Source organism: Homo sapiens, chromosome X (genome assembly GCF_000001405.40).
Source record: "Homo sapiens chromosome X, GRCh38.p14 Primary Assembly".
Classification (NCBI taxonomy): domain Eukaryota; kingdom Metazoa; phylum Chordata; class Mammalia; order Primates; family Hominidae; genus Homo; species Homo sapiens.
The window spans coordinates 51476834-51548922 of record NC_000023.11 but is presented as its reverse complement, the minus strand read 5'-3'; the positions used below and the strand labels follow the sequence as shown (position 1 = coordinate 51548922).

Genomic DNA, 72089 nt, shown 5'->3' with positions numbered 1-72089 from the left:
AGCAATAAAAAAATTGAACATTGAAACTACATAATCATTTACAAGAGCGTAAAATATGAAGTACTTAAGGATAAATCTTACAAAACACATGAAAGATCTTGTATTAGTCCTTTTTCATACTGCTATAAAGAATTATCTGAGACTGGGTAATTTATGAATAAAAGAGGTTTAACTGACTCACAGTTCTGCAGGCTTAACAAGAAGCATGACGGGGAGGCCTCAGGAAACTTACAATCATGGTAGAAGTCGAAGAGGAAGCAAGGACCTTCTTCACATGGAGGCAGGAGAGAGAGAGTGAAGGAAGAAGTGCCACACACTTTTAAACAACCAGATCTCAAGAGAACTCACCTGCTATCAGAAGAACAACAAGGGAGAAATCGGCCTTCATGATCCAATCACCTCCCACCAGGTCCCTCCCCTGACCCATGGGTATTACAATTTGACATGAGATTTGGGTAGGAACACAGAGCCAAACCATATCAGACCAGTACACTGAGAACAACAAAATATGGTGGGGAAAAATTAATGAAGACCTAAGTAAATGAAGAGATATATCTTAACTGGTTCAAAGACTTGATGTTATTAAGGCATCATTTATTCCCAAATTGATGTATACATTCAATGTAATACCAGTCAATATCACAGCTGGCTTTTCTTGCAAAAATTGACAAGAAAATGCTATATGAAATATGAAATACGAAAATGAAAAGTACCTAAATTATTCAAAACAACTCTGAAAAAGAACGAAATTGAAGGACTACTACCACTTTATTTCAAATGTTTTTTTACAAAGCAACAGTAATCAAAACACCACAGTATTGATGTAAAGATTGATAAATAGATCAGTGGAACAAAATAGAAAGTGCAGACAAACCCAAACAGAAATGGACAACTTATTTTTTGTTTTTGCAAAGGTGCAAAAGACAGTGCAGAAATGGATAGACTTTCTTAAACAAAATAATTGGATATCCATATGCAAAAATTAAAGTTGGAGCCATATATCATACCATAAAACGCAACTCAGAATAGACCAAAGCTCTAACTGTAAAATCTAAATTTATAAAATTTCTAGAAGAAATGATGGGAGAAAATCTTCATGATGTTGGTTTATGTGAAGATATCTTAGATATGACATAAAAAGCACAATCCACAACATAACAAATTGTTAAATTTATTTCACCGATAGTAAAAAGTGCTCCTAGAAAAACAATGATAAAAGAATGGAAAAAAAGCCACATACTGGGTAAAAACTCTTTTCAAAGCATGTATCTGATAAAGTACATATATCTATAATATATAAAGAGCTCTCAAAATACAACAATAAAACAAACAACCAAATTAAAAATGGGCAAATGATTTGAACAGATGTCAAGTAAGCACATCAAAATATGCTCAACATCTTCAGTAATTGGGGGAATGCAAACTAAAACCCCAATGAGACACCACTACATACCTATTACAATGTCTACAATTTAAAAAGTCTGACCATACCAAGTGTTATAAGAATGTGGAAGAACTAGAACTCTCATATGCTCCCAGTTGAAATGTAAAATTGCACAGCCACTTTGGAAAACAGTTTTTTAGTTACTTAAAAAGCATATAAGTATCATATGGTCCAGCCAGTCCACTACTATGTATTTAACAAAGAGTAAAGAAAATATATATCTATGTGCTGTGGTTTGGATGAGGTTTGTTTGTCCCCAACAAAACTCATGTGGCAATTTGATTCTCAATGTGGCAGTGTTGAGAGGTGAGGCCTGGTGAGAGGTGTTTGGGTCATGGGGACAGATCCTTCATGAATGGCTTGGTGCCATTCTCATGGTACTGAGTTCTTGAAAGGCTGGATTTCTTCTCTGAGAATGGATTAGTTCCCATGAGAGTGTGTTGTTATAAAGCCAGGATGTCCCTCAGGTCCTCTGTTTTCACATGTGTCTGCTTCTCCTTTGGCCTTCTCCACCATGTTTTGACCGACACATGACCCTCACCAGAAGCCAAACAGATGCTGGCATCATGCTTCTTGTACTTCAGAGCCTGCAGAATTGTAAGCCAAATAAACATATTTTCTTTATAAATTACTCAGTCTCAGATATTCTTTTACAGCAACACAAAACAGATTAAGACACCATGTGAACAGTTTTACCTGAATGTCTATTGACACTTTATTTGTAATACCCCTAAACTGGAAACAGCGTAACTGCCCATTAACTGATGAATGGTTAGTTGTGGCATAGTCATACAATGGAATATTACTCAGTAATAAAAACAAAGGAACTATTGATACACACAATACGAATGAATCTCAGAATAATTATCTGAGTGAAAGAAGCCAGAAAAATACATAGTATAGCTGATGGCATTGATATAAAACTCTAGGAAATGCAAATTAATAAAAAAGAATAGAAGCCAGTTCAATGATTGCATGAGCATAAGAAGAAGTGAGCAGGGTATGAAGAATGAATGATAAAGGGTCAAAACAAAACTTTTAGGGGTGATAAATATATTCATTATCTTGAATGTAGGGATGGTTTTACAAGTCTATACATATGTCAAAACATCAAATTGTACACTTTTTTAAACACACATGGTTTATTATATGACAATTATACCACAATAAAGCTGTTAAAAATGGTCACAAGGGAACTTTTATTGATAACAAAAGTGTTCTTGAACTGCATAGTAATGATGTTTGTACAACTGTAAACATTTCCTATAAGTTGTCTCAATTTAGAGTTACAATGGGTGATCTTTTTGGTGTATTAACTATAATGTAGCAAAAAAGTTAAAAAATTACTAGATATATTTTCCCTTTCCTTGGTGATTTAGTAGGCCAGATTTTATGCTATGACTGGGTATGGGGGGTGGTGATAAGTCAGAGAACTGGTCTTATGAAAGGTAAGATAATTTGAAAAAGCTGTATGTAGAACAGGAGAGAGTACTTACTGAGGAAACACAGAAAGCTTTTCAGAGAGCACATAGGGCCCAGGTGAAGCACATAGTAAGTACTCCACAAATACCAACTAAAGGAGAAAATGATGCATAAACTTACTTATATAACTAATACTTATTGAGCACCCACCATGTAACAGGCGCTCTGTTACAGACATTGTTTAATTTCAATTAATTTCTGTTTCATTCACTTAGTATATGATATGGTTTGGCTGCATCCCCACCCAAATCTCATCTTGACTTGTAGCTCCCAGAATTCCCACACATTGTGGGATGGACCAAGTGGGAGGTAAGTGAATCATGGGGACAGGATTTTCCTGTGCTGTTCTTGTGATAGTGAATAAATCTCACGAGATCCGATGGTTTTATAAAGGGGAGTTTCCCTACACATGCTCTCCTGCCTGCTGCCATGTAAGACATTCCTTTGTTTCTCCTTTGCCTTCTGCCATAATTGTGAGGCCTCCCCAGCCAAATGGAGCTGCAAGTCCATTAAACCTCTTTCCTTTATAAATTACCCAGTCTCAGGTACATCTTTATTAGCAGTGTGAGAGCAGACTAATATAGTATACTACAATGTTCACTTTTTAAAACCTCAATGGCTGTTCTAGTATTAATTACTGTGTAAAGTGAACATCTCTATTTAGGTATCTGCCTTTGAGCATTTTATCTTAATGTATTAGTTTGTTCAAATATATAATCCCACAGGTATGTATTATAATCCAATAACCTAACCAGTCTCTCTCCTAGAAATCCATTGGTTTTGATTCCACAAAAATGTCAATCCTTTAGCTGTAACTTTTCATCCACCCCTAACTTTTCCAGGATGAACAGGAAAGAGGTGTTGAATAATTGTATATGTTAGCACCCCCACTTCCTGTCACCACTAACCATTTGTTCCCAGCAAAAACACGATTCCTTTAAGATCTCTGGACCTCACACTTCTGTGCAGTGGGGATTTGGGGCCTCAGGGTTGGGAAGGGCAGACAAGGACCCTGATTTCAGGGGTTTCATCATCTTCTGGGGGAGGCATACAACAAGTAAAGAATCTTCAACCCTGATGAATGTGCAGTGTGATAGAATTCAGTGGGCTCTAATGGCATGTGGCAGGAAACTATAACCTTGTTTAGGGGGGACATTCTCCCCAAGTGAGTGGCCAGTAATTTCAGGTGTGAAGGCTGAGTGGCAGTTAGCTGAGTAGAAGGTGGTTGGCAGCTGACTGGAAGCTGAGTGGAAGGTGGGTGATGAATTGTCCAGGCAGAGGAACAGCATGTATGCATGAGGTCCTGTGGGCCTGAGAGAGCATGGAGCATTCAAGGAACATACTTCTTCCCTGGCCCCAGTAGCAGATCACAGAGGATATTGGCTTACCTGGCTCACCCCCTTCAAAACTATGAGGGCACCATCTGCTTAGTGTGACTAAGTTAAAGAGCATGGGCACAGGATCAGACTACCTGGATTCAAATCCCACCGCACCCCTTGCTGGCAATATGACTTTCAGTGCATGACCTGAGATGCCTCAGCAAGTGTTTCTGCTTCTTCTGTTGTGGAATTAGGAAAATGATGTCAACTCTCTCTTGTCAGAGGATACCTCATAATTGTCCTGTGAGGATTAAGTTAGGTGTCAGGCAAAAACAGAGACCTTCAAGCAGTTTTTCTCTACAAGTTGTCTCCTGATCAATTATATACTCTCCTTAGCCGATTTAAGCTTTAAATATATGGGCAAGCAAAGCCCAGGAAATGTAGCCAGTACCGCTGTATTAAAGAGAATGACATTATTATTAAAAGAGAGTATTTGTGTAAAGAAAGGATAAAGATGTAGTTTTGAAAATTGGCTTGAATAGAAAACAGTAACAAATAATGGCTGGGCATGGTGGCTCACACCTGTAATTCCAGCACTTTGGGAGGCTGAGGCAGGCAGATCACTTGAGGCCAGGAGTTTGAGACCAGCCTGGCCAATCTCTACAAAACTCCATCTCTACAAAAAATACAACAACAACAACAACAAAAAGAAAACAGTAGCAAATATTAACCCAATATAGATATTAATCCAACTATATCGATAACCACTTTAAATGTCAGTGGTCTAAACTCATCAGTTAAAAGACAGAGTGGGCCAGGCATGGTGGCTCACACCTATAATCCCAGCACTTTGGGAGGCCAAGGTGGATGGATCACCTGAGGTCAGGAGTTCTAGACCAGCCTGATCAACATGGTGAAACCCCATCTCTACTAAAAATACAAAAATTAGCCAGGTGTGATGGTGTGTGCCTGTAATCCCAGCTACTCAGGAGGCTGAGGCAGGAGAATCACTTGAACCCAGAAGGCAGAGGTTGCACTGAGCCAAGATAATGCCACTGCACTCCAGCCTGGATGACAAAGCGACACTCCATCTCAAAAAAGAAAAAGAGAGAGTGGATCAAAATTAGGACACAACAATATGTTATCTATAAGAAATCCACTTTAAATATAAAGACATGAATAGAATAAAAGCAAAATGATGGATAACAATGTACTATGCTAACACTAATTAATAAAAAGCCAAGCTTACTACATAAATTGCAAACAAAACAGAATTCAGAGCAAGGAAAATTATCAAAGATAAAGAAAATGCATTCCATATTGATAAAGGGGTCAATTCTCCAGAAGACAACAATTCTTAATGTGTATATACCTAACAACAGAGCATCAAAATATGTGAGACAAAAACCGATAGAAGTACAAGGAGAAATAGATGAGTCCACTATTGTAGTTGGAGACTTTTAGATTTGGAGAGAATGTAATTGACAATTTCAGCAGGCAAAAAAATTGGTAAGGACATAGTTGAACTGAACAGAACAATCAACTGGATCTGACAGACATTTATAGAAAACATCAAAAAATGGCAATTTACACATTCTTCTCAAGCACACATGGAATATTCACCAAGTCAGATCAACTTATTTGCCATAAATCACAACTTAGCATATTTAAATGAAAAGAAATCACGCAAAGACCACAATGGTATCAAAATAAAAATCAATAACAGAAAGATATCTGGAAAATCCCCAAATACCTGAAGGTTAAACAACACACTTCTAAATAATACACGGGTCAAGGAAGACATATCAAGATAAATTTTAAAATATTTTGAACTAAATAAAATGAAAGCCCAACAAAATTTGTATAATGCAGTGAAAGCAGTGCTTATGGGAAAATTCACAGCATTGAATACATATATTAGAAAATAAGAGAGATCTAAAATCAATGATCTAAGTTTCTACCGTAAGAAATTAGAAAAATAAGAGCAAATTAAATCTAAACTAAAAAGAAAAATAATAAAAACTTAAGAGTAGAAATCAATATAACTGAAAACAGTAAATCAATAGAAATAATCAACAAAACCAAAACCTGTTTTTTTGTTGAAAGGTTAATGAAATTGATAAACCCCTAGTAAGGATAACAAGAATAAAAGAGAAGACACAAATTACTAATGCCAGAAATGAAATAGGGGCCTTATTACTGATCTCAGTAACACCAAAGGGAAAATTAGGAATATTATGAACAAGTCTAGTCCACAAATTTGATAATGTAGATCAAAGAGACCAATTTTTCTTACTTTTTTTGAAAATTATACTTTAATTCCTAGGGTACATGTGCACAATGTGCAGGTTTGTTACATAGGTATACATGTGCCATGTTGGTGTGCTGCAACCATTAACTCGTCATTTACATTAGGTATATCTCCTAATGCTATCCCTCCCTCCTCCCCCCACCCCACGACAGACCCCGGTGTGTGATGTTCCCCTTCCTGTGTCCAAGTGTTCTCACTGTTCAGTTCCCACCTATGAGAACATGCGGTGATTGATTTTTTGTCGTTGCGATAGTTTGCTGAGAATGATGGTTTCCAGCTTCATCCATGTCCCTACAAAGGACATGAACTCATCATTTTTTATGGCTGCATAGTATTCCATGGTGTATATGGGCCACATTTTCTTAATCCAGTCTATCATTGATGGACATTTGGGTTGGTTCCAAGTCTTTGCTGTTGTGAATAGTGCCGCAATAAGCATACGTGTGCATGTGTCTTTATACCAGCAAGCTTTATAATCCTTTGGGTATATACCCAGTAATGGGATGGCTGGGTCAAATGGTATTTCTAGTTCTAGATCCCTGAGGAATCGCCACACTGACTTCCACAATGGTTGAACTAGTTTACAGTGCCACCAACAGTGTAAAAGTGTTCCTATTTCTCCACATCCTCTCCAGCACCTGTTGTTTCCTGACTTTTTCATGATCACCATTCTAACTGGTGTGAGATGGTATCTCATTGTGGTTTTGATTTGCATTTCTCTGATGGCCAGTGATGATGAGCATTTTTTCATGTGTCTGTTGGCTGCATAAATGTCTTCTTTTGAGAAGTGTCTGTTCATATCCTTACCCACTTGTTGATGGGGTTGTTTGTTTTTTTCTTGTAAGTTTGTCTGAGTTCTTTGTAGATTCTGGATGTTAGCCCATTGTCAGATGAGTAGATTGCAAAAATTATTTCCTACTCTATAGGTTGCCTGTTCACTCTGATGGTGGTTTCTTTTGCTGTGCAGAAGCTCTTTAGTTTAATTAGATCCCATTTGTCAATTTTGGCTTATGTTGTTTTAGACATGAAGTCCTTCCCCATGCCTATGCCCTGAATGGTACTGCCTAGGTTTTCTTCTAGGGTTTTTATGGTTTTAGGTCTAACATGTAAGTCTTTCATCCATCTTGAATTAATTTTTGTATAAGGTGTAAGGAAGGGATCCAGTTTCAGCTTTCTACATATGGCTAGCCAGTTTTCCCAGCACCATTTATTAAATAGGGAATCCTTTCCCCATTTCTCGTTTTTGTCAGGTTTGTCAAAGATCAGATGGTTGTAGATGTGTGGTATTCTTTCTGATGGCTCTGTTCCATTCCATTGATCTATATCTCTGTTTTGGTACCAGTACCATGCTGTTTTGGTTACTGTAGCCTTGTAAAATAGTTTGAAGTCAGGTAGCATGATGCCTCCAGCTTTGTTTTTTTGGCTTAGGATTGTCCTGGCAATGCAGGCTCTTTTTTGATTCCATATGAACTTTAAAGTAGTTTTTTCCAATTCTGTGAAGAAAGCCATTGGTAGATGGATGAGGGTGGCATTGAATCTGTAAATTACCTTGGGCAGTATGGCCATTTTCACGATATTGATTCTTCCTATCCATGAGCATGGAATGTTCTTCCATTTGTTTGTGTCCTCTTTCATTTTGTTGAGCAGTGGTTTGTAGTTCTCCTTGAAGAGCAAATGCACCAATTTTTCTAAAGGCACAATCTACCAAAACCCACTTAAGAAGAAATAGAAAACATAAATAGTCCTACACCTATTAAAGCAATGAAATCAATAATTAATAATCATCTGGAATGAAGTTTCAAATAATCTTCCCAAATCAAAGTTCAGCAAGCCCAGATGGGTTCACTGGTGAATTTAACCTAACATTAAAGGGAAAAAATTATGCCAATTTTCTATAATCTTCTTTATAAAATAGAAGCAAAGTGAATACTTCCTCACTCATTCTAGAGTCCAACATTACCCTAATACTAAAATGAAGGATGTTACAAGAAATGGAAATACAGGCCAATATCCACTCTGAACATAGATGCAAAAATCCTCAATAAAATATTAGTGAATTGACTCCAATAATATTTAGAAATAATTATACACCTATAACCAAGTGGGATTTATTCCAGGTATGCAAGGCTGGGACAACATTTGCAAATCAATTGATGTGATTCATCACATTGAGAGGCTAAAGAAAAAAGGGATGTGATCATATAAGTAGACGGAGAATAAGCATTTGACAAAATCTAAGACCAACTAGCAATAGAAACACACAGCAAACTAAGCATAAAGGTGAACTTCCTCACTGTGGAAAAGAATATCTACACACAAAAAATCTACAGTTAGCATTATAGTTAATCACAAGAAACTAGATGTTTTCCCCCTAAGATCAAGAAAAAAAAGAAGGATGTTCACTATCACTACTCTTTTTTGAATTTTGATTGGAAAATTTTGCCAATGCAATAAGACAAGAAAAGGAAATAAAAGTTATACAAACTGGGAAGTAAGAAATCAAACTGTCTGCTTGCAGATGACATAATTGTGTATGTTGAAAATTCGAAAGAAGCAATAAAATAAGTCTTGGAACTAATAAGCAATTATAACGAGGTCATGGGATACAAGTATAATATACATAAGTCAAACTGCTTAAAACACTGGTGAAATAATTCAAAGAAGAACTAAACAGATGGGGAAATATTCCATGTAAATAAATAGGAAGACACAATATTGTCGAGCAATCAAGTTCTTCCCAACTTGATCTATAGATTCAATGCATTTCCAATCAAAATCGCAGTTAGTTACTTTGTCAATATTAACAAACTGATTCTAAAGTTTACATAGAAAGACAAAAAATCAGAATAGCTATGAAAGTATTGAAGAAGAACAAAATTGGAGGACTCACATTACCCAACCTCAAAACTCACTATAAAGCTACAGGAGCCAAGATAGTTTAGTATTGGCAAAAGAATAAGTAAATAGATCAAGAGAATAGAATAGAGAGCCCAGAAATAGACTCATACAAATACAGATAACCCATCTTTTACAAAAGAAGAAAGGCAATTCAATGGAGAAAGGACAGACTTCTCAACAAATGAACTGCTTGCATGCAGTTCTACATGCACAAAAAAAGAATCTAGATATAGATCTTATATCTTTTATCAAAAGATCTTTTATCAAAAGATCTTACATCTTTTATCAATTACCCATGTAATTGTTAATATGTAAAACACAAAATTATAAAACTTCTAGAAGCTGGCAGGGGAGAAAATCTTGGTGATCTTCGGTTTGACTATTATATTTTGGATATAATACCAAAATTACAATCTCTGAAAGAAAAAATTGATTTCAGGCTTTATTGAAAATAAAAGCTGCACTACAAAACACACTCTTAATGACCAGGCTGGGAGAAAATCTTTGCAAAACACATAACCAATAAAGGACTAGTATCCAAAATATACAAACAGCTCCTAAAACTCAACAATAAAAAACTAAACAACCAACTTAAAAACGGGCAAAATATAGGAACAGATACCTCACCAAACAAAATGTACAGATAGCACATAAGCATATAAAAAGATGCTCAATGACATACGTCTTTAGGGAATTGCAAACTGAAACGATGATAAAAAGCTTTCATAAACTTATCAGAATGACTAAAATTCAAAACACTGTCAAATGCTTGATGTGGAGTGATGGAAACTCTCATTCATTGCTGGTGGGAAGGAAAAATGGTACAGCTACTTTAGAATTCAATTTGGCAATTTCTTAGAAAATTACACATATTCATACCATATGATCAGCAATTGAACCCCCAAATGAGATGAAAATTATATTTACACAAAAACTTGTACACAAATATTTGTACCAGTTTTATTCATAATTGCCAAAACTTGGAAGTGGCCTGTCTTAGTCTATTTTCTGCTGTTTATACATAATACCTGGACCTGGGTAATTTATGTGAAAACTAATTTATTTCTTACAGTTATGGAGGCTGAGAAGTCCAAGGTCAAGGGGTCACATCTGGTGAGGGCCTTCTTACTGGTGGGTACTCTGCAGAGTCCTGAGGCAAGGCAGAGTATCATATGGTGAGAAAGCTGAGCAGGCTAACTATGATCTCTCTTCCTCTTCTTATAAAGCCACCAGTCCCAATCCCATGATAACCCATCAATGCATTAAGCCATGAATGAATTAAGTCATTCATGATGGCAAAGTCTTCATGACCCAATCACTTTTTTTTTTTTTTTTTTTTTAGGCAGAGTCCTGCACTGTCGCCTGGGCTGGAGTGCAATGGCACAATTTTGGCTCATTGCAACCTTTGTCTCCTAGGTTCATGCAATTCTCCTGCCTCAGCCCCCCACGTAGCTGAGACTACAAGTGCATACCACCACACTCGGCTAATTCTTTGTATTTTTAGTAGAGACGGGGTTTCACTATGTTGACCATACTGGTCTTGAGCTCCTGACGTCATGATCTGCCCATTTTGGCCTCACAAAGTGCTGGGAATATAGGTGTGAGCCACCACGCCTGGCCCCAATCACTTCTTAAAGCCTCCCCACTAGTACTAGTACTGCCAAACGGAGGATTAAATTTCAACATTTAAGTTTGGGAAGTGACAAATATTCAAACCATAGTACAGCCAAAATATACTTCAATAAGTCAATGAAGAAACAAACTGTGGTACCTCTATGCAATGACATTTTATTCAAGGATAAGAAATGAGCTATCTGGCCACAAAAACATTGAGGAAACTTAAATATATATTGCGAAGTTAAAGAAGCCATTCTGGGGAGGAGCTAAGATGGCCGAATAGGAACAGCTCCGGTCTACAGCTCCCAGTGTGAGCGACGCAGAAGACGGGTGATTTCTGCATTTACATCTGAGGTACCGGGTTCATCTCACTAGGGAGTGCCAGACAGTAGGCGCAGGTCAGTGGGTGCGCACACCGTGCACGAGCCAAAGAAGGGTGAGACATTGCCTCACTCGGGAAGCACAAGGGGTCAGGGAGTTCCCTTTCCTAATCAAAGAAAGTGGTGACAGATGGCACCTGGAAAATCGGGTCACTCCCACCCCAATACTGTGCTTTTCCGACGGGTTTAAAAAACAGCGCACCAGGAGATTATATCCCGCACATGGCTCAGAGGGTCCTATGTGCACGGAGTCTCACTGATTGCTAGCACAGCAGTCTGAGATCAAACTGCAAGGCGGCAGCGCGGCTGGGGGAGGGGTGGCCGCCATTGCCCACGCTTGCTTAGGTAAACAAAGCAGTGGGGAAGCTCGAACTGGGTGGAGCCCACCACAGCTCAAGGAGGCCTGCCTGCCTCTGTAGGCTCCACCTCTGGGGGCAGGGCACAGACAAACAAAAAGACAGCAGTAACCTCCGCAGACTTAAATGTCCCTGTCTGACAGCTTTGAAGAGAGCAGTGGTTCTCCCAGCACACAGCTGGAGATCTGAGAACGGGCAGACTGCCTCCTCAAGTGGGTCCCTGACCCCTGACCCCTCAGCAGCCTAACTGGGAGGCAACCCCCAGCAGGGGCAGACTGATACCTCACATGGCCGGGTACTCCAACAGACCTGCAGATGAGGGCCCTGTCTGTTAGAAGGAAAGCTAACAAACAGACATCCACATCAAAAACCCACCTGTACATCACCATCATCAAAGACAAAAAGTAGATAAAACCACAAAGATGGGGAAAAAACAGAGCAGAAAAACTGGAAACTCTAAAAAGCAGAGCGCCTCTCCTCCTCCAAAGGAACGCAGTTCCTCACCAGCAACAGAACAAAGCTGGACAGAGAATGACTTTGACGAGCTGAGAGAAGAAGGCTTCAGATGATCAAATTACTCCAAGCTACGTACGGGAGGACATTCAAACCAAAGGCAACGAAGTTGAAAACGTTGAAAAAATTTAAAAGAATGTATAACTAGAATAACCAACACAGAGAAGTGCCTAAAGGAGATGCTGGAGCTGAAAACCAAGGCTCGAGAACTACGTGAAGAATGCAGAAGACTCAGGAGCTGATGCGATCACTGGAAGAAAGGGTATCAGTGATGGAAGATGAAATGAATGAAATGAAGCGAGAAGGGAAGTTTAGAGAAAAAAGAATAAAAAGAAACGAACAAAGCCTCCAAGAAATATGGGACTATGTGAAAAGACCAAATCTATGTCTGACTGGTGTACCTGAAAGTGATGGGGAGAATGGAACCAAGTTGGAAAACACTCTGCAGGATATTATCCAGGAGAACTTCCCCAATCTAGCAAGGCAGGCCAACATTCAGATTGAGGAAATACAGAGAACGCCACAAAGATACTCCTCGAGAAGAGCAACTCCAAGACACATAATTGTCAGATTCACCAAAGTTGAAATGAAGGAAAAAATGTTAAGGGCAGCCAGAGAGAAAGGTCGGGATACCCTCAAAGGGAAGCCCATCAGACTAAGAGCGGATCTCTTGGCAGAAACTCTACAAGCCAGAAGAGAGTGGGGGCCAATTTTCAACATTCTTAAAGAAAAGAATTTTCAACCCAGAATTTCATATCCAGCCAAACTGAGCTTCATAAGTGAAGGAGAAATAAAATCCTTTACAGACAAGCAAATGCTGAGAGAATTTGTCACCACCAGGCCTGCCCTAAAAGAGCTCCTGAAGGAAGCGCTAAACATGGAAAGGAACAACCGGTATCAGCCACTGCAAAATCATGCCAAAATGTAAAGACTATCAAGACTAGGAAGAAACTGCATCAACTAACGAGCAAAATAACCAGCTAATATGATAATGACAGGATCAAATTCACACATAACAATATTAACTTTAAATGTAAATGGACTAAATGCTCCAATTAAAAGACACAGACTGGCAAATTGGATAAAGAGTCAAGACCCATCAGTGTGCTGTATTCAGGAAACCCATCTCACGTGCAGAGACACACAGAGGCTCAAAATAAAAGGATGGAGGAAGATCTACCAAGCAAATGGAAAACAAAAAAAGGCAGGGGTGGCAATCCTAGTCTCTGATAAAACAGACTTTCAACCAACAAAGATCAAAAGAGACAAAGAAGGCCATTACATAATGGTAAAAGGATCAATTCAACAAGAAGAGCTAACTATCCTAAATATATATGCACCCAATACAGGAGCACCCAGATTCATAAAGCAAGTCCTGAGTGACGTACAAAGAGAGTTAGACTCCCACACATTAATAATGGGAGACTTTAACACCCCACTGTCAACATTAGACAGACCAATGAGACAGAAAGTCAACAAGAATACCCAGGAATTGAACTCACCTCTGCACCAAGCAGACCTAATAGACATCTACAGAACTCTCCACCCCAAATCAATAGAATATACATTTTTTTCAGTACCACACCACACCTATTCCAAAATTGACCACATACGTGGAAGTAATGCTCTCCCCAGCAAATGTAAAAGAACAGAAATTATAACAAACTATCTCTCAGACCACAGTGCAATCAAACTAGAACTCAGGATTAAGAATCTCACTCAAAACCACTCAACTACATGGAAACTGAACAACCTGCTCCTGAATGACTACTGGGTACATGAAAAAATGAAGGCAGAAATAAAGATGTTCTTTGAAACCAATGAGAACAAACACACAACATACCAGAATCTTTGGGACGTATTCAAAGCAGTGTGTAGAGGGAAACATATAGCACCAAATGCCCACAAGAGAAAGTAGGAAAGATCCAAAATTGACATCCTAACATCACCATTAAAAGAACTAGAAAAGCAAGAGCAAACACATTCAAAAGCTAGCAGAAGGCAAGAAATAACTAAAATCAGAGCAGAACCAAAGGAAATAGAGACACAAAAAACCCTTCAAAAAATTAATGAATCCAGGAGCTGGTTTTTTGAAAGCATCAACAAAATTGATAGACTGCTAGCAAGACTAATAAAGAAAAAAAGAGAGAAGAATCAAATAGGCGCAATAAAAAATGATAAAGGGGATATCACCACCGATCCCACAGAAATACAAACTACCATCAGAGAATACTACAAACACCTCTACACAAATAAACTAGAAAATCTAGAAGAAATGGATAAATTCCTCGACACATACACTCTCCCAAGACTAAACCAGGAAGAAGTTGAATCTCTGAATAGACCAATAACAGGATCTGAAATTGTGGCAATAATCAATAGCTTACCAACGAAAGAGTCCAGGACCAGATGGATTCACAGCCGAATTCTATCAGAGGTACAAGGAGGAACTGGTACCATTCCGTCTGAAACTATTCCAATCAATAGAAAAAGAGGGAATCCTCCCTAACTCATTTTATGAGGCCAGCATCATCCTGATACCAAAGCCTGGCAGAGACACAACCAAAAAAGAGAATTTTAGACCAATATCCTTGATGAACATTGATGCAAAAATCCTCAATAAAATACGGGCAAACCGAATCCAGCAGCACATCAAAAAGCTTATCCACCATGATCAAGTGGGCTTCATCCCTGGGATGCAAGGCTGGTTCAATATATGCAAATCAATAAATGTAATCCAGCATATAAACAGAACCAAAGACAAAAACCACAGGATTATCTCAATAGATGTAGAAAAGGCCTTTGACAAAATTCAACAATCCTTCGTGCTAAAAACTCTCAATAAATTAGATATTGATGGGACGTATCTCAAAATAATAAGAGCTATCTATGACAAACCCACAGCCAATATCATACTGAATGGGCAAAAACTGGAAGCATTCCCTTTGAAAACTGGCACAAGACAAGGATGACCTCTCTCACCACTCCTATTCAACATAGTGTTGGAAGTTCTGGCCAGGGCAATCAGGCAGGAGAAGGAAATAAAGGGCATTCAATTAGGAAAAGAGGAAGTCAAATTGTCCCTGTTTGCAGACGATATGATTGTATATCTAGAAAACCCCATTGTCTCAGCCCAAAATCTCCTTAAGCTGATAAGCAACTTCAGCAAAGTCTCAGGATACAAAGTCAGTGTACAAAAATCACAAGCATTCTTATACACCAACAACAGACAAACAGCCAAATCATGAGTGAACTCCCATTCACAATTGCTTCAAAGAGAATAAAATACCTAGGAATCCAACTTACAAGGGATGTGAAGGACCTCTTCAAGGAGAACTACAAACCACTGCTCAACGAAATAAAAGAGGATAGAAACAAATGGAAGAACATTCCATGCTCATGGGTAGGAAGAATCAATATCGTGAAAATGGCCATACTGCCCAAGGTAATTTATAGATTCAATGCCATCCCCATCAAGCTACCAATGACTTTCTTCACAGAATTGGAAAAAACTACTGTAAAGTTCATATGGAACCAAAAAAGAGTCCGCATTGCCAAGTCAATCCTGAGCCAAAAGAACAAAGCTGGAGGCATCACACTACCTGACTTCAAGCTATACTACAAGGCTACAGTAAGCAAAACAGCACAGTACTGGTACCAAAACAGAGATATAGATCAATGGAACAGAACAGAGCCCTCAGAAATAATGCCGCATATCTACAACTATCTGATCTTTGACAACCCTGAGAAAAACAAGCAATGGGGAAAGGATTCCCTACTTAATAAATGGTGCTGGGAAAACTGGCTAGCCATATGTAGAAAGCTGAAACGGGATCTCTTCCTTACACCTTATACAAAAATCAATTCAAGATGGATTAAAGACTTAAACGTTAGACCTAAAACCATAAAAACCCTAGAAGAAAATTTAGGCATTACCATTCAGGACATAGGCATGGGCAAGGACTTCATGTCTAAAACACCAAAAGCAATGGCAACAAAAGCCCAAATTGACAAATGGAATCTAATTCAACTAAAGAGCTTCTGCACAGCAAAAGAAACTACCATCAGAGTGAACAGGCAACCTACAAAATGGGAGAAAATTTTCGCAACCTACTCATCTGACAAAGGGCTAATATCCAGAATCTACAATGAACTCCATCGAATTTACAAGAAAAAAACAAACAACCCCATCAAAAAGTGGGCGAAGGACATGAACAGACACTTCTCAAAAGAAGACATTTATGCAACCAAAAAACACATGAAAAAATGCTCACCATCACTGGCCATCAGAGAAATGCAAATCAAAACCACAATGACATACCATCTCACGCCAGTTAGAATGGTGATCATGAAAAAGTCAGGAAACAACAGGTGCTGGAGAGGATGTGGAGAAATAGGAACACTTTTACACTGTTGGTGGCACTGGAAACTAGTTCAACCATTGTGGAAGTCAGTGTGGCGATTCCTCAGGGATCTAGAACTAGAAATACCATTTGACCCAGCCATCCCATTACTGGGTATATACCCAAAGGATTATAAATCATGCTGCTATAAAGACACATGCACGCGTATGTTTATTGCGGCATTATTCACAATAGCAAAGACTTGGAACCAACCCAAATGTCCAACAATGATAGACTGGATTAAGAAAATGTGGCACATATACACCATGGAATACTATGCAGCCATAAAAATGATGAGTTCATGTCCTTTGTAGGGACATGGATGAAACTGGAAATCATCATTCTCAGTAAACTATCGCAAGAACAAAAAACCAAACACCGCATATTCTCTCTCATAGGTGGGAATTGAACAATGAGAACACATGGACACAGGAAGGGGAACATCACATTCTGGGGACTGTTGTGGGGTGGGGGGAGGGGAGAGGGATAGCATTGGGAGATATACCTAATGCTAGATGACGAGTTAGTGGGTGCAGCGCACCAGCATGGCACATGTATACATATGTAACTAACCTGCACATTCTGCACATGTACCCTAAAACTTAAAGTATAATAATAAAAAATAAATGAATAAATAAATAAATAAATAAATAAATAAAAGAAGCCATTCTGGGCTCGGTGCGGTGGCTCATGCCTGCAATCCCAGCACTTTGGGAGGCCATGGTGGGTGGAACACAAGGTTAGGAGATCAAGACCATTCTGGCTAACATGGTGAAACCCCGTCTCTACTAAAAATACAAAAAATTAGCCGGGCTTGGTGGCACATGCTTGTAGTCCCAGGTACTCAGGAGGCTGAGGCAGGAAAATCGCTTGAACTGGGGAAGTGGAAGTTGCAGTGAGACGAGACCGCACCACTGCACTCCAGCCTGGGCGACAGAGCGAGACTCCATCTGACAAAAAAAAAAAAAAAAAAAAGAAGAAGCAGCCAGTCTGAAAAGATTTATATATGGCGTGATTCCAACTATAGGACATGATATGGAAAGAGCAAAACGTTCAGTAGTTGTCTGAAGTTTGTAGGGAAAGAGGGAGGGGTGAATAGGTGGAGTATAGGGGATTTTAGGGCAGTGAAACTATGCTGTATGATACTGTAATAATGAATACCTGTAATATATTTGTCAAAATCCATAGAAGTGTAGAATACAAAGAGCAAACCGTAATATAATCTGTGAAATTTAGTTAATAATGATGTGTCAATATTGGCTTATCAATTGTGATAAGTGTACCACACTAATGCAAGTGTTAATAATGGAGGAGGAGAGTGTGGGGGGGTATTTGGAAATTCACTGTACTTTCCACTCATTTTTCTGTAAGCCTAAAACCCTTCTAAAAATCCTCTATTAATTTTGAAATTAAAAATTAATTGGCTTTACTACAATATCTATTTTTGAGATATTTGGTGTTGGTGAAGTAAACTTTCATGCATTCCACAAATTATGAGTGCCTGCTATATTCCTGCACCATTCTCTCTGTTCCTAGGTTTTTTCATATAAAAAATGGGGACAATAATAGCAACCATCTCATAAGTGATGAGAAGCACTTTAGACCATTTGAGTTAGCATTCCCTTCTCTGTTCTTAGTGTTCACTGTGTTTACTTCTGTTATGGTTCTCCTGATAACCCAGTAATTATCTGTTCATCTGTGTATTTTCATTAATCTGAGAAGTCATTGATATATGTGATAGAGCCTGTGTCACATGTGACTTTAAAATTTGGCATACAGCCTAGAACCTGGTGTCTAGCAGGTGCTCAATAAATACTTATTGTATGAATGTGGATGATTCCTATTCTGATCATTGCCCAATAAAACATAGCTATTATTTTATGAGCTATTTATTAGTTGGAAAAATTCATGATAAATTAATGAATACAGGCTACTGCTGTCCTCAGATTATCTTTACTTGGAGAATGTTTTTGTAGTTGATCATTGCTGTTTTCAGGAACTTCTAGTACCAGTACATTCTGGACTTCCTGGACTTTTTTTTTTTTCCAGATGGAGTTTTGCTCTTGTTGCCCAGGCTGGAGTGCAATGGCACGATCTCGGTTCACCACAACCTCTGCCTCCTGGGTTCATGCGATTCTCCTGCCTCAGCCTCCCCGAGTACCTGGGATTATAGGCATGTGCCACCACGCCCGGCTAATTTTGTATTTTTAGTAGAAATGGGGTTTCTCCATGTTGGTCAGGCTGGTCTCAAACTCCCGACCTCAGGTGTTCTGCCTGCCTTGGCCTCCCAAAGTGCTGGTATTACAGGCGTGAGCCACCGCGCCCGGCCTACAGTTCCTTTTTAAAGTCCCTTTTCATTGATGTGTTATGCCTCCAAGAGGAGATCATGAAATCCCTGATGATGAAAGGCCATGTTTCATTGATCATGGTATGTTCAGGGTACAGATTACTTCTGGAAATACGGTGTGCATAATCGAGTGTTTGATGTTTTAATAAATTAATATATTATAGACTGCAGACAGGAAAAGCAATGGATGCTACTTTTATCGCAACGTTTATATGGCTTTTTTTTTTTTACAAAAAGCTGTACATATTTAATGTACACAACATCATGTGTTAAGAGACGAGTATACACCCATGAAATGATCACAACATCATCACTCTCAATGCCATAATCTTATCTTTCACCTCTGAAAGTTTCCTCCTGCCCTCTTTGTTTTTTTATTTTCCTTTTTGTGGTGAGAGCACTTAATGAAGATTTACCCTCTCAGCAAACTTGAGTATAAAATCATAGGTTCTGTATTATACACTAGACCTACAGATGTTATTTATTACACATAACTGAAACTTTGTATCGCTTAACCAACACCCCACCTGCATTTCTCCCTTCCCTCAGCCCCTGGCCACTACCATTCTACTATCTGCTTCTATATGGTTAACAATTTTAGATTTCACATACAGTAAAACTGAGATCATGCAGTATTTGTCTTTCTGTGATCTGACTTATTTCACTTAGCCTAATGTCCTCCAGGTACACAAACAGCAGGATTTCCTTCTTTTATAAGGCTGAATAGTATTTCATCATCAACAGACACTGAGGTTGTTTCCATATCTTGGCTACTGTGAATAATGTTGCAACAAACATGGGAATACACTCATCTCTTGGAGATCCAGATTTCGATTCCTGTGATTTCGATTCCTATGCAATTTTCTTAACACCATGTATCAAAGAGACCATCCTTCCACATAGTGTAGTCTTGGCACCCAGTAGATTTATTTTTGAGCTCTCTATTCTGTTCCATTGTTCTATATGACTACTTTTATAACAGTACCATACTGTTTTGATTACTGCAGCTTTGTGACACATTATGGAATCAGGGAGTGTGATAACTCCAGCTCTGTACTTGTTCAAAATTGTTTGGCTATTCAGGGTCTTCTGAATTTTAGGATTGTTTATTCTGTACAAAAATGCCATAGAGATTTTGATAGAGATTGCATTGAATCTTCAGATATTTTGGGAAGTATGGACATTTAATAATATCAATTCTTCTCAATACATGATCATGAGATGTTTCCATTTATTTCTGCTTTTTAAAAATTATTTGTCAATGTTTTGTAGTTTTCAGTGTACAACCCTTTTACCTCCTTTACCTACATTTATTTGTTTTTATTTATTTATTTATTTTTGAGATGGAGTTTCACTCTTGTTGCCCAGGCTGGAGTGCAATGGCACAATCTTGGCTCACCACAACCTCTGCCTCCCAGGTTCAAGCAATTCTCCTGCCTCAGCTTCCCTGAGTAGCTGGGATTACAGGCATGGGCCACCATGCCCAGCTAACTTTGTGTTTTTAGTAGAAACGGGGTTTCTCCATGTTGGTCAGGCTGGTCTCGAACTCCCAACCTCAGGTGATCTGCCCGTCTCAGTCCCCCAAAGTGCTGGGATTACAGGCATGAGCCACCATGCCCAGCCACCTGCATTTATTTCTAAGTATTTTATTTGTTGTGCAATTGTGAGTCAAATTGTTTCCTGAAATCAGCTTTACAGATAGGTCATTGTTGGTTTATACAAATGTAACCACGGATTTTGGTATCTGTGAGGGTCCCAAAACCAATTCCCCATGAATACTGAGGAATGACTGTATTATGTTAAATAGGAGAGCCAAGAGTGGGCATCTTTGTCTTGCTTCTCATCTTAGGAGTAAATCTTTCAGCTTTTCATCATTGAGCATCATGTTAATTGTGGGATTTTCCTCTATGGCCTTTATTATATTGAGGTAAGTTCTTTCTAAACCTAATTTGTTGAAAATATTTAGCATAAAGAGGTGTCTAATTTTGTCAAATGTTTTTTGTGAATCTGTTGAGATGACCATGTAATTTTCATCCTTCATTCTATTCATGTGGTTTATCACACTGATTAATTCGCATATGTGGAACGATTCTTGTATCACAGGCATAACTCCTATGTGGTCATGGTGTATGAGTCTTTAAATGCATTTTTGTATTTGGCTTGCTAATAATATTTTGAGGCTTTTTGCATCTATATTCATCAGGGATATTAGTCTGTAGTTTTCTTTTCTTCTGGTGTCTTACTCTGGCTTTTGTATCAGGGTGATGCTGGCCTCATAGAATTAGTTTGTAAGTATTCCCTATTCTGTTGTTTAGAAGACTTTCAGTAAGATTGGTATTAATTTTTTTAATGTTTCACAGAATTTATCTATGAAGCCACCTGGTCCTGTATTTTTCTTTGTTGGGACATTTTTGATTATTCTTTTAATGTCATTATTTGTTTTTTGGTATGTCTGGGCTTTATATTTTTTATTGATGCAGTCTCAGTGGGTCCTATGTTTCTAGGAATTTTTCAATTTCTTCTGAGTTATCCAATTTATTAACATTTAAATGTTCATAATAGTTCCTATAGCTCTCCCTACCCCCAGCCATGGGATGTCTCTTCTTTCATCTCTGATTGTATTATTTGAATATTTTCTTTTTTGTTATTAGTCTAGCTAAGGGTTTGTCCATTTTATTTATCTTTTCAAAAAACTCTTCGGTTTTTAAAATTTTATTAAATTGTTTTTCTATTCTCTATTTCATTTACTTCTGCTATAACCTTCATTATTACTTCCTTCTGCTAACTTTGACTTGCTTGTTCTTCTTTATCTAGTTCCTTGAGGGAGAAAGTTAGTTTACTGGAGCTCTTTCCTTTTTTTTCTTCTTTTAATAAACCATTTATTGTTATAAACTTCCTTCTTAGTGCTGATTTGGCTGCATGTTATGTTTCACTGTGTTGTGTTTTGGTTTTCCTTTGTCTCAATATATTTTCTAATTTCATCTTCAATTTCTTCTTTGACATAATAATTGTTTCAAAGCGTGTTATTTAATTTCCATGCACTTGTGAGCTTCCTCATTTTCTTTTTATTACTGATTTCTAGTTTCATTCAGTTGTGATCAGAAAAGATACTTAGATTGATCTCAACCTTCTTAAATTTGTTAAGACTTGATATGAGATTCTACTATGAGATATCTTGGAGAATGTTCCATGTGCATTTGAGAAGAATGATTATTTTTGCTGCTGTTGGGTGGAATGTTCCTTATATGTGTGTTGGGTCTATTTTGTCTATAACATTGTTCAGTTCTATATTTCCTTGTTGATCTTCCATCTGGAGGAGAAAGAGGTTCTGATGTTCTAGTGTCCAGTAGGGTGACGATAGTTAACGATAATATATTCTATATTGTAAAATAGCTAGAGGAGAGTATTTTGAATGTTCTCAATACAAAAAATAATCAATATTTGGTATGATGTATTTGCTAATTATCCTGATTTAATCATTACACAATGTATACATATATCAAGACATCACATTGCACCCCATAAGTGTGTACAATTATTAAATGCCAACTAAAAATAAAATAAAACTTTAAAAAGAAAATCTTATGTCACTTCTAAAAATACAAACACTTAGTATTATGTGCTAGTGTAAGAATTTTAGAAATTAATTTAATAAAATATAAAAATATAAGTTTAGATACTAAGATTGAAATATAAATAATAAATCATTATTTTTCCTTTCATTAATAATTATATAAATGCTATGCTAAGTAAGTTTTATAACTGTCTTTTAAATGTTGTACCACTCAATTCATCTTGGTCACTATCAGTTGCCTGTTTGCGATTCTGGAAGCACAAACTTGTGAAAAAGAACAAGCTTTTCAAGTTTGACAGACTGAGCCTGGGCTTTAATCCTAATACCTGCAATCAGTTGCTATCCAACCTTATAAAATATAAAAACCCTAACTACTTTTCATTGCAGAGGATGAAATTAACATGGAAAGCAACTAGCATACTGCCTAACAAACAGCAAGCATTCAAAAGTACCAGCTGCTATTATTGTTCAATAAATCAGCTGAATAACATTAATGTTTTCAGATTTGAGCTTTACACTACATTTTTTACACGGTACCTCAAATGTTTGAATCCCTGTTTTGCAGGTGAGAACACTTAGTCTCATAGACATTAAGTGGCTTATTTTCTTGAGGTTTCGACTTTCTAATTTCTCACCTCAACTCCCAGCCTGCATCCCTTTCTAATTCCAGACACAGAAAATTCCTCCAGGTCCTCTGAACTTAACAAGCCTCCTCTCACCTCCATAGCCACTCCCTCCTTCAAACACACACATGCTGGGTAATTTTCTATTTGTTAATCAAGCTTTACTTTCTTTACCATCTTAAGTTTTCTGTATCCCCTTATTTTCTGTCTCTGTGCACCAGAATGGAATGTTGATAAGAGGAGGTTATCCATCTGTTGTACTCACTGCTGTATCTCCAGAACCTGTAAGGCCTATATTGAGCAATCAATAAATAGTTGTTGAATTAATTACCAAACCCTTGAACCAGTCTTGCATACATAGTTTGGCACATATGGGACTCCCATTTGAACTCTGGTAAACATGGAAATCAGACAAGTTAATCTTACTGGGAAGGCTCAGTATCTAGAGAGGCCAATACACCCAAAGCTACTAGAGTCAGGGCAGAATGGAATTCTGCCTCCCTCTCTCTCTTACTAAAATAGTAGTATGACCTTGGGCCAGGCATGGTGTCTCAGGCCTGTAATCCCAGCACTTTGGGAGGCTAAGGCAGGCAGATCACCTGAGGTCAGGAGTTCGAGACCAGCCTGGCCAACATGGTGAAAGGCCGTCTCTACTAAAAATACAAAAAAGTTAGCCTGGTGTGGTGGTGGGTGCCTGTAATCCCAGCTACTCGGGAGGCTGAGGCAGCAGAATCACTTGAACTCAGGAGACAGAGGTTGAAGTGAGCTGAGATTGCACCATTGCACTCCAGCGCCTGGGCAACAAGAACAAGACTCTGTCTCAAAAAAAGAAAAAAAAAGTTGTATGACCTTGGGCACGCTTCCCTACTTCTCTGAGTCTCAGTTTCCTTCTCTCATTAATTATCCTCACGACATATTTGAAATTATTAATACTTTCATTCATTCATTCAGCAAACATTTATTGAATGTCTCCTATCTACAGACACCATTTCAGGCATTGGGGATAAGTTGGCAAATAAGTCACAACTATCAGCTCTCAGTCTAATGAAGTACACAGACAAGTAACTATTTATGGAACAGTGGATTTGCGGCTATGATAGGGGAAATATGGGGTTCTGGTAGCAGGGGTTGTAGGAGTAGTTGCTGTTCTTCACTTAATCTTTTTTGTTTCAAACAGTGAAGTCCTGCCAGTCATCAAGGCCTAAGGCCTGCCTGCTTCTGGAATCATTCCCCCATATTGGTACTTTCTCAAGCTCTGTGATTCTGCAGATCTTACTTTTGCTTGACAAGGCTATAAGTGTAAACTTGAAATTTTTCCTAGAGGTAAAACTTATTCACTGTCAAGGGTATTTGATAATAACAAAAATGGTGATAAAATAGCTCCCACTTATTTTCAATTGGTCTTATGGATTCTGATTTTATTAATTGGGTCACAACCCGTTATTATTATGATTATTACTCATTCTCATGTTCAAATGGTCAAATTACCAAAATTACTTTTGTGCCATGAACAGTGCTAAATGCTTTCAATACCTTATTTTATGTTTTTATTTTTAAATTTTATTTATTTATTTTTTTGAGACGGAGTTTCACTCATGTTGCCCAGGCTGGAGTGCAGTGGCATGATCTTGGCTCACTGCAACCTCCGGTTCCCGGGTTCAAGCGATTTTCCTGCCTTAGCCGCCCACGTAGCTGGGATTACAGGCATGCTCCACCATGCCAGGCTAATTTTGTATTTTTAGTAGAGAGAGGGTTTCACCATGTTGGCCAGGCTGGTCTCAAACTCCTGACCTCAGGTGATCCGCTCACCTTGGCCTCCCAAAGTGCTGGGATTACAGGCATGAGACACCACGCCTGGCCCAATACCTTATTTTAAACCTCGCAACATACCTAGACAAAAATCCTATTTTTATGTGCATTTACACACTGGGTAAATAGAATTAAGGAAAGTTTGGAGGGTTTCAAAGTCATATTGTCAGTAGAGACAGGTGATTCAGAGTGCAGACTTGCTTGTAAAAAGCATTGTACACTAAAATAAACTGAGGCTTTTTAGAGAAATGTCTGACTCAAGGGCTGGAACAGGGAAAGTACAAACAGGCAGGAACATCTTGTTGCACTAGAAAGTAAAGAAAGTGTTCCAGCTAAGATGGATATATGACAAAAAGGTACAGGAAGTTTCAAGGCACTTCAACTAGCCAAATGCTGGCCAATTTGAGTATCAAAATAAATTTTGATGGTAATCTATCATTACCCAGTGATTAAGTATATACCCATGAACCTATAATGATATAAGTAAATACATAAATAAGTAAATAAATGAAGAAGTTGGGTGTGATGGTTAATATTGACTGTGAACTTGATTGGATTGAATGATGCTAAGTATTGTTCCTGGGTCTGTCTGTGAGGGTGTTGCCAAAGGAGATTAACATTTGAGTCAGTGGGCTGGGAAAGGCAGACCCACTCTCAATCTGGGTGGGCACCGTATAATCAACTGCCAGTATGACTATAATAAAACAGGCAGGAGAAGATGGAAGAGCAGACTTCCTGAGTCTTCTGGCCTTCATCTTTCTCCCCTGTTGGTGCTTCCTGCCCTGGAACATCAAACTCCAAGTTCTTCAGCTTTTGGACTCTTGGACTTACACCACTGGTTTGCCAGGTTCTCTCCCGTCTTTGGCCACAGACTGAAGGCTGCACTGTTGGCTTCCCTACTTTTGAGGTTTTGGGATTCAGACTGATCCACCACTGGCTTCCTCAACTTGCAGACCGCCTATCATGGGACTTTACATTGTGATCGTGTGAATCAATTCTCCTTAATAAACTCCCTTTCATATAGGCATATATCCTATTACTTCCATCCCTCTAGAGAACTCTGACAAATACAATGGGAAAACTCTTCATGACAGTACAATGCCAACTTATTAAATGTTGAAAGGCTCTCATGACTCCTGTGTTCATTGCAGCACTATTCAAAACAGTTAAGATATGGAATAAAACTAAATGTCCCTCAGCAGGTGAATGAATCAAGAAAAGGTAGGAGATAACGGAATTCTATTGAGCCTTAAAAAAGAAGGAAATCCTGCCTGAGCATGATGATGCATGCCAGTACTCCCAGCACTTTGGGAGGCTGAGGTGGGAGGATGGCTTGAGCCCAGGAATTCGAGAACAGCCTGGGTGACATAGTGAAACCCTGTCTCCACAAAAAAATAAAAATTAATGTGGCATAGTGGCACATGCCTTTGGTCCCAGCTACTCAGGAGGTTGAGTTGGGACAATCCCTTGGGTCCCAGAGGTCAAGGATACGGTGAGCCATGATCGCATCACTGCACTGCAGCCTGGGTGACAAAGTGAAACCCTGTCTCTAAAAAACAAAAACAAAAGACATCCTGTCATTTGCGACAACCTGGATGACATTGTGTAAACGGAAGTAACCCAGGCAGGGAAATACAAAGACCGCATGATCTTATTTATGTGAGGAATCTAAAAAGGTTGAACTCGTGGAAGGAGAGAGTAGAATCCTAGCTACCAGGAAATTGAGAGGAGGTGGTTGGTGAGCAGTTCATCAAGGATCCAAATTTTCAGTTAGATAGGAGGAATAAGTTCAAGAGACCCACTGTACGTTATGGTGACTATGGTTAATAACACTGTATTGTATTCTTGAAAATCACTGAGAGTAGATTTTGTGTTCTCCCCACAAGAAATAATAAGTATGAGAGGTAATATATATGTTAAGGAGCTCATTTTAGCCATTCCACAATGTATACATATTTCAAAACATCATGTTATACATGATTCATATATATGATTTTTATTTGTTGATTAAATAAATAAATATATTTTTAAGTAGGAAAAGAAAGTGTTATTATAGAAAGACATCATTTTCCAACAGTTATGCATTAGTGGACTCAGGCAGAAGTATTAGTGGATGACAAGACAGGATATGTCCACAGTATCCAAGTATCTCACCACAGAATACTTCAATTTCAAAGAAAATATAGTAACTTTACTTGACATAACCTGCTGAATACAACATTAATTAAGTGATTAAATTTGACATTACCAGTTATGGAATAAATAAGTACTTTGCCAACAGATGTAATGCATTGAGAAGAAAATACTATCATTTTGTGCTATTCCAGACAAAAATGTATAAATTGAATCTAATCATGAGGATAGAAAACCAGGCAAACCGAAATTAAAGGACACTCTAGTAAATAGCCCACACATTAAAGAACTGTTTTGGTCATGAAAGACAAAGAAAATCTGAGGACTTGTTCAAAACTAAAGAAGACTATAGTGAGTTAAAATTATAAAAAATAAAAATAAAAAAGACTAAAGTGAAGTAACAACTACATAAAACACATGACACTAGAGGGATCATAGATCAGAAAATTAGAAAACTCTGTAAATGACATTATTGGGATAACTGGTCACTTTTGAATAAAATTTGTACATGAGATAGATAATAGTATTGTTTCAATGTTAATAAAGATAACATTTTGATAATTATACTGTTTATGTAAGACAATGTCCTTATTCTCAGGAAATAACACTGAAGCATTTAGGAGTAAAAGAACATGTCTCTAGCTCACTCTCAAATGGTTTAGAATACATATATGAAAATGTGTCTGTGCTTATGCATCTGTGTATTGAGAGAGACAGAGACAGAGAGCAAGTGTAAAAATATGTCAAATGTTAACTGTGGAGGTATTAGGGAGAAGTACAAAAGGAGGTTCTTTGTCTCATTCTTGCAACTTTTTTTGTAAGCAAGTTTGAAATTATCTCAGAAAAAAAGTACCTCCCCCAAGGAAAGTAATGTGAGCTCTGAATAACAACTAGAATAAATTTGTGGCTACTTCATTTATCAGCTGTGTGATAGCAGAAACATTATGAATAATTTCTGAATTCAAAGTTTTTGATCTGTAAGAAAGGATAATCATTGAGCTTGCCTATGTCCTAGGGCCATGGTAAGGATTAAACGAGATGATGCACATGTTTTCAGCAATATTTGGACAGGGCGAATACACATTAAAAGTTAACTCTCATTGATTTTTAAATTCTTTCTTGTTTATAGAGGACAACATTTGATTAGACAGTTCTGGTTCCAAGGACTCAGGTCTAACCATGTCTCTGAGGTGCCTACCAGAGGTAAGATTCTAAGTTTTGAGAGTCATATAATTAATTACTCAACAAAGGATACCTTTCATCCTTATTAAAATTATTGGCCCAAACATTTCTGATCTTAATATCTAGTCTCTTACCATTCCACTTAGCTGCCTATGTGTGTTCCTGGAGCCAAATATCCTCACTCTAACATCTAGAGTGTACTAAGGTGCCTAGGCTTCTATATGAGCTAAATATATATGTTCAGTGGGAATTTAATTATTTTCAGCCTTCCTTCTGACTAGCCCAATGTACCATAGTAAAATATCTGCCATTCATTTAGAGGCTACAATATACCATGCACAACAATCCTAGGGAGCAGCTTTTAAATCTCTCTCTCTTTTCAAAGTGAATACACAGGCTCAGAAAGGTGCAGAGACTTTCCCAGAGTTACAGAGCCAATAAGAGGTGGTACATGGAATGCCTCATTGCAATACCCATGGCCTTGCTGCATAACTGAACTATATTCAGTTCTAACACTGTACACTATTATTAGGCACTATCTTTTCAACTAGACTCTAATCTCAGTGAAGGTAGACAGCACAATTTAGCTCTCATGGATACTCCAGTACTTTCTTCACTCCTAAGCACACAGTAGGTACCCAAGGAATATCTGTTGTCCCTTTAATGTGGAAAGAGAGTTTGCTTTTAAACATTTCTGAAAGCCTCCATAACCAAGTTAAATAAGGTTATTATTTAAATGTACTGTAAAAACTCTGAGCAGAGATGTGATTTTATAAAACTGTGACAAACTGAACAAGGTACTTTAGTTGTTTACATAGGTGGCAAAGCTATAATGAGTATCAAACCTCTAATGAGCAGCAAAGTAGAGATTCTAAACAATGAGCAGGATGGTGGGAACCTCTATTGAGGAGATAGACAGTGGTGGTTAGGGATGCGGACATAATGGGTTCCAGGGTTTTATCAATATTTGATTTCACTGTTTTGGGTTGTGGTTACACAGGTTTTCACTTTATAATTATTCATTATTTATCTTTGTATATCCGTTTTATGCACTTTAAGCTGAAACCAAGAAAAAAGAATAAGATTGATTCCAGGTCAAAGAAACACTAAGATTTGAATAAAGGTATTAATATGGCTACATGAAGAATGTATCAGTCAGGAGGGGGTTTGTCAGTCATCCGTGAAAGGAAATTCTGGAAATACCCACATAGGCATTGTGTGGGAAAAACAAGTCTCTACATGATTTCTGGTCCCACTGTCAAAGCATTACCTAGTATGAGATGGAAATATTGAATGATGCTAGTCTCATACCATTAACAGACAAAAATGTATCCATGCAAGATGTCAGCTCTTTCCCATCTTAATTACCTTAAACCAATTAATAACCTTAATCAAACTGATTAATTACCCTAATCTATTTCTTTTCATTTTGTAACATTTATGTTCCAGAAATCAGCTCATTTTCAGGTTCATACACACACACACACACACACACACACACACACACACACACACAAGCACACACATCCAATCACACCAGGGCACTGATGTGTTTCAGTGGACATTGTGATTGACTCCCCAACATCCATTCTGTCTCCTGTTTATCTAAGCCAGTCAATATTCTTGAAATTCACTGGTTTTGAAATGGGCACGTGACCTAATTCAGTCCCATACGTTGGAGTTGACTGTGGGGATATCTTCTGGGAAGTACTATGTCATGGGTCTTGTCTCTTTGAAAAGGCACATTGGAAGATATATTCCTTTCTGTCTGTAAACATTACCATGCCCAGATCAGAGACCTAAAAGTGCTTCAGCCGTCTTGAGACCAGCATGTTAAGGACACTGAGAGTGGCGAAGAAGAGAGGAAAAAAATCTGAACTCTTCATGGCATCCTAGAGCCAGAGTTCCCCATGTATGGAATCCACCTACTTTTGACTTCCAGTCTGGTTTGGAAATAGACCAAATATTTAATGAAGAATAACTAACTACGGGCACGATTGAGGGCCCTAAAGATACTACAGCAAATAAAGCAGAGAACTGTGTCTACCCTCATGGAACTCATATTTCCATGTAATTATACAAACAGTAAATAAAATGAATAATTACATCCTACTGTATGTCAGAAGATTATAACAGCATGGAAAAAATTAGAGGAAGTTAAGAAAGATCTGTAGGAAACAACAGCTAGGGGGAGGAGCCAAGATGGCCGAATAGGAACAGCTCTGGTCTACAGCTCCCAGCGTGAGCGACGCAGAAGACAGGTGATTTCTGCATTTCCATCTGAGGTCCCAGGTTCATCTCACAAGGGAGTGCCAAACAATGGGCGCAGGTCAGTGCGCGCACTGTGAGCGAGCCGAAGAGGGCGAGGTATTGCCTCACATGGGAAGTGCAAGGGGTCACGGAGTTCTCTTTCCTAGTCAAAGAACGGGTTGACAGATGGCACCTGGAAAATCGGGTCACTCCCACCCCAATACTGCGCTTTTCCAATGGGCTTAAAAAATGGCGCACCAGGAGATTATATCCCGCACATGGCTTGGAGGGTCCTATGCCCACGGAGTCTCGCCGATTGCTAGCACAGCAGTCTGAGATCAAACTGCAAGGTGGCAGCGAGGCTGGGAGAGGGGCGGCTGCCATTGCCCAGGCTTGCTTAGGTAAACAAAGCAGTGGGGAAGCTCGAACTGGGTGGAGCCCACCACAGCTCAAGGAGGCCTGCCAGCCTCTGTAGGCTCCACCTCTGGGGGCAGGGCACAGACAAACAAAAAGACAGCAGTAACCTCCGCAGACTTAAATGTCCCTGTCTGACAGCTTTGAAGAGAGCAGTGGTTCTCCCAGCATGCAGCTGGAGATCTGAGAACGGGCAGATTGCCTCCTCAAGTGGGTCCCTGACCCCTGACCCCTCAGCAGCCTAACTGGGAGGCACCCCCCAGCAGGGGCAGACTGACCCCTCACATGGCCGGGTACTAAAACAGACCTGCAGCTGAGGGTCCTGTCTGTTAGAAGGAAAACTAACAAACAGAAAGGACATCCACATCAAATACCCATCTGTACATCACTATCATCAAAGACCAAAAGTACATAAAACCACAAAGATGGGGAAAAAACAGAGCAGAAAAACTGGAAACCCTAAAAAGCAGAGCGCCACTCCTCCTCCAAAGGAACGCAGTTCCTCACTAGCAACGGAACAAAGCTGGACGGAGAATGACTTTGATGAGCTGAGAGAAGAAGGCTTCAGACGATCAAATTACTCCAAGCTACGGGAGGACATTCAAACCAAAGGCAACGAAGTTGAAAACTTCGAAAAAAATTTAGAAGAATGTATAACTAGAATAACCAATGCAGAGAAGTGCTTAAAGGAGCTGATGGAGCTGAAAACCAAGGCTCGAGAACTACGTGAAGAATGCAGAAGCCTCAGGAGCCGATGTGACCAATTGGAAGAAAGAGTATCAACGATGGAAGATGAAATGAATGAAATGAAGCGAGAAGGGAAGTTTAGAGAAAAAAGAATAAAAAGAAAAGAACAAACCCTCCAAGAAATATGGGACTATGTGAAAAGACCAAATCTATGTCTGATTGGTGTACCTGAAAGTGACGGGGAGAATGGAACCAAGTTGGAAAACACTCTGCAGGATATTATCCAGGAGAACTTCCCCAATCTAGCAAGGCAGGCCAACATTCAGATTCAGGAAATACGGAGAACGCCACAAAGATACTCCTCGAGAAGAGCAACTCCAAGACACATAATTGTCAGATTCACCAAACTTGAAATGAAGGAAAAAATGTTAAGGGCAACCAGAGAGAAAGGTCGGGTTACCCTCAAAGGGAAGCCCATCAGACTAAGAGCGGATCTCTTGGCAGAAACTCTACAAGCCAGAAGAGAGTGGGGGCCAATTTTCAACATTCTTAAAGAAAAGAATTTTCAACCCAGAATTTCATATCCAGCCAAACTAAGCTTCATAAGTGAAGGAGAAATAAAATCCTTTACAGACAAGCAAATGCTGACAGATTTTGTCACCACCAGGTCTGCCCTAAAAGAGCTCCTGAAGGAAGCACTAAACATGGAAAGGAACAACCAGTACCAGCCACTGCAAAATCATGCCAAAATGTAAAGACCATCGAGACTAGGAAGAAACTGCATCAAATAATGAGCAAAATAACCAGCTAACATCATAATGACAGGATCAAATTCACACATAAGAATATTAACTTTAAATGTAAATGGACTAAATGCTCCAATTAAAAGACACAGACTGCCAAATTAGATAAAGAGTCAAGACCCATCAGTGTGCTGTATTCAGGAAACCCATCTCATGTGCAGAGAGACACATAGGCTCAAAATAAAAGGATGGAGGAAGATCTACCAAGCAAATGGAAAACAAAAAAAGGCAGGGGTTGCAATCCTAGTCTCTGATAAAACAGACTTTAAACCAACAAAGATGAAAAGAGACAAAGAAGGCCATTACATAATGGTAAAGGGATCAATTCAACAAGAGGAGCTAACTATCCTAAATATATATGCACCCAATACAGGAGCACCCAGATTCATAAAGCAAGTCCTGAGTGACCTACAAAGAGACTTAGACTCCCACATATTAATAATGGGAGACTTTAACACCCCACTGTCAACATTAGACAGATCAACGAGACAGAAAGTCAACAAGGATACCCAGGAATTGAACTCAGCTCTGCACCAAGTGGACCTAATAGACATCTACAGAACTCTTCACCCCAAATCAACAGAATATGCATTTTTTTCAGCACCACACCACACCTATTCCAAAATTGACCACATAGTTGGAAGTAAAGCTCTCCTCAGCAAATGTAAAAGAACAGAAATTATAACAAACTATCTCTCAGACCACAGTGCAATCAAACTAGAACTCAGGATTAAGAATCTCACCCAAAACCGCTCAACTACATGGAAACTGAACAACCTGCTCCTGAATGACTACTGGGTACATGAAAAAATGAAGGCAGAAATATAGATGTTCTTTGAAAGCAATGAGAACAAAGACACAACATACCAGAATCTCTGGGAGGCATTCAAAGCAGTGTGTAGAGGGAAATTTATAGCACTAAATGCCCACAAGAGAAAGTAGGAAAGATCCAGAATTGACACCCTAACATCACAATTAAAAGAACTTGAAAAGCAAGAGCAAACACATTCAAACGCTAGCAGAAGGCAAGAAATAACTAAAATCAGAGCAGAACTGAAGGAAATACAGACACAAAAAACCCTTCAAAAAATTAATGAATCCAGGAGCTGGTTTTTTGAAAGGATCAACAAAATTGATAAACCACTAGCAAGACTAATAAAGAAAAAAAGAGAGAAGAATCAAATAGACGCAATAAAAAATGATAAAGGGGATATCACCACCAATCCCACAGAAATACAAACTACCATCAGAGAATACTACAAACACCTCTATGCAAATAAACTAGAAAATCTAGAAGAAATTGATAAATTCCTCGACACATACACCCTCCCAAGACTAAACCAGGAAGAAGTTGAATCTCTGAATAGACCAATAACAGGATCTGAAATTGTGGCAATAATCAGCAGCTTACCAACCAAGAAGAGTCCAGGACCAGATGGATTTACAGCCGAATTCTACCAGAGGTACAAGGAGGAACTGGTACCATTCCTTCTGAAACTATTCCAATCAATAGAAAAAGAGGGAATCCTCCCTAACTCATTTTATGAGGCCAGCATCATCCTGATACCAAAGCTGGGCAGAGACACAACCACATAAGAGAATTTTAGGCCAATATCCTTGATGAACATTGATGCAAAAATCCTCAATAAAATACTGCAAACCGAATCCAGCAGCACATCAATAAGCTTATCCACCATGATCAAGTGGGCTTCATCCCTGGGATGCAAGGCTGGTTCAATATATGCAAATCAATAAATGTAATCCAGCATATAAACAGAACCAAAGACGAAAACCACATGGTTATCTCAATAGATGCAGAAAAGGCCTTTGACAAAATTCAACAACTCTTCATGCTAAAAACTCTCAATAAATTAGGTATTGATGGGACGTATTTCAAAACAATAGGAGCTATCTATGACAAACCCACAGCCATTATCATACTGAATGGGCAAAAACTAGAAGCATTCGCTTTGAAAACTGGCACAAGACAGAGATGCCCTCTCTCACCACTCCTATTCAACATAGAGTTGGAAGTTCTGGCCACAGCAATTAGGCAGGAGAAGGAAATAAAGTGTATTTAATTAGGAAAAGAGGAAGTCAAATTGTCCCTGTTTGCAGACGACATGATTGTATATCTAGAAAACCCCATTGTCTCAGCCCAAAATCTCCTTAAGCTGATAAGCAACTTCAGCAAAGTCTCAGGATACAAAATCAATGTACAAAAATCACAATCATTCTTATACACCAACAACAGACAAACAGAGAGTCAAATCATGAGTGAACTCCCATTCACAATTGCTTCAAAGAGAATGAAATACCTAGGGATCCAACTTACAAGGGACGTGAAGGACCTCTTCAAGGAGAACTACAAACCACTGCTCAATGAAATAAAAGAGGACACAAACAAATGGAAGAACATTCCATGCTCATGGGTAGGAAGAATCAATATCGTGAAAATGGCCATACTGGCCAAGGTAATTTACAGATTCCATGCCATCCCCATCAAGCTACCAATGACTTTCTTCACAGAATTGGAAAAAACTACTTTAAAATTCATATGGAACCAAAGAAGAGTCCGCATTGCCAAGTCAATCCTGAGCCAAAAGAACAAAGCTGGAGGCATGACACTACCTGACTTCAAACTATACTACAAAGCTACAGTAACCAATACAGCATGGTACTGGTACCAAAACAGAGATATAGATCAATGGAACAGAACAGAGTCCTCAGAAAGAACGCTGCATATCTACACCTATCTGATCTTTGACAAACCTGAGAAAAACAAGAAATGGGAAAACGATTCCCTATTTAAAAAATGGTGCTGGGAAAACTGGCTAGCCATATGTAGAAAGCTGAAAATGGATCCCTTCCTTACGCCTTATACAAAAATCAATTCAAGATGGATTAAAGACTTAAACGTTAGACCTAAAACCCTAAAAACCCTAGAAGAATACCTAGGCATTACCATTCAGGACATAGGCATGGGCAAGAACTTCATGTCTAAAACACCAAAAGCAATGGCAACAAAAGCCCAAATTGACAAATGGGATCTAAATAAACTAAAGAGCTTCTGCACAGCAAAAGAAACCACCATCAGAGTGAACAGGCAACCTACAGAATGGGAAAAAATTTTTGCAACCTACTCATCTGACAAAGGGCTAATATCCAGAATCTACAATGAACTCAAACAAATTTACACGAAAAAACCAAACAACCCCATCAAAAAGTGGGCGAAGGACATGAACAGATACTTCTCAAAAGAAGACATTTATGCAGCCAAAAAAACACATGAAAACATGCTCACCATCACTGGCCATCAGAGAAATGCAAATCAAAACCACAATGACATACCATCTCACATCAGTTAGAAGGGCAATCATTAAAAAGTCAGGAAACAATAGGTGCTGGAGAGGATGTGGAGAAATAGGAACACTTTTACACTGTTGGTGGGACTGGAAACTAGTTCAACCATTGTGGAAGTCAGTGTGGCGATTCCTCAGGGATCTAGAACTAGAAATACCATTTGACCCAGCCATCCCATTACTGGATATATACCCAAAGGACTATAAATCATGCTGCTATAAAGACACATGCACGCGTATGTTTATTGCGGCATTATTCACAATAGCAAAGACTTGGAACCAACCCAAATGTCCAACAATGATAGACTGGATTAAGAAAATGTAGCACATACACACCATGGAATACTATGCAGCCATAAAAAATGATGAGTTCATGTCCTTTGTAGGGACATGGATGAAACTGGAAATCATCATTCTCAGTAAACTATCGCAAGAACTAACAACCAAACACCGCATATTCTCACTCATAGGTGGGAATTGAACAATGAGAACACATGGACACAGGAAGGGGAACATCACACTCTGGAGACTGTTGTGGGGTGGGGGGAAGGGGGGAGGGATAGCATTGGGAGATATACCTAATGCTAGATGACGAGTTAGTGGGTGCAGCGCACCAGCATGGCACATGTATACATATGTAACTAACCTGCACATTGTGCACATGTACCCTAAAACTTAAAGTATAATAATAATACATAAATAAATAAGATACAGCTAAAACTTAAAAAAAAAAAAACAATAAAAAATTAAAAAAAAAAGAAAGATCTGGAAGGTTGAGAAGTTGGATAGGGCTGGACGTTGCAGAGGATAGGGCTCCCTCACAATGTGATATTTCAGCAAAATCTAATGAAGTTGATGGAACGAGCTATTAAGTATGTGGAGGAAGAATAACAGGCAGAGAGTACAGCCAGTAAAAAGTCTTTAGTTGAAAGTATGATTTTTATAGGTAGGGTTGATGTAGTGGGATCTAGTGGGGGAGTTGTTGGATTTTAGAGAAGTAACAGAGTATCAGATCACATAGGAACTTGAAGCCCATGCAAATGGTTTGATATTTTTTTCTCTCTCAATGAGATGGAGAACAATGACAGAGGAGTGGCATGATCCAACATAGGTTTCAAAAGGATACCTCTGGCTGCTGGGATGAGACTAATCATTAGAAACAAAGGTACAGGGAGATGAACCAGTAAAAATGTTATTGCCATCCAGGCAAGAAATTGTAGTGGCTTACAATGAAGTGGTAGGGGGGCAAAATTGCTCACATTCTCAATATATTTAGAATGCAGGCCCAACAGTATTTCTGGATGAATTTAATGCCAAGATTGACACCACTGTTTCTAAGCGAGCATCTGAAAAGATAATGTTAACTTTAACTGAGATGAGAAAGAATGAAAGTAGATGAAATCAGGGGAATGAAATAAATCCAATTTTTACACAGTTAAAATCAAAATGTTTATTTAACATGCATGTGTACTTGCCAGGTGGGTAATTGGAAATAGACTGTGGAATCTAGGTCAGCTATCTAAACTGGACAGTGATGAGAGTGTAGATCACATAAGACACCACAATACTGGAAAAGATCACCAAGGTAATGAGTGTAGGCAGAGAAGAGAGAGAGACCAAGGATTGACTTCTGAGGCACTTCAATGTCAAGAGGTCATGAGGAAAGGAAGAGAATCAGCCAAGGGGACTCAGGAGTTACAGCTAATGAGGTCACAGAAAAACCAAGAGAGTATTTTACTGGAACTCAGCAAAGAAAGGACTTCCGAGTAGAGGGAGTTATCAACTCTATCAAATTTTTTTTTTTTTTGAAACAGAGTTTCGCTCTTGCTGCCCAGGCTGGAATGCAATGGCATAGTCTCAGCTCACAGCAACCTCCACCTCCCGGGTTCAAGTGATTCTCCTACCTCAGCCTCCAGAGTAGCTGGGATTACAGGCGTCCGCCAACACGCCCAGCTAATTTTTGTATTTTTAGTAGAGACAGGGTTTCGTCATGTTGCCCAGGCTGGCCTCGAAATCCTGACCTCAGGTGATCCACCTGCCTCGGCCTCCCAAAGTGCTGGGATTACAGGTATGAGCCACTGCGCCTGGCCTAACTCTATCCAAAAGTATAAATAGGTCAGTTAAGGAGAAGACTGTGAAATAGCCACTCGATTTAGAAATATTGGTGTCATAATTTCTGTTCTTTTACATTTGCTGAGGAGTGCTTTACTTCCAACTATGTGGTCAATTTTGGAATAAGTGCGGTGTGGTGCTGAGAAGAATGTACATTCTGTTGATCTGGGATGGAGAGTTCTGTAGATGCCTATTAGGTCCGCTTGGTGCAGAGCTGAGTTCAATTCCTGGGTATCCTTGTTAACTTTCTGTCTCATTGATCTGTCTAATATTGACAGTGGGGTGTTAAAGTCTCCCATCATTATTGTGTGGGAGTCTAAGTCTCTTTGTAGATCTCTAAGGACTTGCTTTATGAATCTGGGTGCTCCTGTATTGGGTGCATATATATTTAGGATAGTTAGCTCTTCTTGTTGAATTGATCCTTTTGCCATTATGTAATGGCCTTGTCTCTTCTGATCTTTGTTGGTTTAAAGTCTGTTTTATCAGAGACTAGGATTGCAACCCCTGCTTTTTTTTCATTTTCCATTTGCTTGGTAGATCTTCCTCCATCCCTTTATTTTGAGCCTCTATGTGTCTCTGCACGTGAGATGGGTCTCCTGTATATAGCACACAGATAGGTCTTGACTGTTTATCCAATTTGCCAGTCTGTGTCTTTTAATTGGAGCATTTAACCCATTTACGTTTAAGGTTAATATTGTTATGTGTGAATTTGATCCTATCATTATGATGTTAGCTGGTTATTTTGTTTGTTAGTTGATGCAGTTTCTCCCTAGCATAGATGGTCTTTACAATTTGGCATGTTTTTGCAGTGGCTGGTACTGGTTGTTCCTTTCCATGTTTAGTGCTTCCTTCAGGAGCTCTTGTAAGGGAGGCCTGGTGGTGACAAAATCTCTCTGTCATGGTTACCTTGAGAAGAACAGTTTCTGTTTAGTGGAAGCTGCGTAGGCCTGGCTGAAGTATCATTAAGAGAGAATAGAAAGAGAGATATTGGACACAGTATTGGACCGTAGATGACACTCTGTGGGAAGCTTGCAATAGGGGAACAGATAAATAGCACTAAGCAAGTAAAAGGAGTGAAGTAAACAGGTTTTTGGTGCTTGCATTTTTTTAACAAGGGAAAAATAACACCAGTGTGTATGCTGACAGGAATAACATAGTAGAGCGAGAAAAAGTCATGTCATGAGGGTGTTACAAATGCTGTGAGATTATGAACTTGCTTTTTGAATTAGCCAGTCTAAGTAAGATTTTTCTGTCATGTGTAAGCAAAAAAACTGTCACGGAGTGAGCAATTGGCTTGATATGTCTAACTTTTCTGTTGTATGCCAATTGTGGAGGCATAATTTTAATATTGCTCTCTTTCATATATTTTGAATAATAAATTATGTGGTCACAATAATTGGATAGGAAGACTGGTTCTACAACCATAGATTCCAATCCTGGGCCTGCCACTTATAAGATGTCATCTAGGATAAATTACTTAGCCTCTGTGTCTCATATGAAATGTCTTCCTATGAACATAGGGATAACAAAGGTACTTATGGTGTGTTGCTGAATCAAATGAGGTAAAGCGTTTAAAGAGCTTATAGAAGAACTTGCTATGTGGTAAAATTTCATAAATATTAAAAGTCTGCATGCCACCTGATAAAAATTCCCTTTTGTAGTAAAAAACATAAACTTCCTGATTAACCGTTTTTGCCTACTAACACATATAACCTTAAAATTAATTAATAAACATGCAACTAACAAAGTAAAATTATTCACAGCTCCATTTTATAGGTATGAAACCAGGGAAATAGATCATTTAACTAAGATACAAAGGGAATTAAAATATAATGGTTAATTTACAAAGTGTGTCAAGACGCTTGGTGTTATGGTTAATTTTATGTGTCAGCATGACTGGGCCATGGGGTGCCCAGACATTTGAGCAAACATGATCCTGGGTGTGTCTGTGAGAACGACAACTTGATTTCAGCCTTGTAAAGCCCTAGGCAGAGAACACAGTTGATCCACGGCAGACTTATGGAAACTGGGAAGTGATAAATGTGTGCTGTTTTAAGCCACTAAGTGTGTGGTAATTTTTTATGCAGCAATAGAAAACGAATATACAGGTATTTAAGTTATTACTATATGAAATCTATTGTGGCTAAAATGATGCACTGCGTTATCTAAACCACTGCAGAAGATGAAGAATCATTTTTGGCTCAGCCATAACCTACGTAGCTCTAAGGTGCAAATTAAAGTAGGTATAGCTAAACGCACAGTGGTGAGAATGCTAAATATTGTGTAGGGAAGACTGATTACAATGTAGCTGTGAGAACAGGCAGCTTCAAGTGTGACAGCAACAATGGAGGACACTTCCAGGTAAGACGGTGTCATTCTCAGTGTGAAGGGCTCAGATGCTGGGGCTGCCCCTTCTGTCCCTGCCCTTTAAATGAGGCAGAGATTTCAGTTCCAGGATTCTCCTGTGGGGCCACAACAGACAAGCAAAGCCAGGGGAGTGGCAGGCAGTGGCTTTGAATTAAACTAAATAACTTATTATAGAAAACTCGTATGATAGACATTCTTTGAGGCTTTAGAGTCTCCAACACCAGCTAGCTCTGTGACTCAATCAGCATTCCAGGATTCTAATTTATAAGAGATGTGTGTGTGTGTGTGTGTGTGTACGTGCATGTGTGGGTGTGTGAGTGTAAAACACCTCCCGGATAAATAACTGTGACAAATCTTTACAGACCACTGGCAGTGGGGTTAAGATATGCCTGCATGATTTTCTGCATGAGACACCTGCAAAGTTCCTAAATGTTCCTATCAAACCCAGAGCCTACCACAATGCATGAAACATGGGGACTTTGTTTTAACCTAGCTCCCATTGGTCAATAGCTTTTAGTACCAGTGTATTGCTGAATTCCTGGCTTCATAATTGATGCCTTTCTAATAATCTCTCAGTTTCTGAAATGTCCTCACAGTGGGATTAATTTAGAAATTCCCCTAGGCTTTACAAGTAAAAAGTGATTGATTAAAAATAAATTAACTGGGGAGATTAATGAATGAATATAAGATTGCTAATCCAATTATTTAAATGTTTGGGTGAAAGGCATAAACATGCCGGAATATGAAATCACGCCTCTGAACTCACAAATAACAGCATTTTCAAGCACAGACATGCATGTTCATAGTCACAAGGATTCATTCCTCCAGATGTGAGTCCTGCTCCTATTTCCTCTACTCTTGCTCCATCAAATTTTTTATCTCCTCTCCCTCTTTTCCCCTCTTTCACTGGAAATACGCCCTGTGCAGAGTATAGCTAAGAATTTACATTCTTTTTGTTTGTTTTGTTTTCCTAGGAGTTGGTTATGAATAAGAACCAATTTTTTTTTTTGAGATGGAGTTTAGCTCTTGTTGCCCAGGCTGGAGTGCAGTAGCATGATCTCGGCTCCTGCAACCTCCACTTTCCAGTTTCAAGCAATTCTCCTGCCTCAGCCTCCCCAGTAGCTGGGACTATAGGCACTCGCCACCACAGCTGGCCAATTTTTGTATTTTGTATTTTTGGTAGAGACGGGGTTTCACCATGTTGGCCAGGCTGGTCTCGAACTTCTGACATTGTGATCTGCCCACCTCGGCCTCCCAAAGTGCTGGGATTACAGGCATGAGCCACGGCGCCTGGCTAAGAACCAGTTTTTACTTGGTCTTTACATATGCTCTATCAATCAGTTACACTACATAAACATATAGGCATTGCAGAAGGTTTACTGAATGAATACATTTCATACTGAAACACTGATAGCAAAAACACCCACTTCCAAATTGGAGGCAGTACACTGGTTGCTTTCCACATAGGAAAGTGGCTTTTGTGTATCAAGAGCCATGCAAAGTCTTCTAGAAGCTGGTAGGTGTCGCAGGACTAGAAAGCAGATTCATTTGTCCATGGGCCTCTACACAGTGAATAGCATACTTTTCAGCACACAAAAAGGGGTAAATCAACATTACTTAACTTATTCATATATATACCTTTTCAAATCTGCCACCCTCAAATATAATGTTGTAAACTAAATATTTCACAGGAAAAGAAAAATAGCATTTGTCATGAGTCAACCTCTAAAATAGAGGGATGACGTAACAGCAGTATGAAATTTTAAAATTTATATTAGTGGCTTTCAGAGACACAGGGATTTCTTTCCAAGACTGTGTAAAATGTGGGGATACTGCTGACCAGTGTAGGCAATGGATTGTGATGCATGCCTCTTAAATCCCAGCTCTGCACTTCCTAGCCATGTGAACAGGGACAAGTAATCTACCCCTCTGAGCCTAAATTTCCTCATCTGTGAAACTGGAAGAAAGAAACTTATGTCACAGGGATTTTAAGAAAACTATCAGTAAGATATGTCAAGCACCTCATACATGGTGGGCCCTGAAACAGCAATTATTATATATTCTGATATTGTAGTTAAGAGAAACCGCATTCCCCCAATATAATTTCTTAATTAGAATTTTGTGAATCCTACACAAAGAGAAGTTCATCTGACACAAAAATCAAAGATGCTTCCTTCTGAGATGTAGGCTGGTAGTAAAAGCTAATTGATCAAAGCTAAAGCGAAAGAATCTAAGAATGTGATAGCTTTCACTTGTAGGATATACTATTGTAGTGTAGGAAAACTGCTAACAGAACTATTGATTTTCAAACTTGCCTTGAAATAGATAACCTGGAAAAGATTGAAAAAAGGAAATATTTTTTCCCATCTTGCACTCCCAGAGAATGTCTGGCCCAGAGCCCATGGTCAGAAACACTCTATCATGTGGTAATCTCTCCAGAACTGGCTGATTTCATTGGTGGTATATTATGTTTTACTATGGAACAGGGAATGCAGCCATCTTCCTGATCACAATTTTGATACCAAACATCACGTGTATGTGCCATGTTGTCTTTCTCTAATGATTAGGTGAAGTTTTAGTACAGCGTGGTGACCTTGGAAAGCCTGTTCTGCTTCTGACAAAAGTGGCCTGAGCCTGTGGGTACACAGTGTTATTGGTAAGTAAACTATCTTCCCTTGTGGGCTAGCCTGATGTCTTTGTGGAGGGGAAGGCATCCTTCCAAGACCGGAATTCTCTCACGCAGGGACTAGCTGTGCATAAAAGATCCTCCTCCAGATCCAGCTTCAACAGGACCTTGAAGCAGCTGTAAGTACCAATCATTTTATCCCTTCACAAGGACTTGAAACAAACTCCATTCTTCTGCCTCTGCAGAAATTAGTGTTGAAATTTCCAGCACTTGACCGAAGGAGCAGGAGAACAACTTCTAGGATGAGGAGCTTCTGAAAGTGTTAGGAGGTGGGAGGAAAATGTTGCAGAGATGTGTGCATGAGAAACGGGGAGGGGAGCAGAGAGAACTCCAGGGGCAAGTTAAGTGGTGGGGCTCTGCCTATACTGCCATCTTTGTGGGGTGTTCTCATCAATGAGCCTGGAAGATTCCACCTCATTCAGATACCTCCTAGCTGTCAGATACTGGCCAAGTTACATAAGGCCTTAAATCTCAATCTTCTCCCTTGTGAAAATGGGAATGACAACATTGCCTTTGAAGGGCTTTTATTAGGGTTAAATGAAAAAGGTACATGCAGTGCCTAGTGCAGCCCATCCATAGTTACGTGTCCTACTACACAACAATAGCTTCCACTTTATTTTCAACTTTTTCATAACATCGTTCTGCTTTCATAGCATTTAATTATATAATCATGTTTCTTTCTGAAAGCCACTGTCTTATGAAAATAAAATACAATATGTAAATCATAGTACAAGTCCTGCCCAGATAAAACCAAAACCATTTAGGTGATGAATGACTGAGATCTGAAAACAGCACCTCAAGTCATGCTCTGTAGTAGGAACTGTGCTACCCTGTGAAGAGGCCATGGAAAATGAATCAGACTTCTGGCCCTCAGGTATCTCACGGCTGCCCAGCTGTGTTTCTATGGCATCTGGTACCTACATGGTGCAGAAACAAATGGCAGCTACTGGAATAGCTGGAGATTGCAAAGAGAATGTTTTCCCTATCAGTGTCATTTTCAAAAGATTAATTAATTCAAACACTATTCACTATAGCCCTTTTGGTTGTATCAGAGAGTGTGGATGGTGGGTTCACAAAGACCAACAAAACATGGCCCTTTCCCTCACAAGTCTCCCATCTAGCACAGGACACAAACACATTCATTACATCCATAGATATTTTCTGAGTGACTCCAGTGTATGCTCAGCAGAGATCTGGGCTGCTTGCAAGATACAAAGATCCCTACCATCAGGAGCTAATACTCTAGCAGAAGCCATCATCGGCTAAGAGAGAGAACCGCAATAAACATCACTAAGTAATTACATAGTCTGTTAGATGCAAAATGCTATAACAGAAAGGAAACTTCGGCCAAGGAAAAGGGGATCAGAAGTATCAGCAACAGGGTGGCAAGGAAGAGTGGGTTTAACAATCTATCATAAGGTGGCCTTGGTAGGCCTCATCCAGAAGGTGAGAAGTGATCAAGGCCTCAAGGTGGGTGAGGAGGTTATCTCTGTAGACATGGCAGAGGAGCATTCCAAACAGAGGGAATGGCTAGAGCAAAGGCCCTGAGGAGGGAAGGAGCCTGCCTGACACAACCCAGAAGCTGCAGAGTCCAGGTCTGCTAGAGATGTGTGGCTCATGGGGACTGGTAGGGACAAAGTCAAAGAGGAAATGGGCCAGATGTTGTAGGGCCTCATAGGTTTTGGAAGCATTTAACATTTTACTCTGATGCATAAACACAGGGCCACTAGAAAGGGTTTGGTTTCTGAATTAGAAGTCTCTGCAAGGTAGGGTAAAGGGAAAAGGAAGGTGACATCAGTGAGACAGGATCAGGTAGTGAGCAAAGAAGTGGGAGAAATCAAGGCATGCTGCATCATTACGAGAGAGGCAGGACTCGCCTGGACTTCACAATTCCATGGATCACTGGGGCCACATCCATGACCTGTGCACATCTATACCATTACTCACAAAATCATAAAAGTAGCAGTTCTGTATGCATCCCGTCATTTGTCCAGGAAACAAACAAAACAATAAGGGAGGTTATTTTGTATTCCATTCATTTTGTATTTAAGACCTTTCTAGGGAACTAGCTAGTATAGACCCAAAATAAAACCACCTTTGTATTTAAACAAGAGTGTCCTAGGTACATGAAGGAAGAAAACATTAGGGAACATACGAAGGTTGATGTGAAAGACACAACTTACCCCACCTTCCCTGGTCCTAGGTTCATTCATATTTCATTTAATATCACTATTAAATAGTTAACAGGTAAAATAACAACTATCCTTTGTGATCCATGTAGATCCTGTCATCATTTCTCATTCAATCAATATGTTTTAAATCCCTATTGGACAACAGATCCCAGGCACTGTGTTGACTCAGAGGGGAACAGACATGTTTCAGGCTGGTTCCTAGTCCTACAGTTCCTCACGAGCTTGCAGACAGATCATTACAGAACTCCTAAATTAGAGCTATGACAGAATTAAAGTCAAGGAAGCCTGGAAAAACAGAGGGGAGTACCTTAATCCCAGTGTAAAGGTTGGGCCAGCACATGGTCAGGAAACCTTTCTTGGGAGAGGTGAGGTTCTGAGTAGGTAGTCCTATTATCCCCCTTTACGCCTGAGAAATATTAAGGTCAAAGATATTAACTCGCCTAAGGCTGCATAGCTACTGAGAGAGCAGGATTTAAATTTTAGTTCATTTGCATTTTAAAACACCATATTTTTTTCTCATGGACTACTACCAAAATCACTTCCTCTGGCTCTGCATCCTTTAAGTATTCTGAAAGCTTCTCAGGTATGTTGCAGTCCCTTTCCTGATAGCTGGGTCCAGCTGTGAGTAGAGTCAACCTCTGAGAAGGTCTTTAACATTCCTGACCCCAGGTAATAGCTGTTTCTGGAGAGCTCCTCTCTTAGGACTGTACTCCACTTAAGACTCAGTTAGAAATGTCAGCCGGCATGGCTTTCTCACTAAGTAAAGCACCCAACTTCCCTGAGGATGCTTCTACTATTCCTGTCAATTGCCCATCTGCCTGCCCCTTCCTAATTCTGAAAAAAAGGCAGAAATGTGTATCCTAGACTTGTTGGTTTCAGGGTAGATCCTCTCCGCTTTTATTCTAGGGATTCTGGAAATTTACATGGAAGCTCCATTATCTTGCGTGCCTGGATTTTCCAGGCAGAAAAAAGCTAGAAAGGAGGAAGGCCACACCAAAAGGAATGACATGCACTGTCTATGTCAGCAACTCTTAACGTAAGGGAAACATGCCATAGTGAATGCAAGACGATTACCCTTGGACTCAAGACAGACCAGGGTGTGGATCCCAGCTCCACCACTTCCCGGCTTGCTCACTTTAACCCATCTCAGCCTGTTAATCTGTTAAAGGGGATTTTGATACCTTTCAGGTTTGTTTATACAAAAATATTAAGTGCATGTAAGAAAGCAGACCATCCATAAATCAACATCATGGCCTAGTGTGATGACAGCATAGAATGTCTTCTTTTCTGTATCACTTCATTGCATTTTATCTTGCAGGGGAAATCAAAGCTTCAAATCGTAAAGTAACATGTGGAGGCGACACAAATATTATTTGCTGGGAGTGAGAGAGGTACTCACATGCTCTTTTCACTTATTGTCCAGAAGAAGAACATCATGATGGAAGATACCTTTCACTGGAGTCAGTGACTCTTAGCTACTGAATACCTTACCCAATAGGTCAATGCTGAATGTTATCAATGAAGTCCATAACAAACCATAGCTGTGGATAATAATAATCCTTCTTATAAGACATGTTGATGTTGTGAGTGTGCAGGGTATGGAGACACGAAGCCTTGAGCTCAAATACAAACTCCACTCTAAATCCTCATTTTCTCATCTATAAAATGGACATATGAACTGCCTCCCTCCCTAAGAGTTAATGGGATAACAGTTAAATAGGATGCAGGGAATAACACAGGGACTGTCACAGGCACTGTACTCAACACATGTTAGATATCTTAACCTCATCCCTTTCTTTCTGACTCCAGAGAAAGTGAAATGCCAGCATCTTTAAGTAGACGTTACATTTCTACAACGAACAACCTTTTTTTTCTCTGATTGCTTTTGGTTGATTTTGATGGATGGTGTCAATGGTTGGAGCTGCTAGTTTTTAATGCATAACAAAGCACCCCCAAATTTTATGCTTTACACAACAGTAAATTATTCTGTTAACAATTCTTCAGGTCAGTAATTTCAGCTGATCTCATCTGAGTGGTTTTTTTTTTTTTTTTTTTTTTTTTGCTGTTCATGGCTAGGCTTAGTTATGCATCTTCAGCTAGCGCCCTGTTATGACCTAAGTAGTTCTGCTAGGGGCCGAATGGTCTAGGATGGCCTCACCCATATGTTGGGCAATGGGTTCACTGTCAGCTGGGGTGAAAGGGAAGAATCTGCCACAGGTATCTCATCATCCAGCTAGCCCCACCTTCTTCACATTGCTGTCACAATGTTTTAAGCGCAAAATGAGAGGGGACACCCCAGTGTGAAAGCACTTTTCAATTCTCTGCTGGCTTCTGTTCACATTTGTTATTGTCCCACTGGACACCACAAATTACATGGCCAAGACCAGATACAACAACAATGTGGAAGGAGATATAGGCTTCCACGAACAAATTGCAGTTTCACTTTAACAGTCTACTACTACAGTGATTCCTAAATTACACTCTTCATCATTGGAGAAATACTTAAATATGCAAAACCAGACAGTGGAATGCTGTTCTCTTAAAAAGGATTTTTACTCTTGTTACAAGTCTTAGCTTTTCTTGACCTATTACTATAATATTATAGATGAATAATAAAGTTATTAGGCTGTTCTTGCATTGTTATAAAGAAATACCTGAGACTGGGTAATTTATAAAGAAAAGAGGTTTAATTGGCTCATGGTTCTGCAGGCTTTACGGGAAGCATGGTGCCAACAGCTGCTCAGCTTCTGGAGTGGCCTCAGGAAGCTTACAATGGTGGCAGAAGGCAGAGAGGGAGAAGGTGCGTCACATGGTGAAAGCATGAGCAAGACAGGGGAAGATGCCACGCACTTTTAAGTGACCAGATCTTATGAGCACTCACTATCACACAGACAGCACCAAGCCATGAGGGATCCGCCCTCATGATCCAAACATCTCCCACCAGGTCCCACTTCCACCATTGGGGATTACAATTTAACATGAGATTTGGGCGAGGACAAGTATCCAAACTATGTCAGCTGTGAAAGTTTGGGGAAAAGGTAATTAAAACATTGCCTTGCTATTGTATTAAGCCTGTTTTAAGTTGTGGGTCTCCATATCCAGACTTTCCCAGTAGGGTTTCGGTCTGTGCCTCTTTCCATGTTATAATGTCCTATTCCTCTTCCCTGCCACAAGTATGCCCCCAGAAGGGACCTATTGCAGAGGCACGGTGTGATGTAGAACTGATACTGATGGAATAGACTAGAAAATGGCACCTCATTCTTGTGAGACAAAGGAGATAGTACCTGGCAATTGTGAAGCAGCCCTGCCCTGTGGCCGGAGCCTGGATTGGCCCCTCCCACCCCCAGACACCACACCAGTCTGCTAGCTTTGCTAGAGTGACTCGTGATTTATTCAAATCATGTTTCAAAGCTCTGAGAAGTTCAAACATTTTGTACTACCAAGTCCTAAATATTTTTTAGGATCCCTTGGTATTTTATTTGTTTTGTGGTGGTTGATAGTGCCAAGTTGGATGTCATCATTTCCCATTTAAATTCCTACATGATTATTGCTGGTATGCATGAAAGCTTCTGATATTTTAAATCATAATATTTTATTTTTTTATTTACAGGGATTTATTTTTACATTTTTTCTTAGCTGTTTCCCAAGAAGATATCCACATCATCTACAAATAATGACAACTTTGTGTTTTTACCAACATATATCAGATTTTTTTCTCTTTACAACTCATTCCACTAGAAAGAAATTGTAAGACAATACTTAATAACATTTTTGATAGTAGGCAGACTTGTCTTGCTCCTGATTGTAATGCAGTTTTCCCTAGTTGTTTAACATCATTTGTGTGTTTGTGAATTTGAGAACCCTGAGAAATATTGCCTGTTAAGTATACTTTCTTAGTTTTTTGTTTGTTTGTTTGTTTTTTGAGATGGAGTTTCGCTCCTGTTACCCAGGCTGGAGGGCAATGGCGCGATCTCGGCTCACTGCAACCTCCGCCTCCCGGGTTCAAGCGATTCTCCTGCCTCAGCCTCCCGAGTAGCTGGGATTACAGGCATGTGCCACCACGCCTGGCTAACTTTGTATTTTTAGTAGAGACTGGGTTTCTCCACGTTGGTCAGGCTGGTCCGGAACTCCCGACCTCAGGTGATCTGCCCGCCTTGGCCTCCGAAAGTGTTGGGATTACAGGCGTGAGCCACGGCGCCCAGCCTCTTAGTTTGTTTTTAATCCCAAGTGTTGAATTCCTTCAAATGCTCTTCCATTGTCCATCCATCTTTAAAATATGGTCAGGAGCGGTAGTGTCTCTATCGAGGTCACTCTTTTTATGTCTGTATTTTATAATTTTGTTAATATATGACCCGCAGCGTTTTGTCATATTACGGTCTAGGTTAGTGCAGATATTGCTTGTGCTTGGGAACAGGATCATTTTTATTTGTGATTCTGGGTATAAGTGGAGTTGAGCAGATCCTGGGAAAGTGAACTAAACTGTTATTTGAAAATTGGACTGTATGTCTCACGACTACTCTCCATTTCCATATGAGTCCATTTCCCCTAGATAAAGGAAATATTTCATCAACAAACGAAGGAGGCTTTCATGATCCCCCCTTGGCTGATGCCAACAGAGTGCCAGTAAGAGAGAGACAAAGGTGCAACCAAAATCAGGGGACCTCAGGGTTCTTCTCTCTACGGCTACTATGAGATGAGGAAACACCAAGAATAAATAAGAAGAAAGAAGGCTCCAGGTTGTTAAATTTTTGGCGATGGGATGCCATTTCCTGGCCAAGAGGACAGGAGGACCAGAGAGAGAGGTGAGAGAGCAGCAAGTGACCTTGCGGGAGTCTCACGGCGGGAGTCTTTTAAAAATCAAAGTGTACCCAGAGTGTGATGTTCCCCTTCCTGTGTCCATGTGTTCTCATTATTCAATTCCCACCTACGAGTGAGAACATGCGGTGTTTGGTTTTTTGTTCTTGCGATAGTTTACTGAGAATGATGATTTCCAATTTCATCCATGTCCCTACAAAGGACATGAATTCATCATTTTTTATGGCTGCATAGTATTCCATGGTGTATATGGGCCACATTTTCTTAATCCAGTCTATCATTGTTGGACATTTGGGTTGGTTCCAAGTCTTTGCTATTGTGAATAGTGCCGCAATAAACATACGTGTGCATGTGTCTTTATAGCAGCATGATTTATAGCCCTTTGGGTATATACCCAGTAATGGGATGGCTGGGTCAAATGGTATTTCTAGTTCTAGATCCCTGAGGAATCGCCACACTGACTTCCACAATGGTTGAACTAGTTTCCAGTCCCACCAACAGTGTAAAAGTGTTCCTATTTCTCCACATCCTCTCCAGCACCTGTTGTTTCCTGACTTTTTAATGATTGCCATTCTAACTGGTGTGAGATGGTACCTCATTGTGGTTTTGATTTGCATTTCTCTGATGGCCAGTGATGGTGAGCACGTTTTCATGTGTTTTTTGGCTGCATAAATGTCTTCTTTTGAGAAGTGTCTGTTCATGTCCTTCGCCCACTTTTTGATGGGGTTGTTTGTTTTTTTCTTGTAAGTTTGTTTGAGTTCATTGTAGATTCTGGATATTAGCCCTTTGTCAGATGAGTAGGTTGCAAAAATTTTCTCCCATTTTGTAGGTTGCCTGTTCACTCTGATGGTAGTTTCTTTTGCTGTGCAGAAGCTCTTTAGTTGAATTAGATTCCATTTGTCAATTTTGGCTTTTGTTGCCATTGCTTTTGGTGTTTTAGACATGAAGTCCTTGCCCATGCCTATGTCCTGAATGGTAATGCCTAGGTTTTCTTCTAGGGTTTTTATGGTTTTAGGTCTAACGTTTGAGTCTTTAATGAGGGATAGCATTGGGAGATATACCTAATGCTAGATGACGAGTTAGTGGGTGCAGCGCACCAGCATGGCACATGTATACATATGTAACTAACCTGCACATTGTGCACATGTACCCTAAAACTTAAAGTATAATAATAATAATAAATGTTTCTTGCCATAAAAAAATAAAAAATAAAATAAATAAAAATAAATAAAAATCAAAGTGTGGAATAGGAGGGGATCTCCACGTGAATGGTTTCCCAACCCCCAAGTGGTGCTTATCAAAGAGAAAGACAAGGGTGGAGTGTGTGGAGAATGAGAGAATGTCTTGGGCTTTAACGCAGGAATACTAGATGGGTGGTGCTCTGGTCTTTAAGGTGTACTGCATCGAAGTGCAAATGGCTGCAACAAGGAGGCGAGAAGTGTACCCATGAGGAAACTGAGACACAAAGGGGTCAGGCAGGTTGTGAACAGGGGTTTAAGAAAAGCGTTAAATTACTAGCTGCGCCAGGATGCTCGGCAAGGTGGGAACCTGTTGAAGAAATAAAACTGCATCATGTGACTCAGCAAGGATGCGCGGCTATTCTGCCAAGAATCCCGTGGGTCGTTTTGACAACACCGGGGCCCAGGTCCCATGAGTAAGCCAGAATGGTTCATCGTGGGGGAGGATGATGACGACGATGCCCTTGCCTCTGTCGTGTGTAAAACGGCTGCGTGTGGGTTTCGTGCAGCGCGGTGGGGAGGGAGAGGAGAAACGTCCTGCCGCGCTACAGTCGCGTTTGGGTCAAAGGCACACGTGGAGGCAGTCGGCCAAAGTCACAATGCGGTGTATTTCACAGTGCGCGAACGACGTTCTCGGCCCCCAGGGGTGCGGGGCGCCTGCGCAGTGGGCCCGAGGCGTCGCGCGCTGCGGGAGCCAGGAGACCCCCGCCCCCGCCCCTCGCCCTCCGCCGCGAACGCGCACGTGAACGGGAGCGCGGACGCGTCCGTTAATGCGCCTCACCTCGCTCAAACCCTACCCGGCGGCGGAGGGAGGGAGACGCGCCCCCGACAAGCGAGTGGGGTCTGTGGACAGTCGCGGGCTCGCGGGCGGCGGCACCTCCTCCACTCCGGCGGGCCCGGGTTCGGCCGGCCGCCCATCGGACTGGCCGACTGGCTGACGCGCCTCGCTGCCCCCGCCTCCGCCTGCGCCCCGCCCAGCTTCATCTCTCCCTCCGCTCCCCGGGCTCGCGGGCAGACGGAGGCGCCTCTCTTTCCCCGCCCCTCGCCTCGGCCCTTTCTCTTCCCAGCACCTCGGCTGTTCCCCGGCGGCGGCAGCGGCAGCGGCGGCCCACACAGCAGCGAGAGGCGAGAGGAGGCTGCCTCGAGGAGGCTGCCTCGAGGATGAAGTGCAAACCCAACCAGACGCGGACCTACGACCCCGAGGGGTTCAAGAAGCGGGCGGCGTGCCTGTGCTTCCGGAGCGAACGCGAGGACGAGGTCCTGTTAGTGAGTAGCAGCCGGTACCCGGACCGCTGGATCGTGCCGGGCGGGGGCATGGAGCCCGAGGAGGAGCCGGGCGGTGCGGCGGTCCGAGAGGTGTACGAAGAAGCGGGAGTCAAGGGGAAGTTAGGCCGGCTCCTGGGCGTCTTCGAACAGAACCAGGATCGCAAGCACAGAACGTACGTGTATGTACTGACTGTCACGGAGCTGCTGGAGGATTGGGAAGATTCGGTTAGCATTGGGAGGAAGCGAGAGTGGTTCAAAGTCGAAGATGCCATCAAGGTTCTCCAGTGCCACAAGCCCGTGCACGCCGAATATCTGGAGAAACTAAAGCTGGGCGGTTCCCCAACCAATGGAAACTCCATGGCCCCATCCTCGCCAGATAGCGATCCCTAGTATGTACCGCTTGCGCTCGCGCAGACTTCTATTTGTCTGCCTCGCTTAAAATGCGTCCCGCCTGGAGCACCTCTCGTGCCATGTGCGGTCTCACGGGGAGGAGGGAGGCTTCTTTTGTTTCCTTGGCAGACCCTCTGAATCACGCTTGCAAACTGTCTCAGTTGCCAGGCCCTGTTTTCAAGACAGTTTGCACGTTTTTCAGATGCTTTCAAAATCGCTTCTTGGTTACACTGTAAAATGTTTCGGGGAAGCCTATGCGGCTTGGGGTTTTAGGTGCCTTAACTGTTCACCCTGCTTTTGGGAGGTGTGTGTGGGGGGCGAGGGGTGGGTGGGGATTGTGTGTGGAGTGTGTGTCTGCCTGTGCGCCCTGTGATGTTTTTGGTTCTTTTATATTTCACACATATTCGTGGGTGAGCGTGCGTGCGCATTTTTGATACCAGCCTTGTGGTTTGTTTGGTAGTGGAGGCCTTTAAAGTCTGACCAGCTTGGTTGTGTGGCATCTTTTAGTATTCTTTTTCCCCTTTAGTTTTCTCCTTCACAGCGTTCGCCCTTGTTGTCAGGGAGGCCTTCTGTGGTGGGAGTTGGTTTAAAAGATCAGTTTTGAATTTTTTTAAAAATTGGGAAATCCTACATGTTGTGCTCTTTCTGCACTCTACAGTCACTTTAGCTTCTGAAATGGGATCTCATTTGCCCCTTTCAGAAATTTCTTTTTCTGTTTCTATATGTAGATCATTTGGTTTTCAAAAAATTTTCACAAGTGGTAATTTTTCACTGCTGACTTCAAATGGCTATTTCCCATGTAGATTAACCTTATTGAATAGATGCTGCGGAGGATCTGCTAGCCAAACACATCTTATCAGAAAAACCGTATTCACAGAATTTGATTTCCCATACTCAACTTCCAACTCCCATTGCCCCTTACTGGATACCATAGAAGAACCATGGTTCTCTGGATTTAAGTTCGTTTTTGAAAGTGGTCTCCCTCCCATATTTGAATGTAGTGACATTCCGCTTAAACCTCCCTGACTCCCAGTAACCACAGGAATGGAATCTTTTATGGTGATTACATCCCAACTGAGTTAGCTCTAGTGATGTTCAGCTGGTACAGAATTGTCAAACTATTAGGATTCCTGAACAATCTCTCTTAACGATAGAGAATAATTGTTTTGTCTCACAGGACACCCTATTCTAGGTGCAGGTGACCAGCATCTACATCAAGAACTTAACGTTGCCTGTAATCCAAAAACCTCCTACTCATTATTTTGCTCTCCTGTCTTTTAATACCATAGAAAAGTTCCTTTTGAAACCGTCTCTGCTGTTTTTTTTTTTTGCTGCCCCCTTGTGTGCTTTTTGTATTTTACCCTTCAAAACACTGAAATATTTTTCTCTATTTGGAGTACATTGTAATTTCACAAATAATATTTTTTATGCTGCTAAACAGTGAGTGCCGTTGCACTTTCTAAAGAAATATGGTGCCACTGTTTTGAAAAGAAATATTACAACAACACATTTAAGTATAGGTAAACAAAGTACAAATCTGTTTCTCAAAATATTTTCTGCACTAATGCTATCAAAGGAAAGAGTAAACTAGAAATTGTGGCTTTTTAAAACTTACAACAGTTTTATTATCTGAATTACATGGTCTGATCAAATACGGAGTATTTTTCTATTTTTCTCTTAACAAAGTGATACATGTTGAATATATATATTTGAACCACATATTTTAAAAAATATTTTGTAACTTTTAATTCCAGGGGTACAAGTGCAGATTTGTTCCGCAGGTAAACTTATGTCATGGTTATTTGTTGTACAGATTATTTCATCATCATGAAGCACATATTTTAAATTCCAAACAATTTGACTTAATTATTCAGTCTAAAATGGATCTTAAGATTTTCCTCAATAACCTAATTATTACAGAAGGTTCTTGTTTCTACATTAATATTGACCTAGGAGGTATACTAGATTGTATTTTATGGATATTTTTGTAGATGAAATGTGTTCCACATGAAACACTGTCACGATTACTTTGGAGACTTAACTCGTACTTTCTATCATTAGAAGTAATTATGCATCATCTTATTTGGTTCTTAAGTTATGTATCTGACAAAGTAAAAATTAATGTACAGCATTCATAGTAACCCTCTCTTAAGAATTGTTAGCTTATAAATATGTCGTGGTTTTTCCTTTTCTTTTTTTTTTTCCAGAAACACTTAGAATATGTAGTGTTACTTTTCAAGGCGTACTGTTAAATTAAGTAGTTTTTGTAAAATATTCTCTGGAACTTAGTCTCATCAGAATAGTTAAGAGCGCCAAGGAGATTCTTTTTTTCTCTTCAAAACTAAGTCAAGAGTTTCAAGTTAAAAGCATTAGTACAGAAAATGTTTTGAAAAACTGAGATTTGTACTTTGTTTACCTATACTTAAATGTGTTATAAGATTTGTTTTCGGAACAGTGGCACCACATTTCTTTAGAACAGAGGTAGTATATAGAAAATTTCTGCCACTTCAGTGCTCCAAAATTTGATGTATAGTTGAGATTTTTTTCCTTCTAAGAGTAGTAGAGTTCACTTGTACATTATTTCTTTTGTGATAGCAGAAAAATGTACACCTAAATTTTACAGCCCTGTCTTGATAAAGAAAGGAAAAAGAGTACACAGACAATTGAGGTTTGCAGACATGAATCAGATTTATTTTCTGCATGTTTTATAAATAGCTTACATTTTCAGCTGGTCAAGTGTTTTATTCTTGTGAATATATAAAGAGGAAACATTAATATAGATGCATATACTGGAAACAATTGGTGCTGTGTCTATAATATATACAGTTTTTCTCAAGAAGTATGTGTGTGTTTAGATACAAAATCTGTTGACTACACTTTAAAGAAACAAACTAAAGGGAAGAAACTCGAAAATAATTTTGTTGCTTTATTTGCATAGATTCATTTGCAACAATTGATGTAAAGGTTTTAAATTCTTTCTGTGATTTCATTTCAGAAGGTTAGTATAAGAATGCCAATTTGTTTACAGTTAGAAAATGTGTATTTGCCTGGCAGAGCTTTCACCTCTAGAATTCCCTTGTGGGGGAGCCACCAGGTACTCTCTGAAAGACTTTAAACAATATTTTCCTGGTAGTGGTCTCTTGATAAGATAGCTATTAATACTAATGGTATTTAGCAGATTTTAAATATGTTTGGGCAAACAGCACTATAAGAAGTGGAAGTTACTATGCTGACTGTGCTAAAACATAACACTTTTATAAGAATAAGAGAGCATGGGCTGGGCATGGTGGCTCACACCTGTAATCCCAGTACTTTGGGAGGTCGAGGTGGGCAGATCACTTGAGGTCAGGAGTTGGAGACCAGCCTGGCCAATATGGCGAAACCCCAACTCTACTTCTAATTATTAATGAAGTAAAACTACAAAAATCAGCCAGGCATGGTGGCACGTGCCTGTAATACCTTCTATTTGGGAGGTTGAAGCAGGACAATCTCGTGAAACCAGGAGGCAGAGGTTGCAGTGAGCCAAGATCACTCCAGCCTGGGCGACAGAGTGAGACTACGTCTCAAAAAAAAAAAAAAAGAGTGAGCGCATGATGTGATAGAAACTACATTGGGGGTTTGAAGTCAGACAGATCTAGTTCCAGTTCTTCCTCACTGAAACTTAAGCCAAGTTATCTAACTATCTGACGCTCAGTTTAAAAAAAAAATCTGTTGTTGGAGATAGTAAAAATAGACACTTTACAAACATCTCCAATGAGAAGCCTTTCCTGACCACCTGGGTTAAGAAACCCTCTTCTGTGTCATGGTTCGCAGAGTTTATTGTACTTAATCTGTTTTCTTGGCCATGTGGTCACTGGACTGAAAACTCTTTCGTGGGTGGGAATCAGCCTGAATTATTTCCATGAGTCTAGAGTCTGTAACATGGAATTTAGGATATTTTATGTCTTAAATGGTCACTCCTCTTTTACAAAACTTCTGATATCGCTGCTTTCCTGACTTTTTTACATCATGGTATACATTGGCTTATAACCCCTCAGTTGCTGATCCAGACTCATTGATTGCATCTGCATTAGATAATTCTGTGGAAGTGAAGTGCTTGATGCAAAGTGATTGATGTACATAATAAGCTCTTGGTACATTTGTCAGTTGGAGGAATTATTAACATAAGCCTGCTAATTGTGTGTTGGTTTGTTTTTCCAGATGAACAGCAAAGATGTTCAGTATTGTGCTGAAAGAAACATTGATGTGAACCCAGTGATCAGTGGAATTGTCAAGTACAGGTGAGCACTTCTGTGTTCCCAAGAAGACAGCTCATCTGGTTTCTTCCTGCATCTTGGGACACTCCTTCCCTGTCTATACCACTGACTCTTGCTCTGGTTGTTGTACTCTTATACGTGAATAGACTCTTAATTCAGCACCTATAGCCTTTTGTTGTGCTTTTTTGATGTGTCTGCCTTCATTAGACTATGATGTCTTTGAGAGCAAAGACTATTTTTCCTTACTCTTTGCATATTCTGCATCTGAGACACTACTTGAAATATGGTTGGCATCACTGAAGGTTCTTTGATTCAATTAATATTTTGTAATCACCGTGTGGCAAAACATTCCCCTTCCAATCTGGTGCTAGTAGAGTATATGCTATCTAGGCACCATGTGTGTGGCTTTTGTGTATCAGGTGTTTCAGAAATATTTCAAGACAGTTGTAAGATGTTTGAGGACAAGAATTATTACTCCTATTTCTATGTCATACCACACAGTAGCTGCACAGTTTTAAGATTATGCCATCACCTAGGGTAATGTTTTGTAGAATCAGTCCTTCGTGTAACAACTCTAGTGTTTTTGTACTGTTGATGATTTGCTTAAATTTTATTCAAAAACTATCACTTGCTATAAAGGTAATTGTAAAAATAAATACAGTGGACGCAAAATAATGTTGTGAGTTTTTATAAAAATAAATTTTAAAATGATATATAAGACATTTTTTTGCAATGCCTGCCCTAACCACTTCTTACATGTCATCTTAACATCTCTTTGAGGAAACACTGTTTCCTCATTTTACAGATTTAACATACTGTATTATTTGATGCCAGAGCCAACAGGCTATATCATAGGCAGTTTCCAAACTTAATTATGCCATTTAGTTTGTCTAGATTTCTTTTGCCTCTCTCACTGATCCATTTGGCTGTAGTTTTCATCCCTTTTCCAGTACACACAGCTAGCTCCTCATCCTACCTGGTTTCTGCATATGAGAATGCAGAGGGCTGAGAGAGGGCAAAATTGTTGTCATTTAGAAAAGGCATTTAGGAAAGAGGCTGCTATTAGAGGGGAACACAAAGTGAAGGTTTTTTTAAAAAAGAGGACTTGCATCAGCTGCCTCCAGAACAATTTTAAGAAAATAACAAAGATGTTTAGAAGAAATCTTACGGAGTTTGCCATGGGATGTGTGATATCAGCAGTCTTCAGCTCCTTACAAATTACCAAAAGTGGTTCTAATATGCTAGTTTGTTTGATTTTTTCTTTTATATTATAAAGCAATTGCATCGATAAAAGCTTGGACTCCATTTTAGTGTGACACTCTTCCTCATGATACCAGTGAAATGTATTGATTGTGTCCCCAGTTGTTACATAATTTGAAATAAAAATATAACTTCTTGATTTATTGTTTTTTAAGATGTGATATGGTACTGTGGTTATGTTGTTTTAAAAAATGATTATCTTTTAGAGAAGTATACTGAAAAATGTACAGGTGAAATGATATGTTACTGGTATTCGCTTCAAAATCATCTGAGTGTGGGGTAATTGAGTACATAGATGAAACAAGATTGGCCATAAATTGGTAATTGCTGAAGCTGTGTGATGGATGTTTGAGAGTTCATTATACTATTCTCTATACTTTTGTATATGTTTGAAATTTTCCATAATAAAAATTGAAAAAAGTATTCTTCAGAGTTTACTTGTAGGCCCCCTCTCTCCTAGACTTAAGTGCAGAAGGCTGATCAGAAGACAGATCCACAGCCCAGAAAGATTGATTCCTCCTCTCCGAAAACCTAGCTTTTGTTCTTGAGCTAAACTTGTTTGCAGACTGCTCTTCCGTTAGTGTGAATTTTTCCTTGCAAAGCCCCCAGTTCTACATGCCAAAGGACTTTATCCCCTTCAGTATGTCACACATTACCGGAAAACTTTAAACCCTAGTGGTGGACATAAGTTTAGGTTCCAGTTGGGACACTCATTCTACTATTTACCTTTTTAAAAAAGGGCACTGAATTTGTTTTTTCTGACTACAAAATTAATTCATCTCAATTTCAGAAAATTTTTAAAATTCCAAAATAATAAATAAAAAATGAATAAGATCTAGTATTTGATAGCACAACAGGGTGACTATGGTCAATAATTTCATTGTACGTTAAAAAATGACTAAAAGTATAATTGGATTGCATGTAACACAGGATAAATGCTTGTGGTGATGGATGCACCTTTTATCCTGATGTGATTATTACACATTGTATGCCTTTATCAATATCCCATATACCCCATACATATATATACCTACTATGTACTCAAAAAAATTAAAAATAAAAATTTAAATAATTACATGTAAAAAAATCACACGATTCCTCTACACAGATAACCAAGTTTAAATATATATAATTTCCAGTCTTTCTATTTACAAATATATATAATTCAAACAAGGATAGCACAGGTGTGCCTCATCCAGAATATTTCCAAATAATCCATGATCTTTTTATTGTTAAGTATATGCCATACAGGCATCTCGCTATTCCTTAGAATTTTTTAGGCTAATGCGCAGGGCCATAATGGAATTTGTACTGCTTCTGCCTTGCATAAGTATAAAAAGCATAGCAGAAAACTTGGGTCTGAAATTTAGACCAAGCTCTAGTCACCAAGACTTAGTGCAGGGTGGAATAGGCCTGTTTTGTGTTTGCTTTTGTTTCCTAATTCCCACACAGACTTTTTACTTACCAAGCACTGAGGCTGGGGACAAGCCATCAATTCAGAGGGGGTGCTCTTGTAATAAATCATACAATTGCAGTGTATTGGCTAAAAGTAGGCCTTTTATTAGTTTACCTGTTTTCCAGAAAGTTGTCTTTGTCTTCTCTGGCTTCTCAGCAAGCCACCATATCACTGCCTCTCTGCAGGCTCTGACCCTCATGAAGTTGCTGCTCCTCTGGGCACAGTGGTATCCAAGTGGTAAATAACTCTGGACTCAAAAGGGAATCCTGCTCTCCCTCTTCTACCTTCTTACCCCATAATGTGCCCACACCCTTCCCTAATTTCTTACAGCACCATCAGAGACTAGGCCGTGACTTTTAATGAGATTTTACTGAAGATTACCAGATAATGTGAGGGAAATGTAATACAAAAAATACAATTTACAACTACTGCACAGTGTATACTTGAAGGGTCAGACACTTTGTAGGTTTTGTTGCTAGACTAGTCCTCTGACCCACGCTGACTCCAAATGGCCTAGAGAAATCCCTCCATCCTCCAACCCCTACCACTACCAAAAACTGAGAGTCTGCAATTTCAAATTATGGACACTGATATTCCCATACCTGAGGAGAGGGGAAAGTTGTTCCCTCAACTCAGTCTCCAAATAGCACTTGAGATGTCTCAAATTTCTATTCCCAGAATTAAGGCTATAAACCTGAAATCAGTGAAATGAATCAAAAGACTGGAATGTGGTGGGTTGGGAATGGAAATTCAGTTTTATCTTACTCAAAAGCTCATGTTCTTTAGATGAAGATGATGACAACAGCTTATAATGAATTCAGTGGTCCTCCTTTATACCGGATGGTAAACATGGAGAACCAAAAAGCCCATCCACGGTCCAAGAAGATCCATTAACACTGTGACCTGTGTAAGTCTTCACAGCAATGTGAAGAAGCAGGCCAAGACCTCTGGGAGTTTAGACTTTGGGGCTAGTGCTGAGGGGATAGAGGGCTCAGGGCAGAGTTGGTAACAATTATTTTTCTTTTATCTACTCACTCAAACTTAGACCTCATTTCTTGGGTGTTAAAAGAAGACTATGTAGGTAGACTGCAAAGTCATTCTTAGCAGATGGTTCCAGTGGTGGCATGATGCACCCTAGTGGACATTTAAGGAGTTAGCTCAGTCCTAATGTATTTTTAAAGAAAAATTTATTACACTATTTTCACATAAATTATTTGAGCTCAAAGTCACATGGGGGCAGGGGAGGTTCTGTTAGCTCCATTTCAGATGAGAAAATTGAGTCTCAGCAAGGTTAGGTAAAATGATACAGGTCACGCTTCCAATACAGAACAAAGTTGGGATTAGATAACCAGGTATGCAGAATGCTGTTGCCATTCTGCCATTAAAAATGGCTGCTCTTGGGCGAACGCGGTCACTCACGCCTGTAATCCCAGCACTTTGGGAGGCCGAGGAGGACGGATCACGAGGTCACGAGATCGAGACCATCCTGGCTAACACGGTGAAACCCCGTCTCTACTAAAAATAGAAAAAATTAGCCGGGCGTGGTGGCAGGCGCCTGTAGTCCCAGCTACTCTGGAGGCTGAGGCAGGAGAATGGCGTGAACCCGGGAGGCGGAGCTTGCAGTGAGCCAAGGCACTCCAGCCTGGGCGACAGATGAAGACTCTGTCTCAAAAAAAAAAAAAAAAAATGCTGCTCTTGCCACAAAAACAGAAAAGAAAGCGCAACTCTGTGAGATGATGTATATGTTGATTTGCTTCATTATAGTAGCTGTTTCACTATCTATATGTATCCCATAACATGTATACCTTAAATATACACAAAATCTATTTTTAAAAGTTTACTATTACATTTGATTTAGAGCAAGGAAACCTTTCCCAGAAACACTTGCTGTCCAAGACTATTTACATTGACCTTTTTCTAATTCTGAATTAAATCTTAGTACTTAATATATGAAGAAGGGGCCTTCATCATGTTTCAATCAGTAAAATTTTGAGTTATTTAAGCTGTATTTTTCCATCTAGGTTTAACCTGGTAGATAAATAGTCAAGTATTTGCACTGATCTAGTGCCTCCATCCTTACAACTGTGCTTTAGCTGTGATAAAGCTATTCAGAACTTTAGGCCAAGAATTCTGCTACCTCAGGGTATGTGGGTTGAGCAAATCAGAAATAGCTCCTGTCTTTATGGAACTCTCAGTGTATTGAGGAGACATTATACATTCCAACAAAATGTACTAAGTATTTTTTATGATAGTGGGGATTCAGTCGGCTCTGCTAGCTCATAGTACAGGGAACTAATCTATATGAGGCTAGGAAGAAGAGAAAAAGTTTCTTGGAGGAAATGCCATGTAATTTGACATCTAAAGGATAAATAGGATTTAGCCAGTAAAAGTAGTGAAAGGGTATTCCACAGAGAAGGAAGAATAAATGTGAGGTTCTGGAAGACAGATAAAATATGGTGCTTCGGGGAACAAGAACTTGTTCATTATGTCTAGAATGTAGTGTAAGGGTATAAAAGAAAAGAAAGGATCTTCTGGAGATGAAACTGATGGGGTAAGAAAAATCTAGATTATAGAGAGTCTGATGTGACTTGTTCAGGGATTTGAGGAAAGGAGACATGACCTCAATCCGAAGAGTAGAAAATTGTTTGCTAAAGGGCTAAGAAGAGGCTGTGGTAATAGTCCGGGTGAGAAATGATGGTGACCTGAACTAGGGTATTGACTATGTTGAAAGAAGTAGATACATTCAAGAAATATGTGAGCCAGGCACAGTGGCTCATGCCTGTAATCCCAACAATTTGGGAGGCTGAGGCAGGAGGATTGCTTAAGCCCAGGAGTTTGAGGCTGCAGTGAGCTATGATTGTGTCACTGCACTCTAGTTTTGGTGACCAAGCAAGGCTTTGTCTCAAAAAAAAAAGATGTAAATATGTGGCATTTAAAGGAGTATAAGTTGATTAATTGGATGTTGGAGTTGAGAGAGAGGTGTGGATATCATGGATATATTTTTAGAATATTTGGCTGGAGCAACTGAGTTGATGGTGTGCCATTCCCTTAGATGGAACCTAATAGAGGAAAAATATAAAAGCACCTACTTTCTGCTCCAAAAGTGAAGCGGTACTTTTAAGTCAGGAATCCTGTACTTCTTCCCCCTATGCAGGCCTGAGAAGAATGTGAGGTTAATTTTATAAATGTGAATTTCTGGTACCCAAGGGGCATTAACTTGGAGATGTTCAAAAGGCCGGAGATACCCTGATGTGCAGCCTAGGAAAGAAGAATGAGCCGGAGATGTAGATTTTGGAGTCATCAGTGCATGGGCAGTAGGTGAAGAGGATATAAATGAGATCATCCAGTAGAGAGTGTAGAGAGAGGACAGTGAAGATCTCTTTGAGTAGTATCAACATTTAAGGACTTCCAGATGGTTATGTAACTGAGTATTTCATATTTCTAAGAAAAAGAGAATGAGTTATTATTTTTTATTTTGGTTACTCCTTTTCTGTTTTTTCCTTTTCTCCCTGTTCCCCACTTCCTGCTTAGCCCTTTAGAAATTCAATTATAACCTTTTACCTCCACTTCACTAGACACTTCCTACAAGGCAATTTCATCTAACTATGTGCTTAGAAGCTCCAGTGTGGAACTCTCTCCCACAAGGAGACTGCCAAAAGGACAACAGTCAATTTACAGCCCAAAGTATGCCTGCTACAAAACTCTCCCGCCTGGAGAGCTTCAACCACCTTTACAACCTAGTTCTGTCCATGAAGAAGCCAACTCGACTGCCTGGTAGATGAAGCAACAAAGTGAGCACGCAGACACCCACCTGTTTGCTTCCTCCCCTGCATGCCATTTATTCTAGGCCCCCTTTTAAAAGCATGCACTTTCTGCTCCAAAAGTGAAGCGGTGCTTTTAAGGAAGGAAGTCTGTACTTCTTCCCCTAAGCTAGGTTTTGAATAAAAGGTCACTTTCTTTATACCAGACCTCGCTCTTGTTAATTGGACTATGCAAGTGGCAAGCAACTGAACCTGCATTTTGGTTACAGTTTTGGTGGCCCATATGGGGAAGTTCTGTGTGCCCTAGGCGATCCAAGCCTGTCAGCCTGGTTTCATCACTGGGTCAGGCGTGGGGTCGCCTGTGAGTGCCAGCTGCTCTTGGCTAGCAGACCCGTGACAGGACCATTAGGGAACTTCACAGCAGCTGCCAGAAAGGCTTTTGTTCTTGGTGAACCTCCCTTTCACCTCCCAGCATGATGTCTGCTGCTTTCAATCCTTCACGGGTACAAAGAAAGTGACCTCTGAAGAAGCCAGCAAACTCTGGAATTGAGTGAGTGAGTTAGAGTGCACCTGACCACCTTCTGCCTCTCTTGGGGTGCTGCGGGGCCCTGCTTTATTTAGACTTGGCTGATAGTGACACCATTTCATCATTTTATACATTTACATTTGTTTGTATGTGCAACACCAAAGGACCATTTGCTGGGCTTGGACTCAGCTGCCTGTGGAGCCATTTGGAACTGGGGCGGGGGATTCAGGACCTCACCCAATCCCTTGATTGGTGATTCATTCGGAAGCATGCTGTTTGTTTCCATGTGTAAATGTATGACTTTGTGTATGGGCCCTGATCACTTTACTCTCTACCTCCAGTTTCACCCTTCTGACTATCTGGGAGAGCCTCCCACTTGGGGTACTGAGGCTCTCTTTAATGGAAGATAAATGAGAATGGTGGGGGTAGTGACCCTGCACTGTGTGATGGCTGGAAGGCTCCCAAGTTTCCTTTCAGTCACTTTACCTCCTTTCTTTCTCATTCCCCACTCGTAAAACCTTCTTCCCCTCCTTTCTTTCTCATGCCCCACTTGTAAAACCTGGCTTCTGTGTGGAGGCCTGCCAGGCTATATCTTTCTCTTCTTTTCTGCCTGCTTTAAATCTGCTGTTACTAAGCTGCTGGTACTGAGATAGGACTCATTATTTGTGGACTAACTAGAACGTAAACATTGGAAACTCACTTGAAACTGAAGGGGAAAAGGGTAAAATGTTTCTTTTTAAAAAAAAGCCACCACAGGGAGTGCTTTACCAAAATTTAAGTTCACAGCTTTTACTGGATTATGTATTGGGGCAAACAAAATTTAGCCATGTAAACAAGTTCCAATCTCATGAAAGAATAGCTTAGCAGTGTGAATTTCACCATAAAGTGGTGAGTTTGTATATTTTTTTTGACAGAGACTAATTTTAGTTCAGTGGTAACTTCTAAATCTGAGTTATTGACAAAATGCCCATATGTTTAAGGTTCTTACTTAAACACCTAATGTTTACAGGCTTTAAAATGGTTAACAGGGAAATAACTTTAAATAATGACCACCTTTGTGTAATATCTCAATTTTCAGAAGTAATCTAAATAAACTGTTAGAAATGGGAAAATTGGGTACATATAAATGACATAAATGCTTGTAAGTAGACTTATGTATACTTTAAAATCTTAGAATTGTTTTGGATGCTTATTGGATGTCTGGGTCATTTCCAATTAAAAAGGGGTTGCTGTGTGGGAAACATGTTCCAAAAATTGTGGAATGTTCTCATCTATAAACTGCTAATATCGATACACAGTTCAGGACTTCTTGCTTCCTAGGTTTATATAAAATGTACCAAAGAACATGGGCTCTTATTGTGTCCAGAATTGTTTCCTTCCGGTGGGTTCTTGGTCTCGCTAACTTCAAGAATGAAGCTGTGGACCCTCGCGGTGAGTGTTACAGTTCTTAAAGATGGTGTGTCCGGAGTTTGTTCCTTCCAATGCCCAGACTTCAGGGTTGATTCCCTCCTCAAGCAGGGGACAACAAATGGGTAACTTGTTCCCCATATTCATGTAGATAATAGCTCCAGCTTTGGCTAATATATCCCTCCCTAATAAGGGTGTGGGACATCCAGGCATAACAAGAAAGGCATGTGAAAAGAGCAAAGTCTCCCAATTACAACTGAGGAGGTGGGAGAAATACTTGGTTACAGGCTGTCCCGGGATTCCTCAGTGGTAACGGACCTTAAGGACAGTTGTCCAGGACAGGAGATTAACACTGAGAAAGCCACACCAGTGTCCAGGAGGAAGTCAATTTCCTGGCCCTCAACGGTTATACATACCCGGGGCTCAGTGAGAGCGATGATATGAGCTGAGCTGGTGCCTACCCCGGGCACCCTCAGTCCTGTTGTTGGATCATCTGGTTGGGGGCTTCTGTCTCAGAGAACCTTTGTCCTCTGGGGCAGTGTGCCGTCCAGTGATTGCCTCAGCATAGTGGACATGGGTGAGGGGGAAACTTGTTTCTCATAGGACAATCTTTTTTAAAGTGTCCTTGTAAACCACACTGATAACAAGCCCTACCGGGCAATTGGCCTGCTCCATTTTCTGTCCTCTCTGAACCACCAAGGTTTGTTTGTCTGAGGGCCGTGACTAAGGCTGCGGCCTTTCTCTGATCTCGCTTTTCCTTTTGGGCCTGTTCCTGTTGGTCCCTATTATAGAACACCAAGGTTGCCAGGTTTAATAATGCCTCCAGATTTTGTTCAGGGCCCAGGGCTCACTTTTGGAGCTTTCTCCTGATATCCACGGCTGATTGGGTAATAAACTTATCCTTTAGGAACAATTGACCCTCAAGTGAGTTGGGTGACAGAGGAGTATATTTTCTTAAGGCCTCCAGTAGCCACTTGAGGAAGGCAGAGGATTTTCTTCCTTTCCCTGAGTTATGGTGGACATCATTGAATAATTCTTGGGCTTTTTCCTAATTCTCCTTAGTCCTTCTAGAACACAAGTCAGCAGATGTTTATTACCCCAGTCCCCATGATCTGAGTCGAGGTCCCAGTGGGGATCCATACTGGGGACGGCTTGCTGACTGGTAGGCAATTTGTCCCTTTCTTCGGCTGTCATTCTATCATTTACTTGACTAAGATACCAGGTATCTCCAAACTCCCAGGCTGCAGCTAAAGCCACATTCTTTTCATTAAAGGCCAGGGTTTGATCTAACAATAGCATGACATCTCTCCAAGTGAGATCAAAGGTTTGCCCTAGACCCTGTAGGACATCTGTATACCTATCAGGATCATCTGAAAGCTTCCCCAGGTCTGCCTTGATCTGCTTTAAATCAGAGAGGGACAAGGGGACATGTACCTGGGTTGGGCCAAATTCCCCTCCCCCTATAGCTTGAAGGGGACATAACCGATAGCCTGGGGGTGTTTGTGGTCCTTTGGAGATTTCTTTGCTTCTTTCCTTCTGGGCAGGGGAGATTAGAGGAGGCTCATTAATAGGAAGGGGAGCTACAGGGAGGCTAGGATATGGGGGTAAGCTGAGAGGTCCTCCTGTGGGATGTAAATTGCAAGCTTTGCATAGTTGTGCATTCTCCTTCAATGAAAAGAAAGCTTGGACATAAGTTCACTCCATTTGCCTTCCCTCTTACAGAAAAGGTCAAGCTGCAGGATAGTATTGTAATTTGTACTTCCCTCAGGTGGCCATTTTTCCCCATCAGAGAGAGAATATTGGGACCAGGCCATAGTGCAGAAAAAAATTAGCTGCCTCTTTTTCAGGGTTTGCGGGTCAAATTGGTCCCAATGGCTTAGGATGCATTTCAAGGGTGAGCCTGTTGATGCCTGAGTGTTTCCCATCTGAAAGACAAAACCACCCCCGGTTTTGGTTTGTTTGTTTCTCCCCCTGCCCAAGAACCCGCAACAGTCCCTGGACCCTACTGATGGGAATAGTTGCGCTCACCGATGCAGCAGCAGAAACACCTCTTTCCCAAGAACCCACAGTGGTCCCTGGACTCTGCTGATCAGAATAGTTGTGCTCACTGACGCAGCAGCAGAAACACTAGTTTTCCTCTTAGACCACAAGGAGGACCAAGGAAGGTCGGATTTAGTGGCCCTTACCGATGCATTCTCGAAAACCTGCACCCTTGCCTGTCCTGCTAGACCACAAAGAGGACCGAGAAATATCAGATTTAGTGGCCCTTATCGACGCATTCTCGAAAACCTGTTAGAGTCCTAAGCATTCTCCTGTTAGTATTGGGACTTTACCCCATCCTATAAAGATGTTATGTCCCAAAAATGAAGTGGAGGGCCATATCCTGAGGGATGGGAGGGATCTCCAGAGTTGGAAGAGGACAAAGGCTTGCATCAGCCCTTGTCCTCATTTATATGAATAGGAAGGATACAATTTCTGAGGCTCCCCATATCTTAGCTTCAGGAATAGCTTTTGTTAGGCCTGCTAGTCTGAGGAGGGATCCTAAAATTCCAGATAAGATAGTCCCCCGCTCCGACGGGGCTTTGGGCAAAAATTATGTCTTTCTAATTGGTGAGCCTGGGTGCCTAAAGAAGGTAACAGAGTCCTGGAGTTTATACTAGAAATCATTCTTACAGGAGAAACTAGAAAAGCACCAGACACAGGGAGTGGTTTTTAGAAGCGGGACTAGCCTCGGAGAAGAGAGGTGAGATGAAGTTTGTCTGACAAGCATTAGGACCCAGGAGGCAAGGGTCAGGATAGATAGGATAGATGGGCGAGTCTCACTTGGGCGACATGACTTTGAGAGTTCTGCTCATGGCCACAGGGTGAACCAACTTGTTGTTGGGACCCCGGAGCTGAATGGCTTTCCTCTTCTGTCGACCCTTGGCTCAGCCCAGCAGTACAGGAAAAGTGGAAGCTGGTTCCAGGCAAACCAATGCTCCCAACTCCAAAGAGTCAGGGATTGTTAGAGAACCCTTTCCCAGAAACCCTGACACCTGTGTCTTTAGTCCGGTGGCCATGCTAGTCGCTTTTAACTGGCCGACAGGTGCCTGGTCTTTAGCCCTCGAATTCTAAGGTAAAATAGGACAGAATAGCAAGTGAAAGGGGTCCGATGGTACTCACTGCTTGGTGATAGTTGATAGTCCCATCTGGGTCGCCAAAATGTGTCTGGAATTGGTTCCTTCCGGTGGGTTCTTGGTCTCGCTGACTTCCAAGAATGAAGCCGCGGACCCTCGCGGTGAGTGTTACAGTTCTTAAAGATGGTGTGCCTGGAGTTTGTTCCTTCTGGTGTTCAGATGTGTCTGGAGTTTCTTCCTTCTGGTGGGTTCGTAGTCTTGCTGACTTCAGGAGTGAGGCCGCAGACCTTCGCAGTGAGTGTTAACAGCTCTTAAAAGTGGTGCGTCCGGAGTTGTTTGTTCCTCCCGGTGGATTCGTGGTCTTGCTGGCTTCAGGAGTGTAGCTGCAGACCTTTGTGGTGAGTGTTACAGCTCATAAAGGAAGTGCGGACCCAAAGAGTGAGCAGCAGCAAGATTTGTTGTGAAGAGCGAAAGAACAAAGCTTCCACAGCATGGAAGGGAACCCAAGCAGGTTGCCGCTGCTGGCTCGGGTGGCCAGCTTTTATTCTCTTATTTGGCCCCGTCCACGACCTGCTGATTGGTCCATTTTACAGAGCGCTGATTGGTCCGTTTTTACAGAGTGCTGATTGGTGCGTTTACAAACCTTTAGCTAGACACAGAGCACTGATTGGTGCATTTTTACAGGTACTGATTGGTGCATTTACAAACCTTTAGACACAGAGCACTGATTGGTGCATTTTTACAGAGTGCTGACTGGTGTGTTTACAAACCTTTAGCTAGACACAGAGCGCTGATTGGTGTGTTTCTACAGAGTGCTGATTGGTGCATTTACAAACCTTTAGCTAGATACAGAGTGCTGATTGGTGTGTTTTTACAGAGTGCTGATTGGTGCATTCACAAACCTTTAGCTAGACAGAAAAGTTCTCCAAGTCCCCACTTGACCCAGGAAGTCCAGCTGGCTTCACCTCTCATTACTGAGAAAAATAATTTTGACTAATTCAAAAGTTATCTAAAAGTTAATTCAAATTATGGAGTTGAAGAGATTATACATGTAACTTTCTGTATTGCTTTTTAAGTCCTTGTGCTGTTAAGACAGAGCTTTGACTCTTGGGTCTAAAAAGGGTACATGATAATGTCATGTCTAGCCTTAATTCTTGTGAGAAGCTAAAATCCTTTGCAAGCTCATAAATGATTGCTCTAGGTCCTTCTGGAAAGGTCAGTGGCATGTGGCCCATCCCATAGCTCAGTAGGCTTTGCCTTTCACAGTGACAGCCTAGGTGCTTAGGGAATAGGTCCATTCTGGTTTGTTATTTGTGTGACTTTTGGCCATTTATTGATTCTTTTTCCCTTTATGGACAGCTTCTGATTTCCTGTCTTGAAATTTCCCTTTCCCTGAGCTTTTGAAAATCACTTGCCATCTTTTCGAAAATGCCCCATGCACCTAAGGTTAGTTAAGTCATACCCTTGGTTAAGGCTTATTGATTTCATGTAGGAGGTTACCTTTATTTAAAAAAAATTAAAAGTCAGAAATATTGGCCCTTTGTCCTAGCTGAAATCTGGTAATAAAAGATTTAAATATATATACATATGTTTTGAGAGCTTTGTAGTTAGAAATTAACTTAAAGGTGATATTTGGGTTATATGTGTACCTATATTGTTTTAAAACCCTTGCTTGCCCTCTAAAATCTTCTCAGTCAATGGAATTCTGTCTGATTCTTCATTTACTCCTGTCTAATCCTTCTTCCTCTTGTATCTAATATTTTATCTCCCTACCAGATCTGCTTCTGTCTGTGTATGTATATGTGTTGTATGTGTAATGCTTATATAAAAGAGCTCTAATTAATTGGCTTAAAAATAAGTGCTTAAATCAAATACTTTTCTAGAAAAATAAAAACTGTAATGCCTTTTAGTTCACAAGACTGTAGTAATCTTTGGTAAATAAGCCTAGTTTTAAAGGTTATTGATAAAAGAAAACTGTCTTCAACGTTTAGACGTTTGGTCTAAATTAGGCAGGTCAGATACTGTTTTCTAGATGCCTTAAGGTCATAAGCTGCTTCTATGACTTTTAATAATTACTTAACTTGTCTGTTTACAGCCAATTAGATTCTCTAGTTAAGGCCTGGGGACATAGAGTTAGCCAGTTTCCCTGGCTAGGCTGGGAAGAGTCAGACATTGTCTGCAGCTCTGTCTTTGTCCTTGGCTCCATAATCTGATTGATACATGGTTAAAATTGCTTACTTACCGCGTTTTTCACCAAAAATAAAAGTTGCTGAGAGTTAACATTGTAACAAGTAACTGAGACTACTGAAGAAACAGCTTTATGTGCAAGGTGTATAAGGAAGGTAGAATGTATTTTTAGTAAAAGGTTATAAGAAGGCATGTAATTATGGTTTTTGTTAAAGGAAATGCAATTTTGTCTAGTTCAGAGGTTTTTAAGGATTGTCCTAAGCTAAAAGAATAATAGGACAAAACTGAGAGCTTAAGCAAGTTGTAAAAGATTTGTGAGAGATTGATCTTGTAAAGGAAGTTCCGTGGGTATGAGCAAGTTGGCTAAAATTTGAAGGAGGCTATTTAGTTTTTCCAAAAATTAAACATTAAAAAAAAAGCACACTGATGCAGGGCCAGAATCTGGGCCCATGTGTTGGAATTACAAGGTCTTCTTAGAGTATTGATCTGCTCTTTAACAGAAAATTGTAAAGTGTTATGAAAGGCTTATGGAAATTTTACATTATGGTCAAACTAATTAAGATTGGACAGATTTGTTTATAAGGTTTTATTAAGAATTGGGTTTAACATTAATAGCACACTAAATGCAAAGGTGAAATTTGGCTTTCTCTTTTGAACAGGATTTTCGTGTGATATTAAAAGATAATGAAAGATTTTTATTTGCCTTTTGAATAATGATAGAAAAAAGAAGGGAGAGAAAAGAGATTCAGTTGTCCTCATGCTGTCTTTTTGGGTTTTGTTTGGAAAGCTGAGTCTGCCCTCTATCAATGAGTAAAGATTTTAGCCTTTAAAAAACTTTTGAGTTATCTTGGTTAAATAAATAGCTTATAGTGACCTGGGAATCTATTTTGTAATATCAGGTGTTTAAAGCTTTGATATTAGATAAACTTTCCAAAGTCAAGTTCTAAATTAAGCTTTTTTTTGACCTGGTTAACTCTTTTATTAGGTCCCCTGAAGTCCAAAAGAGATATATTTGGCTTACTTGGTATATTAAAGCCATACAGGAAGCACTGTTACATATAAAATGGTGTTTAACTTTCTTTCTTTGGGTTATATTCATGTAAATATGTTATTGGTATGTTTTCCAGAATTGTATAAGATCCCCATA

At 40.0% G+C, this 72089-nt stretch overlaps 1 protein-coding gene and 1 long non-coding RNA gene across 2 annotated transcripts, besides 2 other annotated features; both read left to right on the top strand.

Moving 5' to 3' along the window:
* Nucleotides 30608-31108: an enhancer, noted in NCBI's record as "H3K4me1 hESC enhancer chrX:51260667-51261167 (GRCh37/hg19 assembly coordinates)". NCBI's record gives its function as "activates a minimal SCP1, AML or CMV promoter by ChIP-STARR-seq in primed H9 embryonic stem cells {active_cell/tissue: H9 hESC(primed)}" and the evidence as "EXISTENCE:reporter gene assay evidence [ECO:0000049][PMID:30033119]".
* On the top strand, nucleotides 41482-49014 carry LINC01496 (long intergenic non-protein coding RNA 1496). The gene is made up of 5 exons (NR_110654.1): nucleotides 41482-41660; nucleotides 42954-43042; nucleotides 43130-43191; nucleotides 46583-46655; nucleotides 48875-49014. It is a non-coding gene; the product is annotated as a long intergenic non-protein coding RNA 1496 (long non-coding RNA).
* Nucleotides 52141-52260: a silencer, noted in NCBI's record as "silent region_20851". NCBI's record gives its function as "represses an Ori minimal core promoter by ATAC-STARR-seq in GM12878 lymphoblastoid cells {active_cell/tissue: GM12878}" and the evidence as "EXISTENCE:reporter gene assay evidence [ECO:0000049][PMID:35858748]".
* Nucleotides 52331-58912, top strand: NUDT11 (nudix hydrolase 11). Its single transcript, NM_018159.4, has 2 exons — nucleotides 52331-52972; nucleotides 57174-58912. Coding segments are annotated over exons 1-2 (495 nt in total). The 5' UTR covers nucleotides 52331-52478; the 3' UTR covers nucleotides 57175-58912.
* Nucleotides 58913-72089: the final 13177 nt, after the last annotated feature.

Bases quoted from the DNA above. Each gene is read 5' to 3' on its own strand.
- NUDT11 (NM_018159.4), top strand. From the start codon at position 52,479: ATGAAGTGCAAACCCAACCAGACGCGGACCTACGACCCCGAGGGGTTC.